The 72,089-nt window shown below is 33.4% G+C and overlaps 2 protein-coding genes and 1 pseudogene across 2 annotated transcripts; all 3 read right to left on the bottom strand.

The window, feature by feature from the left end:
- Positions 1 to 32,385: 32,385 nt before the first annotated feature.
- Positions 32,386 to 33,270, bottom strand: LOC121222169 (NAD-dependent malic enzyme 2, mitochondrial). Its single transcript, XM_041102177.1, has 4 exons — positions 33,167 to 33,270; positions 33,008 to 33,091; positions 32,774 to 32,880; positions 32,386 to 32,653 (listed from the first exon to the last, which is right to left on the bottom strand). The coding sequence occupies exons 2-4, from the start codon at positions 33,074 to 33,076 to the stop codon at positions 32,434 to 32,436; spliced, it is 396 nt and encodes a 131-aa protein (XP_040958111.1). The 5' UTR covers positions 33,077 to 33,091; positions 33,167 to 33,270; the 3' UTR covers positions 32,386 to 32,433.
- Positions 33,271 to 36,099: 2,829 nt separating this feature from the next.
- On the bottom strand, positions 36,100 to 37,949 carry LOC107915865 (uncharacterized). Its single transcript, XM_016845062.2, has 2 exons — positions 37,572 to 37,949; positions 36,100 to 37,276 (listed from the first exon to the last, which is right to left on the bottom strand). The coding sequence occupies exons 1-2, from the start codon at positions 37,641 to 37,643 to the stop codon at positions 36,935 to 36,937; spliced, it is 414 nt and encodes a 137-aa protein (XP_016700551.2). The 5' UTR covers positions 37,644 to 37,949; the 3' UTR covers positions 36,100 to 36,934.
- Positions 37,950 to 46,303: 8,354 nt separating this feature from the next.
- On the bottom strand, positions 46,304 to 48,248 carry LOC107914557 (shikimate O-hydroxycinnamoyltransferase-like; annotated as a pseudogene).
- Positions 48,249 to 72,089: the final 23,841 nt, after the last annotated feature.

Below are 72,089 nucleotides of genomic sequence, written 5' to 3'. Positions count from 1 at the left end.
GTTTCGGTAAAATTCTTGTCAAAAAAATATAATAATTATAAAATAATTAAATTGCACTCAAATTATGAAAACATTTAATTTTAATTAATTTTATATCAAATTTTGATTAATTTTGATTATTTTCGACAGATTTGCACAAAGGGCGAAAAACGGCTCGACAAACACTACTGGAAGCGCAAAACTGAGAAGAAATTTTGAAGCATCAAGGCGAATTAATTTTTCAGCCTAAGACGGTCCAAATTATGTGTATTAATTCATAATATAATTAATTTTAATTTTAATCCAATTTAATTTGAGTTAAATAAATTATTATTAATTAATTATGAAAAGGGGCCCAGTTGAGCTAAACCGAGAAAACCAATCCAACTGAGCACTGGGCAGTCCAAAATCGTCCCACATGCTGACCCAATCAGCTTGTTTGGCTGATTATTTGGCTTGAAAAATGGTCCTTGAAGACTCCTTCAATTTGCATTCAAACCCCTCCACTATTCATGCCTTTCAAGATTTGCCCCTACCTAAAAATAGCATGTTTGAAATCTTCAAACATGCCACATATGTGGCCGACCATGGGGGGAGTCTTTGGCTGCTGATTTTGGCTATTTTTAGCAGCCTTCTCAACCTATAAATATCCCCCTTGGCTGCTCACTTCAAACACATCTCAAACCCATTCATTTCTTCACTTCTCTCTCACTTTTCTCTCTTCATTCCCTTCTATTGTTCTTCATTTTCTTCCCCATTCCCTTGTCGATTTCACCTCTTGAAAAAGAGTCATTCAACCACCATTTTGAGCAGCATTCAAGTGCTTGTGGAAGCCTTGGTTCAACAAGAACAAGCGGAGAAGGAGGAGTGGAGCAAACTAGTTAAGCCTCGAAGAAACACTGAATTTGATTCTTGTTCCTTACCCTTTTAATTTTATTGCTGTTGTTATGAACATGTCTATGAATATTTGTAATGTTGATATCTTTAATTTAATTAATATGAATTAAATTTAATTCGTGTTAGGTTGATTGCATTTCGTCTACTTGAGTTATTAAAATTGTGTTTGTGTTGTTATAGGCATCGGTAAGATGTTTGATTAAGTAAAACCATGACTAAGTTATTCTTGCATTACAATTGTAAGGTAACTAATGAATTAATTATTTAAACGGATTGAAATTGTAATGAATTGACACGATACTTAATCAGTGCATGTTTAATCATCTAAGGTAGCTGAGGGTTAAATTAGCAACGGTATCTAACGATACATTAGCCTTGCATAACTTGCAAGATTATTGTTATTAAATTGTTTCAAGGTAGAAATACATTGTTTGTAATAACCCAATTTTTAGTAGTGTCAGAACAGTGATTTGAGATCACTAAATTAGATGAAAAAGTTAGAAAATTTTATTAATTAATAATTATAAGTTAAGCGTAATTTTAGAAATATTTTTGAATTAGTGAATTTTGTGATTTAAAAGAAATTATTAGGTAAATTGGGTCAAAAACGAGGTGTTGAGACCTCAAAGATTTTAAACCGAGCCATAAATATTTTTATAAATATTTATGGAGTGTTAAAAAGTTAGTACTAAAGTTTGGTCAAGAAATTCTAAAGTCCCGATAGTTAATTGAACAAAAAGGACTAAATTGTAGCAAATGCAAAATTATGGGAAATGATTAAATAACTTAAATGATAAAAGAAAGAGGGCTTAAAGGGAAAATAGACCCGAGGTCTATTTGGGCTGGACGGCAAAGGCATGAAATCAACAAGGAGAATTAAGGGCAAAATTGGAATATTGCAAAATTTACTTAATAAAGCTAGGATGAAAGTGGAATTATCTAGATTTCTCTTTATTTTTCTGCATTGTCATCAGCAAAAACACCATAGAAGGGTTTCCTTAAGCTAGTTTTTCATATTTTTACTACAAGTAAGTCCAATTCTTGATTATTTCTTGAAATTTTTGTGTTTTTGTGACTTTTACAACTAGACCCACTTGTTGAGTTCATTAGTTTTTTATTCCATGAAAGAATTTGAAAGTTGCTATGAATATTTGCTGGAAGTATATGATGATTTAGCATGAAATTAGAGATTTAAATTGTTTATATGCTGATTTTATTGAAAGAATTGAATAGAAAGTGAATGTTTGGGACCTAATAGTAAAAGAGTTTGAAGCTAAGGTCTTATGTGAAAATTTTGAATTTCAATAGTTGTGAAATAACATATAATGTCTAGGTAAAGTACTAATTGAGAAAAATTAGCTTAATTGAGGGGTTAATTGAGCAAGTACTGAATTGTATGAACTGTGAAATTTGGGACAAAATGGAAATCAACATTTTGCACTAAAACAGTTTTGGACAGCATCAGTAGTCTAATTTTGAAAAATCACTAAAAATTGTGAAAATCGAATTAGAGGATGAATAAGATATTAAATTAAATCTTGTTGAGTCTAGTTTCTCATAGAAGAAACGGTGTAAGCAATGAAATTGTAAATCATGAGATATAATAAATTTTGTGAGACAAGGTCAGGATGATTTCGGGTTCCATTGTTCTGACTTTGGAAAATCATCAAAAATTGAATAAAAATAATTATGGGATAAAGTTTATATGTTTGGAATCCTCAGTTAATCTATTATCAAGAGAAACAAATGGAAACAATATCCGAATTCTGTATAATGAGATAATTAATTTTTAGTGAAGAGAGGTCAGAACTGTAGAGCAGTGAAACAAGGGAAAAATTTAAAGAATAAACTATACTATTTGGCTAAACCAAAAATTCTGAAAATTTTATGGTAAGAAGATATATGAGTCTAGTTTTTGGAAAAATTAACAGATCTTAATTTGGAGCTTTGTAGCTTGAGATATAAATAATTTAGTGACTCTGACTCGGATAGACAGCTTTGAATTTACTTATAAGTAAATAGTGAAAATATAGTTAATGTTATTTAAGTGTGTTATATACATTAAGGATGTGGAATGGAAAGAAAAGAATGAAAGAAAAGGGAAAATTGTGGTTTTGAAGTTCCAAGTTTAATTTGGTAAGTCAAATTAGTCCATTTTCTTGTAACTTTTATATTTTTGGAATCCTAGAACAAAATACTACTTGATTTAAGTTGAAATTTTGAAAGTTAGTAAATTTTTAGATGTTGTTCATGTTGAGTTAATTGATGAATTAGGGGTTAAATTGATTGAATTTCAAGTTAGAAGTTGGTAAAAGGTTGATTTGTAAAGTAAAACATAAGTTTTGAATAGTAGGGACAAAATTGAGAGAATAACAAAATTAGGGATTTATGGTGAAATTGAACAGTTAAAATGAGTTTATAGTAAGAATTAAGAGAGACTATGGAGTTAAATTGGGAAAATAAACTTAGTACTGATAAGGGATTAAATTAGAATTTAGGTAAAGTTTAGGTATAAATGGAAATATTTTGATGAAATTGTGTATTAATGATTTTTAATTGTTTAATTACGTAGCTAATGTCGTGAAAGAGTCATTGTCCGAGAAAGGAGATGAGAAGGTGGACAAGGAGTGATTCGAGAAAATTACGGTTAGTATTATCATAATTCGAATTTAATTATTAATTGTTAAAATTTATATTAATATACATGACAAGCAAATTGAGGTAAATATCATGATTGAATTGAATGAAAAAAAATACGTATTGGTATTGAATTTATTAATAGTAATTGTTGAATTTTGAATAATATGTTTAGTAAATAAAAATAAGGTGAATATCGATATTGAATTAAATGATATTTAATTGTATGTGAATTGAATGGAAATTACTAGTGATATGATTTGAATTAAAAGAATTAATGTGGTATTGAAATGCATATTGGATTGAAAAATTGATTTGAATTGTGAACATGAGAAACTGTGAATTGAATGAAATTAAATTGAAGTATGAATATGTATGAGCATTTGATGGTATACTGATTGAAAAGTGAAAAATGTATTGAATTAAATTGTGATTAAATTGGAATGATTTGAATTGAAAGTATGAGAAAGTGATTGAATTGAAATGTGATTCGGAAACCCTATTAACTAGTCAGGCTGAGTCGGATATAGTTGGCATGCCATAGGATTGGAAGAGTTCAGGGATACTTCAACCTCGAGTCAATGAGACACTGGGTGTCACTATATTTCTTCGGATAGATTCGATGAGGTATTGGGTACCAACTTACTTCGGCTTGGCCGATGAGACACTGGGTGTCACTTTATTGCTTCAAACTATCCGATGAGGCACTGGGTGCCATTCTGGTGTGTTTGGTTGGATCCGTGTATCCGCCAAGGTCTGAGTCTTGTTAATAGGGGTAAATAATCGAAATGAGAAAATTTGAATAAGTGTGATTGATTGAGCTATGGAAAGAAATGAGAAAGTGAAATTGTGAATTGATATGTGAATTGGAAATCGAGATATGAGATTTAAAGATATGAACCCAAAGTTCATGATGTGATTAAGAGTAAATTTTTTATATGATATTAGTGAGTACAAATTGCAATAGAATTGATATTGAATATAAATTAAATGGAATGAATTGTACATGAATTGAAATCAACTATTGGAATGAGATGTGAAAAATCCAATGAAAATTGAGATAGTGAAATATAGCTTATTGTTATTAATGATCGAGTTGATTTAAAGTATGAGATAATTAATGAATAATTGTAGACATAAATTAAATGTATATAATTTATCGATTAATGTTATAAATTTGAATTATGGTAATACCACTGGGTATACCCATATTCAGCGTACGGTTGTTTCCGTGCACAGGTCATTAGAGTTCAAGGTTCAGTTCAACATCCAGAAAGATCCCGACTCCATCAAGAAAATTTTAGTGAAGTACCTTTGTTTTGATAATGTGGCATGTACCTAGGTGATGTATAGGTTAAGTATAAGAGTTTTGTGATTACGGTTGTAGAATAATGTTTAAATTGGTTATAAGTAAGAAATGGAACTAAAATGACATAATTTATACAAATATGAAATGAAAATGATTAAAGTATGCTATGTCTGTTATTTATCTGTGAATTAGTTATAAGTTATTCGATATGTCTGGTAATGCTCCATAACCCTGTTCTGGTGACGGTTTGGGGTTAGGGGGTGTTACATTGTTACCTCACGTAATCTTTTATGTGCTTATGAGATTGAATTAATTGTTTAAATTGGCATAGAGATATGTACAAGAGATTATTTTAATTTCATAAGTATGTATGTACATTAACACATTTGCTTATTAAAATTTGTTTAATCGGTTGAACTAACGTAGAGATATAGTCAAGAGATAAATGGATTTTGGTAAGTGAGTATGTTCATAATTTAGCAAATTACCGAGTTGCCGTGAATTTATTCATAACAACATGAACATGAGTTTAATAATTCTAAATTAAGAAATGTAATTAATCTAACACAATTATATCATCTTGATTAAAACCATCTTTTGAAATCGTGCATTGGAGCTTTTATTTTATTTTTATTTATTTTACTTATTTAAAAATATTAGTTTTTAATCACCTTCCCAAATCAAAATATTTTTCTTCACCAAAGTATTTTTAATTACATTCATAAATAATTCTTTTCACAATCCCTGTGGGTACGATAACTCGACATTTATTTGGCACTTTATTACTTGTTGCGATTGTGTACACTTGCACATTTCTGTAATTCCACTTACTTTAGTGTGTTTTCGAGTAAAATTGACTCTTTTTAGGTACTCAATACTTTCTTGCATTAAATTTAGGTTTTGACATGTTTTTGTGTTTTAATCTAGTATTTTTAGTGTTGTAATGCTTAATAAGTGTTAAATGAGTATGTAGGTGAATTGAGAGACCAAATTGAAATCAAGTAGTTGAATAGTGTGTCACGTTGTGATGATGAGCTCTTTGTGGTCGCGATGTTGTGCAACATGACCTTAGGAGAATAACTCGATAGCCAGTCACATCGCGACATGGGAGGACTCAAATTTGTGATGTTGGGTCACTAAGTCGCCATGTGCTCATGATGAAGTCGCGATGTTGGAGAATATCTTGGGAGAATTCATTTATCAACGTTGCAATGTCACAATAGTGGAGGTCGTGATTTTGACCCTGTAGATTCAGTTCTGAGACGGTTACCAAAGAGATTTTGGTGTCATTTTAAGTCTTTAACCTTTGTTAAGTGATTTTTTAGTCAGGGTAAGAGTATTTTGGTTCATTACTATATAAACTTTCTTCCTTTCAGATTTTTACACACCTTACACACCTTAAACACATTAGATGCACTACATTAGAATTAAGGTAGAATACAATAGAGAGTTAGTTTTGCGATAGCTTTTTCAATCTTTCTTGTTGATGGCTGACCATCTATAAATGAGTTATTGTTTGTAGTAAAATAATACACCAAATATATATAATTAGAATGGTGGTGTTTGCAATCATACAGGTCAAATTGTAATATGGTACTGCGTACAATAGAACATAAGAAGTATTTCAAGGATCGTACCCAAGAGAGGATGGAATAAATCTATCAAAATCTTTTTACAATAATAAGTCTAAATAGTAGTAATTAATTCCTATATTACGGAAAATCATAAAATAGATTAATAAGAGAAATTAAAGAACTAAAGTAAATAAACAAGAAAATAAACAAATGACTAAAATCAATAAACTAATCAAGAAGATTAACTCGCTTTAGGGTTTGTAATTAACTTTGGATTAGGGTTCTAGGGTGGATTAGCTACCGGTTAACGAATTATTACCTTTCGGCCTTAAATTAATTAATCGATTGGTTGATACTCACTTATCTTCCAATCTCACTTTCTCAACCAGGATAACTACGATTTACTAGGTTCGACATATCTCCCGATCTCGTCTCACCTATGATTACTTCCTAGGGTTGTCAAGTCTAGGGTTTAAGAACACATAATCTATACCAACTAACCCTTTCAAGAAACCATAAATCCTTCACTAATCACGTTTCCATCCACTCATTAATCACCCTAAGGGATTTAACTACTCATGTTATTCATAATCTTAATCTCAATTGAAATAAACAGGTAAAGAACACAAATAAATCTGAAGAGAAAAGAGATTAGAATAATCACAGATTGATGTTGAGTAGAGTATGGAGAAGTAAATCTCTCGATCGAAATAACGAAATATGTCGCTTGTAAAGACTAATTAAACTGAAATACTTTAATAATATAAAAGAACTGTAACAACCTGTTTTTCAGTGGTTTTGGGACTATAATTCTGACAGGTGAGCCTGTAAATATTATTATTTAATATTTGTGAGTCAAGTAGTATGATATTAGTGAATTTTGATATGATAATTTCATTGAATTGGAAAATTAGTTAAGTATAAGTGGCTTGTCCCTAAAGTCAAGTGGTTTTGGAAAATAAAGAATCGGGACCTTGTTCCTATAAACCAAGCCTATAAATATTTTTATGAAATATTTAAGGAGTGATTATACAGGTGTATTAAAATTTGATCCAAAACTTTTAATGTTTGGATAGTTAATTAAGAAAAAAAGGACTAAATTGTAAAAACCGTAAAACTTAATCGCTATTAGTTTATTTGAGTTAATTAGCTATGAAACCATGGTTGAGGGATTTAAATGGTATTTAACCCATAATTAAGCATAGTGAATGATTGTGTTTGTCTTTATTATAATAATATGTAAATTTTATATTTAAAATAAGAATAATTAAAAATTAAATAGTAAACAAAACAAAAGAAAAACAAATTGGCTTCTCATCTTCAACCTCTAAGCCGAATATGAAGAGAAAAACAATCCTTAACTCTCATCCAAGTTTAAAGCTTCAATTAGTAAGTGATTTCTAGCTCGTTTCTTGTACTTTTTATATTTTTGAGATTGTTGCAACTAGGTCCAGTTAACCCGTATCTCCGATTTCAAAATTGTTAAAGATTTTAAAACTTGCTATTAATTAATCTTAGTTATTCTTGATAGAAAATGGTAGATTTAGAAGCTATGAAATGTAAGGACTATTTTATAAAGTGATTTTTTTTAATTTTGAACATAAGGACTAAATTGTTAATATATTGAAATTGATATGAATTTTTTTGATTTTTGATAATAGGTGGCTGTAATTGAATGTATTTGAAATTGGTTTAAATTTTGTAGTTCAAATTGGAAAGGTATGATAAGTTTGATTTTAGGGACTAAATTGAATAAAACGTAAAATTTTAGGAAGATTGTGTAAAATGAAACTTTAAAGATTATAAGCATGAATTTGAGTAGTATGATATATTGGTATTGATATTTTGAATCTTAAATATTATTTAGATCAAGTTGTTGACTTAGACAAAAAAGGAAAAAAGTGTCGAATAGTCCCTAGTATCTAAAGCATTAACATTTTGTCAAGTAAGTTCACATGGAACTTACTGTATTCTATTATTATGTTTGAATTTTTTGTCTATACCTATTAATTATATATATAGAAGTGTGATTTTTATTCATGCGACATCTATTGAGCTAAAATGTAAAATAAGAAATTTAAATGAAAATAGTGAATAGATGAGTAGTATTGACAGATCAAAGTTGTGATATAATTGAATGATATTTATATGATTTATATTAACTTGTGTTTGATATGTTGTTATTTGAGATAACAAGTATGGTTATAAACCAAAATCTCACCTATTTGATCTTGTTTGTTATGCCATGATAGGGAACTATTTTGCATAATGATTTGTATAAATGTTAATTGATCAAGGTAAGCTCATAAAGTATAACTAATTTGAAATTGCTAATGAACTATGTTTAAATATGTACTCATGTTTTATTGAAATTTTGAATTAGATATAAGCTACTACACAAATTTAGAATTGAATCTAATTGAAATAAATTATTGCAAAGTAGTATGATTTGAGATTAAATCTCGATGAAACAAGTAAAGGTCTTATATACGAGGTTATGAGTTCTTGCCCAAGTTCCAGCTCCTGCATATGTTGTAGACTGGAGAATACAGATTCAGGTTCCTAGTCTGTATATGTTTCAGACTAGAGAATATAGATTTAGGTTTCTAGCTCCTGCATATGTTGTAGACTGGAGAATACAAATTCAGGTTCCCAACTCCTGCATATGTTGCGGACTGGAGAATATAGGTTTAGATTCCCAACTCCTGCATATGTTGTGGACTGGAGAATATAGTAATAATAAGCCCTGGCCAGGCAAATGATTCGTGTAGGTTCAACCCTAATGGGTGACTAGACACTATTACTTTCACCTGTATATAGAGTACTTTTATGAAATTTCATCGAGTAATATTGTGAATAAAAATGTGATTTTATGCCATTGACGGTTGGCTAAGTTGTACTTATGAGTTGAATATAAGGTATCAGTTGATTTGAAATGAAAATGTGAACAATTGTGGTTGTATATGTGATTGAGTTTAAACTTTCTATGTTTAATGATGTTGTTTAAATCTTGATAAGTGTACATGATGCGAATTGAAGGGTGAATATGAGTAAAGTGATAAATTAGAATATGAATTCATGTTATATTTTAAGTTGAATGTGGTGTTTTACCATTTGAGTTTATATATGTAGATTTGATTTAAACCTCACTTGATTGTTGTTATTTTTGGATGCCATGATAGGTGAAATTGTTTCATATTAATTCATATATTTGTTAAATGGTTGAGGTAAGCGATTTGTTTATATTGTATGAACTTACTAAGTATTTTATATACTTACTTGTGTTACTACTTTTACGTAGATTTTGGATGTCCAAGATGTGTCGATTAGATTAACGAGAAGCTCACACTCATCAACTTTCGTTTTGGTAGATTTTTTTATGTTTGAAGTTGGTTACTTCTGGCATGTACTTAGGTTGAATGAACTTAAGCTAGTTAAAGCCTATTTTAGTATAATAACCTTGTATATGTAAATCTATGGTTGTGGCTTGATATTGGATATTTGATATTTACTAAGTTTAGTATGCTTGAATGTTAAAGAAATGTCAAAGCTTAATTGATAATATCCATGTGAATTGAATTGTGGTATGAAACGGTGTAAGACTTGGTTTGAATGGTGTTTGATTTGAATTATTGATTTGTTTGTGCCAATAAGGGCACATTGGTTGTTTGATAAAATGATTAGGTGAATTGGTGTTTTTGACTTGGGAATATGCATGTTTTGGTGTTGGTTTGAATAACATGAAATGATATTATAGGTCATTTGGTTTGAATGGTATGCAAATTGCTTAAAACAGGTCATTATGCTGTACACGAGCTACCACATAGCCGTGTGTCACACACGGGTGGTTGACAAAGTCGTGTGTGCTACACGTTTAGGGTGATTTTTAGTTCACATGGCCACAGGCAGTTACACGGCCTAATGACAGGGCTGTGTGACCTTATATGACACGGCATCAGGTTATTACATGGTTTGAGAGTAACACCCCTCATCCGGCCAGGTCACCAGACCTGAGTACGAGGATGTTACAAGAAACATCGAACTTACATACAATCTCACACAGCTTCAATCATGAGCAACATCTACTACGTTTAAACATTTACAGAAGTGTTTGTGTCTAATTTACACTATACGACATTAAGAACAATTTAATTCATAATTAGGGTCCATTTATTAAAATTCCAAAGAGATCAACGTAGGTATCGATACAAAATCACAGGTATCGATATTTAGTAAATTAGTTATCAATACAAATGTGAAAATCGATACCATTTTAGCATTATGCCAATTTTTGAATCAAAATATTTTATCTATACTTTGGCAAGGGTATCAGTATTTTTATCACGAGTATCGATACTCGTGATTGGGTACCGATACCATATTGAGTTACTGTCAACCTAAAAAAAACATTCCATTTCCATAGTATCGATATTTAAGTCTCGAGTATCGATACCTCTGCTCAGGATGTCAAAAATATAGCAAAAGAGAGAAATATTCATACTCAAACATTATTTCTTTCCATCATGCATCATCAATCACAGTATCAAACATCAAGTTGTCCATAAATAAAGTCCAAAACAACATGAACACTTCATCAGTCCAAAACCATAATAGAATCAATTAAATAATGATAACAATCAACCAAAACTCTAACCCACATTGCCTTTAATCAAAATACCTAAATATTATAAAACTACCTACTCAAAAGTTTATTGCCTAGCTTGGATCACTTCCTTGGTCGCTCCACTCACACCGAATTTGCTACTTATATGCAAAGACTTAGTGAAGAGTGTGTGAGCTTAAATAAGCTCAGTGAATGTTTTGATAATTTCTACAAAACATGCATATCAACATAGTTTAATCAAGAGCATTCTCAAGCACATTCGTAACAAAGCAATTTATCATATTCATGTTTCAGTGACCCAGATAACTAGCTTATATTTTTACATGCATTTACATACAACATAATTTCATAAATATCATTTATGATAATTTGACAACTTGAGATTATGAAACATAAAAGTGAGCTCTATCACCATACATTGGATACACAGATCTCCATCACACCAATGACTCAAAGAGTCTAACATATCCCATAAGTGTAATATCAAGCTAACACTATTCAACACACCGACATGTCCAGATGAATGGAGTTTAGCTCACATTCTCTTATTTCTCCAAACTGTACTGGGCCTCAATGCCCAAATCACAACACAAGGGTGAGTATTTACAAATCCTATGGCATGCCAACTATATCCAATGGTTTCAAGAGATCATAAGGCCAAAGTATCCACTAGTACACATATTTTCACTTATCATTTTAATGCATATCATCACCGCTCTTAATCCTGATGTACACAACACTAACACTTCCACATAACATGCTTATCATGCTTCCCATTTGCACAATTACAAATGCTCACATAATGCTCGATAAGCTATATCCATATCACATACTAACACAATCATACATTACTTACTGCATTAACACGTCTTATTACTCATTAAAGAACGGGTCTTAACTTTTAAATCACCCAGAATTTTTTAGATTTATGGTTCTGGAAAATTTCGGCGTCCATGAATACTTTTAATGAAAAATAAATATAACCTTCAAACCTTATAATCTCACTGAAACAAGTTGAAAAAACCTAGAAACAATAGTTTCATTTAAAAATCTAAATTCTGCCATTAACGACCTCAATTCTAGATAACACCCAAAATTCTTGTTTCAACGGATTAAAAATTGATTTGAAAGGCTAGACTACATAAAAATATAATAGAAAAACAAAACCTTACCCCAATTGAAGAAAACAACGAATGATTGATTGAAATTTGCGAAAAACTCACTAAGGAAGAATAATGAAATTGATGGTGTTCTTGGTGTTCTTCTTTGATTTTGAAAAGAATTTGTTGTTTGAAAGTGAGCAAAAATCACAATGATTAAATTTTTAGAGATCAAAATTTGTGAATGGTGTTTGGGGGTTTTAAATTAACGGTAATAGATGAGGAAAGGGTTAGTCGTAAGTCAACTATAAGGCGAATGGGGAAAAGAAGCTGATTTGAAAACTTTGGTATATTTTCTTTTGAGCTACTCACAACTTTAAACGTCTTTACAAAACAATCCTATTTTAAAATTGGAAGCCTTTTTTCATTTCTTTCATAAATTGATTTTATTTTCAAAAGCCTTTCAATGAATTCTGATTTCCCAAACTAACTTATGGGCCATAATTTACCAAAACTAAATCCGAGCCCAAATCGACAACCCAGTTCACTAACCAAAAACTTCTAGAACAAATTTTAGGATGTGACATTAAAGAAACGGGTGTGTGGCCTTGCACTACATAGGCTTCAAGCTGTCAGACGGCCTGGCAACACGGCCGTGTGACCCCTATTTTGTATTATGCCTGTTAATTTATAAATGTTTCAAATGGTCCTGATTTAGTTTCAATTTTGCTTAAAGGCTGTCGTAAGCCCGATTAAGACTTGGTTTTGATTGTAATGCATGTTTAACATGGAATTAGTTTTTATTTATTGACTAGTGAGTATTATTGAATAAATTGCTTAGGAATGTCTTTGTTTACTGTTGTAGCATCCGATAGCTTAGGTTCGGTGACTGGACTGGGTATAGGTTGTTATAAGAGCTTTTGGATCGAAATTGATTCTAAGAGGAAAAAAGAGTTTAGAAAAGCCAAAAGAAACTAAATCTAATCTCATTCCTAAACTAGTAGGTTTTTTTTTATTGCATCTAAGATGACTTAGCTACATCAAACCCCTAAGGTCTTATTTATAGGAGTGTTGGCAGCTCAAATTAGGTCTTTGGCACGTCCTAGGTCTTCATATAAAGTTGATTGTGCAAAAAAAAAAATAGCCTTGATATACTTGGGTAGCAAGTCAACCTATGTCACCTCATAATCCTTACAAGGCGCGACACAACAGGTGTTCCACACCTTGCTTGGTTCGTTTTATGCTTTGATGGCTTGGGAAGCTTGTGCATCACTCTTCTCTTGCTTCCACATCAATTAGGCTTATAAATCATCATCTTACACACTCAATTACACATATTATAACTACCTAAGGCCTGTGTCAGCCTAATAGGTCATAACACTCATAAAATGTGTTAAAAAACACTTATTTTACTAATATTTAATCCTAACTACTAAATACTAAAAACATAATATTAAACATTAAATTGCTTAGAAAACAAAATTATGGGTTTTTAGGTTCAACAGGGTTGTATCATGGCATAACCTTGGTACATTGTGACATGGCTTTGATTTGGCTTATTCAAGACTTGTAGAATGCCCTCATTTTCCCGTACTTGTATCCAACTACCATCTAGCTCCTTATTCTCGAAAACCAACTTCCTTCTAATACTAACATACAATAAAAAATCTAATTCTTAATTCTAACAAAAAAAATTATTAATTACAAATTAATTGAAGCTTGATGATTTAAAATTTATGTCACACTATTGGACTTTTCTGAAAATTTCTTAAACTTCACCATCGACCTCATCTGTTGCTCTCGACCATCGTTGGCCTTCCAATCAATTCTATTTTTGTCAGGATCTCACCATTTGTCTCGTTCTTTTGTATTACAAGTACCTACACTTGCATAACTAGGAAAGTACCTTTGATCAATGTAGTTAGGGATTAAATTGAATAGAACGTAACATTCCCCTCTAAGAAATCCCTCACTTTGGGAATCTTGACAACATTTGAACACTTCTATCTCGTCATCAATTTTTATAATAAGCTCGTTTCACTTGAGATCAATTGTCGATTTAGAAGTGGCTAGAAATGGCCTACCCAATAGAATAGGGATTTCCCAATCTTTCTCAAAGTATAGGACTATAGAATTGATGGGGATTATAAATCTTTGTAGCTTGACCAATACATCCTTGAGTACACCTTTCAGGTGTACCAAAGATATATCGCTTAGTTGTAGCGGTATCGAAATATTTTTTAGATTCTTGAGTCTGAGTTTCCTATAGATCGATTGGGGCATCAAATTTATGTTGGCCCTAAATCGCAAAGGGCCTTACTAAAGTGTTGATCCCCTATCTCTATTGGAATCGTGAAGCTACTCAGATATTTTAATTTTGGGAGTATCTTCTTAGCGATTAAAGCGTTACACGAGGCATAAATGTCAATTCGCTTGCCCTTTTTTCATTTTGTTATGCCGTGCCATTATTTCCTATAGGTACCTGACATATTTTTGAATTTTATCAATAAGTTCAAGGAGCAGTAAGTTAACATTGAGGGATTTGAATAGATTTAGAAAACTTACAAAATCTTTCTTGTCCCCTTTTTTTTATCCTCTAGTCTTGTCGAGAACGGTAGTTTTGTCGTGCTCGGGCTTAATATTACTGGATCAGACACCAACTCAGCTACCTCCTTGACCGGCTCATTGTGTTTGGCCTCTTCCTACATGGGTTCGCCGACCTTTTCGAGAACCTCCTTTTCTTCATGGATGGACATGTTTGGCGGCTTCAATGCTTTACCCGATCACAATGCGATCACCTTTATGTACTCATTTCCATATCTCCGAGGATTATTCCCTGTATTGCTGGGGAGACTCTGGCCATTTTATTTTTGAAACATTGTCATTAACTAGCTCATTTGGTCGCAGAGGCTATCCATTTGAGATTCGAATTGTCTACACGTAGCTTGGACTTGTTGAATATCTGTCTTCATTGTTTGCATCTCCCCTTCTAGTCGATCGAATCTCTCACCACATGCAGTATGGTTGTTCCCCACGATTTTTTGTTGTAATGGTGGAGGTTGATAGGAAGGATTTTACCGGGTTTGAGGTTGATTTGCACCTCATTGGTTGGCTCCACATTTAAGATTTAGATGATCTCTCCACCCAGGGTTCTAGGTATTTGAATAAGGATTTGCACCCCCATTACCAATGTAGTTCACCTCCTACGGTTGGTTCTTCGAATTTGGCTCTGTTCTTGTCGGCTTGACCAACGTCTTCAAACGGTTAAGCTTTTCTAGAATCTGTTGGAATTGATCATCTTCACGGTCTTCATTTATAGCCTTTACTGTTGAGGGTTTGGATTTGTACATAAATCTCTCATTGGGCCACATGTACGAATTCATGGCCATTTTTTTATGATTTTATAAGCTCGTTCGTATGTATGGAACATGAGAGATCCTTCGGTCACTTCGTTTAGGCTGAATCTGATGTGTTTGTCAATACTGTTATAGAATATTTAAATTTTGAGCCACGCTTGCAATCCATGGTGTGGATACTTTCTTAGCATCATCTTAAAGCGTTGCGATGGCTCGTACAGAGACTCACCTTCGTATTGTTTGAAGTTTGGAATTTCTCGCCTGAGCTGAATGGTTCTACTTATCAAGAAAAAGTTATAGAGAAAATTTCCCACTAAATCATTCTATGTTGTAATGAAACTCGGTTCTGATAAGCCTAACCAATCAGCGGCATTGTCGCACAATGAAAACAGGAATAACCTAAGCCGTTTGACATCAACGGATACCCTGTTGTACTTGAAGGTGTTGTAGAGTTGTAAAAACCACTTCAAGTGCTATTTTGGGTCTTCGACCATGTTCCCCTTGAATTGCAGTGTATTTTGAATCATCTGAGGCCGTCTTTATCTCAAAATTATTGGCGTTAATCGTCAGCCTCTCAATGCTACTGCGCATAACATCTAGTGTAGGTAAGGCATATTTGCGTCTGCTGATCCATTGGGACTTTTTCTTGGTTATGTACTTGTTAACGATTTTTCCGAGGGTAAATTAAATACAGCGAGTGGATCAATATTCATTAATTGATGAGTGCGCCTAAGTAATTGATTCGAATTTGGATATGGTTCAATTGGGGTAGTAGAGCTTCGGGTCATAAACAATTTGAAAAAAATAAAAAACAAAAAAAATAAAAATAAAAAAATTGAAAATATCATATCTATAGGCTTTAACGTTCCTACTTATCTTATTAATTGTAAAAATATTTTCTAGATTTAATGTCGAAATCCCCCTAGCAACAACGTCAACAACTTGACCGCCTATGAACGAGTTATCGTTTATAGTAAAATAGTACACAATATATATAATTAGAACATCGGTGTTTGCAATCATACGGGTCAAATTGTAATATAGTATTGTGTACAACGGAACATAAGAAGTATTTCGAGGATCGTACCCAAACGAGGATGAAATAAATCTATCAAAATCTTTTTACAATAATAACTTTAAATAGTAATAATTAATTCCTATATTATGATAAATCATAAAATAGATTAATAAGAGGAATTAAATAACTAAAGAAAATAAACAAACGACTAAAATCATTAAACCGTTCAGGAAGATTAACTCGCTTTAGGGTTTGTAATTAACTTTAGATTAGGGTTCCAAGGTGGATTCGCTACAGATTAGCCAATTATTACTTCCTAACCTTAAACTAATTAATCAATTGGTTGATATTCAATTATCTTCCAATCTCACTTTCTCAACCAGGATAACTATTGATCGCCTACGGACTTACCAATGTCTAGAGTGTGAATACTACAACTAAAAATATAGATTTGAGGCGGTGTCCACAAGTATACGGGTCAAGTTGTAATATAGTTTGTTTACAATAGAATACTTGGTAAGTATTCCGAAGATCGTACTCAAAGGATTACAGTTTGGGGAAAACTGTTATCAAGCCAATTACGGGAAATAATTACTAATATACTCGAATCATGAATTAGTAGTGTTAATCAAGAAGCAAGGTGACGATAATAATAAGAAACTAAATAAATTTAACTAAGCCTAAATCTACTCCTAGGTTCCTGCATCGACTTCTCTTATTCCTTGTTTTGACTATGCGAGTTCCTTTTAGCCTAGATCCAATTGTTTTACCTAATTAATTGTTGATGTAGGGTTCTAATCAATCAACTAGTTGATACCCTAGCAGGATCTTTCGATCTTCCACTAAAATAACGAGTCAACAAGGACTAGTTATCCTCTAACCTCATAGTCCAAACCAATTCGGGGTTAAGGTGTTCACGGATAAGCCATACTAATTTTGGGTTAATTCCCACTTAAATGACTTTCTAAGGTTGTCAAGCCTAGGGTTTAAGTTCTTCCTCTCCCAAACAGTTGATTTGCTAAGAAACTCTATCGTTCAATCAATCAATTAAGTTAAAACAATTGAAACATGCAAAATATGTAGAAAGCATAAATTGATTCTAATATTTACACAAACATTTATCTAACAACGTTAAAGAAAGAAATATAAAGAAGAGAATAAAGAAAAGAGATGCTCATGGAATTATCGATGAAAGCATGGTTTGAGAATAATCTCCCCTTACGGAAGTCCCACTTCAAAATAGGATTTTTTGATTATAAGAACATACAATAACCTAAGTGAAAACTAAGCATGAAAGAAAAACCTAAGAATCAAAACCCTAAAAATTTTGTGTTTAAACTGATTACAATGGCCTTTATATAGGCTAAACTCGGAATATTAAAGTGCCTAAATTATCCTTGAAGTCCTTAGAGTTTGATTGGGAAAAATACACCTAATTTCCCTCCAAAACATAATTAAAACGTGTAGGAGTTTTTAGGGGGTTGGTTGCAACACAAGCCTACATGTTGCAACATTAGAGTCTGATGTCGCGACAATGAAGGTCGGTATCGCGACATCGAAGGCAGTTTTGCTCTAAAACTTGTTTTTAGCTTCTGTCTTCGATGTTGAGACACAAAATCTTGGTGTTGCAACATAAGCATTAGTTTTGGCCCGAATAAGCATCTTTAGCTCCCGACTTGACCTACAAGACCATGTAACCTTATTTAGATATATAAAATGTAATAAAAACTACTAGGAAGCATAAATTACTACTTTAAGTATGACAACCTAAATATATACTAAACTTGTTTGATTTACTATTAAACAAGCTATAATTATCTGTAAAAAGAAATGTAAATAATAGTATGATTTATGGCAGATCAACTATGATTTACTTGGTTTGACTTATCTACTGATCTCGTCTCACCTATGATTACTTCCTAGGGTTGTCAAGCCTATGATTTAAAAACATGTAATCTATACCAACTAACCCTCTCGGGGAACCCTAAATCCTCCATTAATCACATTCCTATTCACTCGTTAATCTCCCCTAAGGGATTTAGCTATTCATGTTAATCATAATCTTAATCTCAATTGAAATAAACATGTAAAGAACACGAATAACTCAGTAGAGAAAAGATATTAGAATAATCCTGGATTGATGTCGAGTAGAGTACAGAGAAGTAAATCTCTCGATCGAAATAACAAAATATGCCGCTTGCAAAGAAGAATTAAACTGAAATACTTTAATAATATAAAAGAACTCTTGGATTGAAACCGATTCCAAGAGGAAAAACAAAAGAGTTTAGAAAAGCCGAAAGAAACTAAGTATAATCCTACTTCAAACTAGTAAGATTTTTTATTGCATGTAAGATGACTTAGTTACATCAAACCCCTAAGGTCTTATTTATAGGAGTGTTGGCAGCCCAAATTAGGTCTTCGGTACGTCCTAGGTCTTCGTATAAAGTTGATTTTGATGATGAAAATAGCCTTGATATACTTAGGTAGCAAGTTGACCTATGTCGCACCATTGCCCTTGCATGGCATGACTTGACAGGTGTTCCATGCCTTGTTTGGTTTGTTTTATGCTTTGACGGCTCGAGAAGCTTGTGCATCACTTGTCCCTTGCTTTCACATCAATTGGGCCTATAAATCATCATCCTACGCACTCAACTACACATATTAGAACTACCTAAGGCCCGTGTTGGCCTAATATGTCACAGCACTCATAAAGTGTGTTAAAAACATTTATTTTACTAATATTTAATCCTAACTACTAATTACTAAAAACATAATATTAAATATTAAATTGCCTAGAAAACAAGCTCCTTAAGTAGGAAAATAGCCCAAATTAACTACTATATTTGACGGTAGGTCAATAACATTGTAAATGAAGATCAAGCAAGCTTCATCTCTCAAATTGAATTCTTCTCCATGAACGAGCATTTCTAACTCTTGTTCTTATTCATCTTTTATCAATTGAATGTTGGAATGGATGCTTTTACTTTAAACTTCATGTTGTTTTAGACTTTATTGATGGTTGATTGTGATGCTAATTGCTAATCTAGGTTGATATACATGATCTTGATTATTTGCTTGTTCAATTGTATCAAATTGCTTAGTTCACTTGAATACATTTTATATAATATTTTAAATGCCAAATGTTTATTTTATGCTACAATAATTAAAAATTCAATTCAATTCACATCATTGTAGGTTTTATTGTGAAATTAAAATCAAACCAAATAAATTTAAGCATGGACTGAACTGTAATGGAATCAAATTTAATTTATCTTAAATTCTTAAGAATCAAAGAAAAAAACTATGATCTGAATTGGATTTAATTTTCTCAATTTTTTTTCTCAACCTTAAGTGAGTTGGTCTTTTGATTTAGAGTTGAGAATCGAAAATAATCGTAAAATAAATATATGTTTTTAACTTTTTGGATTTTTAACAAAAAAAATTAGACTTTTTGATTTTATTAATGACAACATGATTTAACTATAAATAACAAAATACTACGTAACTATAGGGGGTCTAGTTGAAGTAATCTCGTGCCATTAAATTTGCCCAGGATTGAATCTCTTTGCCATTGCCTTGTTTACATATTTTAATTTACAACTTACCAGAAGAGGAGCAAAATTTTTTATAATTTTTTTATGAAAATTTATGTAATTTTTTATTTATTATTTTTTTGAATTTTTTATAATCATATTTTTTTTGAATTTATAGGATTAGGACCAAATTGATCGAAAATGTAAATATTAAGGGAGAAAATTGTTAAAATTTTTAAAATTAGAATCAAATTGACATATTGTGTAAAATGTTAAAGGCTAGAACTGTTATTATAACAATCAAAATAAGGCCACTAAAACATGAAATTTAACTAATGGGAGTGACTAAAATTACAAAATTTTAAAATGGATGACCAAAATAGGAACACGGGTAAACTCGACTGACTATTTGAATAGTTTAACTTTACATTTTTTACTACTTATTTTTAACAATGATTATAACTTATTACTTATTGTTTACCTTTAATTGAAGTAAATATATTTACTTGACAGTAGAGGTGTTCATAGGTCTACTTGAGCTTAGGCCTAATTTTAAAAAATTTCTAGACTTGAGCTAATCCAATAAGTTCATTTCACTGATTAAATCATAATAAAAGTATTTTTATTTAAAATTAATTATAAATATTATAAATATTAATAAAAAATATTTTTATATATTTAAATTATTATATAGTAAATCGGTTCAGCTTGAAGTCGAAAATGTAAAACCCAAGCCTGATCCAGGCGAGCTACTTGACCCATCAACACCTTCACTTAGCATTTTAGGTTATTTTTGTTCATTTTAAAATATTTTAATTTTTTACTATATGATAGTTATCAATGACTAATGTTTCACTATATTATTTTAAATATTATTTATCATTTAACATTGTTAGTTTTTATTTTTTAATGTTTTGATATAACAAATACTCTCTAAATTAAATTTAGTAAAATAAATTTTTAAGAATTATTTTCAAATTTTTTTAAATGAAAAATAATTTTTTCTAAGTGCAACAAATCAAGTGCGATGCCCTGGAAAAAAAAGGAGTGGTACCTAAAAGTCAAAAAGCACATTGACTCAAAAGAATTGAACTATTTTGGAAAATGGTGCATGCCTAAGAATTAGTAAGCAAAGTGGATTCAAGGTACCCATCCCCTCAAAGGAACCGCACCCACGCGTCCTTTTTTATGGTCTCGAAAAGCTTAAGGACCTCTACTCAAGAGGTACCGCACTCTTCCCAGTTGAGGTGCGGTACTTATGGCCTAATGGTCACGTTTTGGATAAAAGGAATCGTACTCCAAAGGCTTGGGTGTTTGTTCCTCTAGCTTTGCAAGTGCATTTAATGTTAAAATTAAATATTTTAATGCTGAATTTGATATCTATCAACACCAGTCATCTATTTAACCATGAGAGGGTATAAATATAGCACAAGAATATTCAGAACAAGGCAATAAATAAGATTACAAAAATCAAGAGTAAAAATCTAATCTTTTCTCTTTGTTATTCGTATTTTCACTTGTACACACATGTAGGTTCATTTGTAATTCTTTCTTTCAAGTGTTGTCTTGTATTGTAAGACAATTAATTTGTTCTATATCTACCTTTTAGAGATGATAATTCTTTCTCAATTATTGTTCTCAAATTTGTGAGGATTTATTAAGGCTTTTGAGTAGAAAACCTGAAGGAAGGAGAAGTGGCTCTATCTTGCCTTTTGAAAAGATAGATATTGTAAAGGTTAAACCTCGTCTTTGCTTAGTTGTGGTAAGCTAATGTAGTGGAGGTAGATAATTAAAACCGAACCAATTGTAAATTCTTAAGTCTCTTTTAATTGTCATCTTTGCTTTAAATTTTTAAAACACCAATTCATCCCCCTCTTGATGTATATTGAGTTTAACAAATATGTGTCGAAACCATTTTTGATAAAAGGTCGTCGACTTTAATTTTGAAAATGAAAACAAACACGGGAGTCGCCACCAATCCTTCTTTATATGAGGTGTGATCGGGTCACCTCGTAATTTAGTTGTTTTAATAAAATACTTCGATTTATCAAAACTATGATTTTGGTCTACGAAAATTTGAAAAATCGGGCTCGGGAGTTGGTTACGCACAAGGAAGGGTTAGCACCCTCGATACGCCCAAAATTGGTACCTAGTTGATTACTTATTGTCTTAATGTTGAAAACTGAGAATTCGAAAAGAAATTTAAAATACAATTCTTTTTATTAATGTTGCTTGAATAAATCGAAAAGAAAGTTAAAGACCCACTCGTCTCGAGGTAATGAAATGTTACATCCCGTCAGTTGGGACACGATATTTGTAACCTTAGAGAATAAGCTTGCCTTTAAATTTTTTTAATGAAAGTTCGTATTTTGAAATTTAGAAGGGCATTCCGCTATTTAGGTTTAATGAGAGAATCGAAACCCCGTAAGTTAGGGTATGATTTCTCAAAACCTGAAGCATGGCCTTATTCCGGGATTTTTTAATTTGGATAAAAGGGAAATGAAATGCTTAAAAATGTACGTTTAATTTATTAGGTTTTCAAAGAATCTTTTAATACGCAAAAGGAGTTATACGTGGCTACTAAATATTAATACAACATGCATCTAAATAATCGTGATGCAATACGCGTGATAATATACACACATGGCTTTGATATTGACGAATCCTAATATTAACATGCACGAATAAGAATAATGATATAAATAATAATAATAATAATAATAATAATAATAATAATAATAATAATAATAATAACTATAATAAGAACAAATCTAAACTTCGAAAGTATTTGAAACATAACAAATAAACAAATAATAGAATAAAATTGCAATAATAATGGCAAAAATAAAATAAACAAGCCAATTTAAAAAATAATAATGAATGAATAAATAAAATAAAAATTAATGTAAATTTGACCAAAAATTTAAAGTGAGCAAATAAATAAATAATAATTGGAATATTTAATAAAACTGTTTCTTTCTTTTTTTAAATATACATAAAAATTTAATTAAGCAGGCTGAGGAGCAAATTGAAATTAGGCTAAAAATCAAGGTTTAAATTGCAAATAAATAGAACAGGGTTACAAGGGACTGAAATAGAGTAGGCTTCAGGGATGAGGGATCGATCAGACAATATTTCCTAGTCCTAAAGTGCTGCGTTTCGGCACGGACCAAAATAAAACTCACAAAAAAATGGGTCCAAAATTAAAGAAACAAATAGGACCCGATAGCACAACACTGGAAAGGCGGATGGGCTAAATGTGCAAATAGCCCCTTAAAGCCAAAACGCGCGAATCCTGGCTACTGGGTCGGGTCGATTTCAGGTCTAATGCAAAACAACGTCGTTTTGGCCACTGATGCTTAGGTCCAAAACGACGTCATATTATACCCTATATAAATAGCAAAAAAGAATAAAAAAAAGTTAAACTTTCATTTTTTTAAAAACAAAACAGAGAGCTCTCTCAGTCTCCCTTGGTCTCTCTTAGCCTTCCCCTGGCCGGCCATGGTCGCCACCGTAGCGCCGCCGTGGCCGGTGGTCGGCGCTGCGCGAAAGGGTGCTTTTAGCGCTGCTTTAGATCCCATTCGAAGGCCAAGCCTCCTTGACCGAAAAGGCCAAAGGAAAAGGGGCTTTCACGCCCCTTTTGGTCCGATTTCGGTGACCAAAAAGGTTTCCGGCGATCGCTTGCGGGGCGATTCCAGGTAAGTTTCTTCCCTTTTCCTCCTTTTTTATTATTTTTCCATATTTAAAAAATAAATAAAATGGAATGAAATAAAACAAAACAAATAGAGAAACTCTAAAATAAAAGGTAATCACCTTTGTTTTTTTTTTTTTGCATTTCTTTTTAATGTGTTCGTGAAAAAAATACAAGTATCTGATCTTGGCTTTTATAGCCGATTTAACAACTTAGCTATTTTTTTGTCGTTTTGCGACTTGGCTTGTCCCCGTTCGATGTTTTCTACTTTGTTGGTTTCTTGCAGGCAACAGAGGCGTGGCAGAGGCTGTGAGACGTGGTGGCAGAGGCGTGCGGTCAGTGGCAGAGGACCCAGGTGCGGCGCCTGGGGTTAGCAACTTTGTTTTTTCTCTGCTAGGGTTTTTTTGAATTTGGGCTGCTCGAGTTTTGCGCCCTTTGGGTCTTGTAACTGAATTAGTTTAGTTTTTTGGGTTTGGGCCACATGGGCCTGCTGTAATGTGGACTGCTTATTATTATTTTATTGATTTTATTTTTTATACTTGGGCCCGGGCAAAATTTGGGCTTTACAATATGAACTTAAAAAAAATTATTTCATTCCCAAATTAATAATTATTTTTTTAGGAATTGAATCATTGTTTTGATATTTTTACATTCAAGCATATAAAGGAAAAAACCAATTTATATATTCTTTAATTTTTATACACTACATCTTACTTGTGCATCGCACAAATATACAACATAGTTTAACAATAAAATATATTTCAAAACTCGTGAACAAGTTAAAAGATAACACAACTTATTTCCTAGTTGATGGGTGAAAAAAATAATTTAAAAATCAAGTTTCGATAAAATGAAATATGTGTGTGTAGATCCCTTCATTGGGATGTCATTGGTGTGGCAATTCTTCAAAATTTCAACATTAATAAGCTTCCTAAGTTGTGAAATCTACTTGAGTAGCTCTTGTTCTTAAAAGCAGAGTCATGGCGGATTTTGGGCTCATATATACAGCAAAGTTGTTTGCCAGTAGAACCTAAAGTGCATTACTTCATGGCAGAAATGTTGAGAATGTAGTGCCGGCACAAGAAATGGTGAAGGGGTTATCACACTTCCAGAATGAGCATAAAAATTGATTTAAGGAAGACATTTGATTCTATTCACTGGACATTTCTTTTCAATACCACAAGCATTGAGATTTTGTAGTAGAACAAGCTACAACCTAGGGAAACCACCTTGTGACACGATTCCCTTCCTGTATTTTTAACAAATTGATAACATACAACCACCACAAATTTAGGAACCGATGAAAACCCTAATTTCTAACTTTTTAGAGCAGGTCAAGACGAAATCTTATTTGTTTTCTAAGATAAAAATTGACACTGTAAATAGTTGTAATCGTAGGAAATGGGGCATAAACCAAGAATGCAAGTTTTTTTTGTACCTTTTCTTTTTAGAAATCCCTTTGTTCTTTTTAGTACTCAAACAAACATATAAATTCCACATGAAAGGGAAGCGGTTGAATTTGCACACATTATTCCAACCCTCGACAAAGTGCCAACAAACAAGAGGTTGGCATTAAGTTAGTGACATGTGAGAAAATAATTGGATATTTTTTAATATTTAAATAAAAAAAAGAAAATATCAACTGGATTGGTGTGTCTAAATTATTTTTAACCATGCACACCAATCCAGTTGATATTTTATAAAAAATATTTTATATTTTATTAAAAAAAAGAAAGAAAATATTGGTTAAACTTTGAGTATTTATAAAAAAAGAAATTAGATTGGACTAGGGTGATCTTATAACCCATTTCATTCCTCAAAAAAATATTTTATATTTTATAAATTAAAATTATTAATTAATAATTAAAATAATATGTAGCCAATTCAAATTTAAAGATATATTTTCTTAAAATTCAATCAATGGTAGGAAATCAACCGGTTGAAACCTGCCTAAGGTTCTTTTGGATGGGCGGTGTGTTTACCTAGTGTAAAAATAGTGGTAGTGGTGAGATTAGATATTATAGCATGATACCAAAAAAATAAAAATAAAAACTAAACACACTACACTAGAAATAAATACTAATCCAAAAGAATCCTAAATCATACAAGACATTATGTTTTTGAAAATTGAGTTTTAGGGGAGGATGGGTCAAGTTTTTCATTGAAAATTTTCGAGGTGGAGTTTAACTAAAATTCACCATGCCTCAACTATTTTTATTTTAAATTGTATATTTTTAATTTTATAAAATTCTATAATATATATTTAATTCTATAAATATCATATATGTTAACTACAAATTTTATATTTTTTTATAAATATATTTATTAATTTTATAAAAAATTAAAATAAAATATTTGTAAAATTTGAAATCCAATTACAATAGAATCATATAATTTATAATTAAAAATCCAGTCTAAATTATGTAAACATGTCTGATATTTATGCATCTGAATATCTGGTTATGCTATTGTTGCATTTGCATTGGAGTGAGATAATTATGTGACGGAGGAAGTGTTGACAGTTTAATTTATCTGGTGGTTTAATCACATATCTGTTCTGTAATACCCCAAAAATTACTACAGTAAGAAAGTAAGATAATATCCTTGATATAGTAAAATAAGGAAATAAAGTGATAAAAAGGGTAATATTGAGTTATGTCAACACTGAGAAGTATATTATGACATATTAATTCAAGAAAGAATTAAATTGCAAAAGTGAGAAAAATTTTATTGTCCAAGAGTAAATACTCAAAATTTGAGGGGTTAAAGTGTAAATACAAAAAAGTTGAACGACCAATAGTGTAAATATTTTAAGGGTGAAATAATCTAGAAACTAAGGAAAATGGATGAATTAGGACCAAATTGAAAAGGTGAAGAATTTTGAGGGACCAAATTACAATTTTATCAAATTAAGTGATGACTCAAGGATAGAATTTCAAAAGATTATAAAGGGCAATGGTCAAATAGAGAGAGAGAATTCTAGAAGGTAATGATGATGTTTGTGATATTTTTAATTAATTAATTAGATAAATGTTATTTAATTAATATTTTATTAAGATTTTTAGTATTATTTTATTATTAAATGATTAATATAAAAGGGAGGAAAGATGATGAAAAAATCATCATCTTTCCATGCAACCAACGTTAGAAGAGAAGAGAAGAAAGAAAGTTTTTCTTTCTTTACAATTTGGTCCTTTCACCAAAAATTCACTATTTTCACCTAAAAATCAAAAGTATTTCCATAGCTTCCAAGAGAGAAAAATAATAAGGAGACAATGGGGAGCTAGAATGAAAGTTAGATTCAAGAAATAGAAGCTGGAGGAGAGAGAAAATAAAGTTAAAGATTGAAATCAATAGCACAAAGTAAGAACATCAAGATTTCAATATATTTTTAAGTTTGTTATTGTTGAAAAAGCATGGAAATGATGTTATAGTAGAGTTTTCTTAAACAAATTCTTATGTTCTTGATATATTAGTGAAGGGAAATAAGTGAAAATGATGGGAAATATTATATAGAAAGAAAATTAGGGAGTTATAAACTTAGTAATCAACATCTTGCACTAAAACAGTTTTGGACAGTAGCAGTAGGTTAACTTTGAAAAATCACTATAAATTGTGGAAATTGAATTAGAGGATAAAAAAATATTTAATTAAATCTTATTAAGTCTAGTTTCTCATAGAAGAAACGGTGTAAGTAATGGAATTGTAAATCATGAGATATAATAAATTTTCTGAGACAAGGTCAGAATGAATTCGGGTTCCCCTGTTCTGACTTTGGAAAATCATAAAAAATTGAATAAAAATAATTAGAGGCTTAAATTTATATTTTTAAAATCCTGAATAAGTCTATCTTCAGTAGAAACAAACGGAAACATCATCCATATTTTTTAAAAAGAGATAATTAATTTTTAGTGAAGAGGGGTCGAAACTGTCAAATAGTAAAACAGAGGAAACTTTAAAAAATAAACTGTACTTATTGGCTAAACCAAAAATTATGAAAATCTTATGATAATAAGATATGTGAGTCTAGTTTCATAGGAATTTAGTGGATCTTAATTTGGAGTTATGTAGCTCAAGATATAAATAATTTAGTAACTATGACTCAAGTGGACAGCTTTGAATTAATATATAAATAAATGGTGGAATTATAGATAATGTTACATATAAGCATATTATACATTAAGGATGTGGAATGAAGAGGAGGAGGAAGAAAATAAATGATTATTCAACTAGCATGAGTTCTCATTAAAAATGGTCAATTTCAAAAAGTAATATTTTAAGGGTAAATTGGTAAAATTTCAAAAAGTGACCATATTGCATGAAATGAATTGTTTTATTATTTAAATTAATAAATTGAATGAAATATTAATTTATATCAAGATTGGGTGGAAATTCGAGGAAAATGAAAAATTTCCAAAATGTCCCTGAATTTTAGTATTTCTGCAATCTAGCCTGTTAAGTTCATGTAACTTGAATTATATTCTTAGATGATTGAAATAAATATATTGGATTGAGAAATTGATTTGAATTGTGAACATGAGAAATTGTGAATTGAATGAAATAGAAATGAAGCTTTGAATTACATAAGTAAATATCGAGTCTCGTAAGCCCTATTTTTTATGAATATAATATTTCAAGGATATGTTGTAAAGAATTATAAAAGCACGTTAATAATTTAAAATTTTTTAATTCGGATGAAATTTTGTAACTCGGTTTAATACGTATGCAAATGTATGTCTTCTAGTAATGCCTCGTACCCTATTCCGACGTCGAATACGGGTAAGGGGTATTACAATGTGACATCGCCAGATTCGGTCATAACATCTAGACCGGGTTTGGGGTGTTACATGTTCTGGTAATTTGACTACAATTCTGGTGGCTTGACCACACTTATCTAATTATGGCAGATTACCACATTATTATTGGCAGCTTTGACTGCACTTTTCTTTATAGTGACATACACTCACTTATTGGTGTATGGGGTTGGGTGGGTATTTATTACCTTATTGGTGTGTAGGGATGGATGGAGATGGTGTGTAGCAGATGGGGGTAGGATCTATATTTGTTTTGTATTAAGTGTTGCATCGCATGATATGCCATGCCATCTGTATTTGATCTGATCATTATGTTGCATTGCATAGTGTGTCATGTTATGTATTCAGTTCAATTTCTGACTTCTATGTGATTATGCTATTTGTTTTATTTTTATAGGCTGAGTTACACACGAGCTTGTAAGCTCACCCAATTATTTTCCTTTTCAATTAATCAACAAACTTAGGATTGGGTAACGTGTGAGAGCTCAAATTGATTTTCTAGATAATAATATAAAACAATTTTTTTAATTAATTTATGGACTTTTGAACTGTAAATCTATTTTTGGACTTTGCTTTATGGTTTTTGTTCATTTTGTCGAATTTTGGTATATTTAACATAAAAACTGCAAAATCGTATGAATTATCAAATTATAAATCAATTTTCAAAAATAAAACTCTGAAAATTTTAGCTACCATACGAAACAAGTGATTAAGTGATTTTATTATAAAATAAGTGTTTTCAAGTATGAGATTTTCTAAAAACGTATAAAAGTTTAGCTAAAATTAATATTTTTAGATCACACGATTTCCAAAGTTAGATTTTAATTTGGGTTTTCAATTGTAAAGCATAATACCTCAAGATCTAACTATAATGTCTAGGTCGGGTACGAGGTGTTACATTTGGTGGTATTAGAGCCTAGGTTCAAAAATTGGGTTGTGATTTTTATTTTAAAATTGCATACGTAATTTTCAATTTTTGATTTAAAAGGAATTTTTGGAAATTATGATATTAGTAAATTTAAATAAAATGTAATAAGATTTTGGAAATGTGAATTCGAGACTCTGATGCCGATCCAAGTAAGTTACTTGTACTTAGTCACTTATACTTTAGCTACTTTAGTCAACTGGTAAATTGTAAAGACTGTAGAATAAAACCATTTTACTTTAGGAAAAAGGACTATGTTACTTCTGCTAAACTTTAGACTTAGGAATTAAAAATAGCCTTAGCTAATATATAGAAATTCTAAATTGTAGTTAGATATAATGAGTACTTATGGTACACGAGGGTGTGGTGGACGACATTGAGTGGTTCAAGTCGAGTCCTCTCCTCTGGGTAACATTCCCAATCTAGAAATAAGTGGGACAGTTGAGACTGGTAATGAGGGCGTTGGGGACGATGGTATGTCCCAGGCTATGCCTAGGGTTTTACAGAAGGTCACTATAGGAAAATTTGGACCTATGGACCAAGGGTCAGTGACTTAGCAACTCCGGTCAAATGAGACCAAGATAGTGGTAGTGAGTAATTGCTTAGAAAGCGAGAAAAAAAAGAAAGGATAGAGTACGAAATAATAGGGGTTTTATTCTACTTGCTTGAACCTGTGACCTTGGAAGCGAGCCAAAATAGACAAACCTTAGTTGGTTGAAGCAGTTGTGGGTATAGATAGGGCTCTGATTTGTATTTTCTGTGGTAGGCTTCATCTGGGCGAGTGTTGGAGGAAAATGGGGGCATGTTTTGGATGTGGATCTGTTGAGCACCGTGTTAGGGATTGTTCATGTCATTTTCTTAGTCAGATGCAAGTTTCAACTAAAAAATAAAAGTAGAGACGAGTTTATGCAGTTAGGCGTCAATGGGATCGATACGTAACTGGCGTCAATACATGTACTTTTGTGATACATTCTAATTGTGCCTTACAATAATGGAGAATTGGTTTTACTCAAATGTTGTCTATTAGTAGTGTTTCTAATAATTTGGGGTAGAGAAAATCGTTAGTGATCATTTTGTAGATAGTCCCACGAGGTAATTTGTGCTAATGAATAGGAAGTCTGTTGGAGGTTTAAGGTTAGGTATTCTCTAACTTGCATTGAAATCAGAGTTGTGCAATGGAAACATAGTGGTCAGTTTAAACTAGAGGGTTACGAATTTTGTGGTTAAGTGAATGGTGTGACAACATGAATTTCGAGGACGAAATTCTTTTGAAGGATGGGAGAGTTGTCACATCCCAAAATTTGGGTTAGTAGAAATTGTGTTAGTGGATCGAGAGAGTGTTCACGCCTTGTCTTTAAACAAATGTTATAGGATTTGTATCAAGTGAATTACTCTGTTGTAGTGGTTAAGTGTTGTGTTTGTGTGTGAGAGGTCATGTGTTCAAATCCCTTCTTTTTAATTTTTTTTATTCCAGCCATAGACTTAGAACATCTGACATATCTTTAAATTCTAGGTAATTGTTGGTAAGAATGAACCTGTTGGTTCAGTAGTAAGGCTTTAGCTTACCTAGAGGTTCTATGTTCAAATCCCGTGTGTGCAAAGCGAAAATATTTTTGTTTTGTCTTTGTCTATGTCGTATTTGGGTTGGATTCAAATTTTGGTGATAAGTTAGCAGAAACCTAGTAGTTCAGGATTTTGGTTTTTTTTTTTTAATTTTTTTGAGAAAATCACTCCTCAAAGTTCTCTCAAATTACTTACCTGCACACTCTCTCGTCAGTCCTTCTTCTTCACTCTCCATTCTTTTAGTTTTTTCTTTTCTTTTCTTTTTTTCAAGTTTTTTTCTCTATTTTTCTCACATTTCTAATCCCTACATTATTTTTTATCGTTTTTTTCTCACCGTTTCTATACTTCCCAGCTCTTCTGTTATCGAATTACTTCGTGCCAATATCTATTGCGAGTTTCATTATTTTTCCGTCTGTGGTAAGGGGAAATATAGTTGTTAGTTGTGCTTCTTATCTATAACCTCTGTGTATTCGCTCACTTCTTGAGAATGTTAGTATCTTGTTTGATTTAGTATGGGGCATTTAGTTAGTTTGTTGTGCAATTTGTCTAGGTGAGAATCAAGAGGCACATTGACACTACACCAAAATAGACTTTTAGCGGCGCTTTTTTATACCTTTAGCGGCGCTTTTAAGCGCCACTAAAAGTATTAACGATGCTTTTACAAGCGCCGCAAAAAGTGCCGCTATTGACAACGCCGCTAACTTTAGCGGCATTTATGTGAAAAAACGCCGCTAAAGATTATGACCTTTAGCGGTGCTTTTATAACAAACGCCGCTAAAGAACATGACCTTTAGCGGCGCTTTTGTCACAAACGATGCTAAAGAGCTTGACCTTTAGCGGCATTTTTATCACAAACGCCGCTAAAAATCGTGATCTTTAGCGGCGCTTTAGATACAAACACCGCTAAAGATCGTGAGCTTTAGTGGCGCTTTAGCCACAAACGCCGCTAAAGAATATGATCTTTAACGGCGCTTTTGTCACAAACGCCGCTAAAGAATAAACCTGTAGCGACGCTTCTAGAAAAAACGCCGCTAAAAACATAACCTTTAAAAAATTTATTTTAATCAAATAATATTTATTTTTATGATAAATATTATATTATGTTTTATTTTTTAAATTTGAACTTTAAATATACTTGTTAAGGATAAATAAAAATATATTATTTAAATTAAATTTTCTATGAAAATCTCAACTTTAAAACTAAATATAAAAAATTAATGAATATAGTTTTAGAATTTAAAATTATAAATTAATAACACAATTAAAAAAATAGAAAATTTAGATTCCTAGAGTCAAACCATAATGATTTTCTCGTAGAAGTAAGAAACTAAAAAGAAAAAGAAAACTATAAATGAAGTAGATACCTTAAAAAGAAATCCGCAGATGATTTTCTAGCAAAACATTTTTACATGATTAGTTCATAAAATCCACATCTTCATTACACAAGAGAAAGGACATTACATATCTAAAAGAACATAAAAGGCTTTGCACAAATAGGATGAAAAAAGCTAGAAAGGAGGTACAAAATTGTACATCTTTATCAAGTAGGAAGAAGTTCTGTGCAGCTGTATCCGCATTTCCTGTCATCCTTACAACAGCTTGAACAGCCATGCTAAGAACACCAAGCCCTGCACTGGAAGCCAGAAAGAAAAGTTTTTATGAGAAATAAAGCTGTGAGGGAATGGATGCAAGGAGCCATAGAAAAATTATGGTCAAATATTGAAAGACCAAGCTTTATAAGTCAGCCAAATACCTTCCAGCTCCCACCACAACAATCTTGTGGTTTGGAAAATCATCCAAAGATCGACCTTGTGCTCTTACAGTTCCTAACAATCCAGCAAGTGCAACTCCAGCAGTTCCCTAAGAGAATTAAGTAAGCACAACTTTCTAATATTTGTGGCATTCATAGTGATGCTGCAGCAATTTAAGTTACACTAGAATCTAATCCTATCCATAAAAGTAGCAACTTGCTGGGCCAAGTGCTCACCTGTACGTCATCATTAAACATGCAAAACCTTTCCCGATAGCGTTTTAGAGTTTTAAAGGCCCACTTCATTTGAAAATCTTCAAACTAAATGGGGTAACCATCAAATAAACATCATGGTATGAGCATAAAACAAAAGTCTCACTTCTGAAAGAGAGAAACCTGTACAATAGCCTCAGGCTAACGTGTTAAAATCGCTTCGATGAACTCATCAATAATTGATAAATATTCTTCCCCTTCTAACCCTGGTTGTCTTAGTCCTAAATCTGTCCAAACCCCCAAAGAGAAACATGTCAAAAGAAATCTCCAGAATCGGTAAATAAAACAAAGTACCACCAAGCATTTCATATGTTCCATTCTATGAATAACAAAGTAAATAAGCACATATTTTACTCATAAAGTGGGTCTTCAATTAGCTTTAGATTGTTAGTACCAACATCTAGCATATCTGGGAGTATATCTCAGAGACAGATTGATTTAATAATTAAAGTTCTAACACAAGACAAGAGAGTTGCCATCACAAGAAAATGTTGAAAATGTAAAATACGATAATAACATGGAGCAAACATTTTCAGCAAGATATAATCCACACACACATTTTGCTCAGCCATAAAAATTATTTTAATATGATATATTATCATATATTTAGCTTTCCAGCTAAGTATGAAACCCTTATGGGGCCTTCTTTTATTTGCCCAAATTAAAAATGGTCATACCAATGCAAAGTAAATCGGTTTAATTTGATTCTATCTCTATTTTATTTTATTTATATTTAATGATAAAGTATATACATTTTCATATAGGAATAACTTTTAATGAGTTGAACCTAATTCATGAAACTTTCAATTTAAAAAATAAAATAAAAGTAATAAAAGCAATAAAAAGCGTGAAAGCAATAAAAAAGACAGACACAAAATATCATTAAAAGATAACATGAATATGATATAAAAATAAGAATATTTAACAATTATTAAATAAATAGTGAGAGATGAGAGGTAGTTACACTCTCATCAAGCAGTGTATAACTCACTCATTTAAATGCACCACTTCCCACAATAATGGCTTGCAAACAAACATTCATTTCATGGGGTAACTCTTTCCTTACACAGGCTAATAGCTTGCCTTCATAAATTTGCTTCTTCTCTCTCACACTTGAATAGAATCTTTTGAACCTCTCAATTTATTAATTAGAGAAGAAAGATCTCTCATTTCTCCAACCAATCTTATGTTTCAGAACTTGTTTTTTATTTATTTTGTTTATGTGTTTAGTTGACAAAAGCTGATTCCAAGGGAGTTTTTATGACTTTTTTTCTTTTTTAATTTATAGATTTCTATCGACAGCTTCAACTATGCCTTGTCCTTAGGTGACACATTACTGAATCAAATTACTAATATATATTTATATATTTAGTATTTAAATGTTTATTTCTATTTGGTCTAATGGTTTTTTTGGCCCTCCAACTTTATAACAAAGTTATTTTACTCTCCATTTAATTTTTTTATTTTTTTAGCCCTTAAACTTACCAAATGAAATGCCATATGTCTTCAATATAAGCTCTAAAATAATCTCTAAAGCAATTAGACACACATAATATGCATCCAAAAATCGACCAACAGTTCAAGATTTACAAATCAAACATGAAAGACAATAAAAAAGAAGAAAACACTATGTTTCATAACATTATTAGGAAAGGCAGCTAAGGCTTATATATTACATTGGTAAATGACTAAATTTTGGACAAACCAAAGCAGGAATTGAGTTGAAAACATAACATGGAACACAGATCAAAAGATGTTATGTAATTGCAGATCCCAATAGCAAATAAAAGATAAGAAACTACATTAAAGAAAACAGCTTTTTAAAGTGACCAAAACAGCAAACAAAATGCAAAATTCCAAAATCAAAGTCAAGATCTAAACATCCATACATCAAGATCCGAGACTTAAAACCAAAAGTCAAATAGTATTAAAAAAGTTGGATCAAACCCAGATCTTTAAAAGAGTGAAGTCCTATGTTGCTCAAACCCGGATGTCATTTTCATTTATCTTATAGGGATATGTATTTGAAGGGTAATATCTCCATACATATGTCCACAAATGTGTCTAACAAGAATATTAACATCTATATTTGCAAGAAAATCACACTAGGCCCGTCCCTCTAAATGAAAAATTTTCTTTTTAACCCTGTTATAATTTATAAAATTTTAAATTAATAATGATAAATTTGTACTTTGGCTCTAAAAAATAATAAAATTTTTATTCAATCTATTAAAAATTATAAAAATATAAACTATTAAGATGGTCTGATTTCGACCATGCTAGGTAACTGCACAATTCACACTTCACAAGAGATTCCAAACAGTAAATCAGAAATACAAAGAAAAAGTTCAGGTCAAAGTAACATATACCATCTGAATTACACTTCAAATGCTCGTTTTCACGCGATTGGTAATTCTCCTCGACCAGACACGAACAGCAAAGCCACCGACGCATCCTCGTTCTTTTCTTCAAAAACAGACCGTCGGGATTTTCTAGTTGCACAAAGTAGCTAGGGGGAGGAGGTATATGTGCCTGCATAATTCCACACCACTTTCATTCTTAAACACACTGTACACATGAGTGCAACCATCATTATGAAAACAAATATACCTGATTTCCTCTCTCTTTTTTTTTTTTCCTAAATAAATAGGATGGTAAACCATGGTTGAAATCTTTTTCATTGAAATGGAAGGGAAGGAATTGAGCAAGTAGTATTGGAAACAACTGAAAGAGACACATTTTCTAAGCTGTCATTCAAAACTTCAGTCATGGCTGCTGTTATTGCCTCGGCTTGCTTCGAAGGCAGACCTTCCGCCTCTAATCTCCTAACCTATAAGTATAATGCACCATGTCTTCAGATATTTTCAAGATTCCAAAGCTATTTAAAATTATTGAATTCTTATAAGATATAATATAAGATGACAAGCATAGTAACAAAATCCAGATATTACAAAATACTTATAAGATAATTATATAATTACAAAATCATAACCACCTCTTCACAGCTCTCAGCTTCTCAACTCTCTTCAACAAAATTCATTTCAACCGAAAATAGAAGAATTGAGTTATCTACTTTGATACAAAAGGCCACAGCTTTGATAAATTGAAATCATACTAAAATGGAGAGAAATTCCTTTGTTTCCAATAACATAGCAGCCATTCTTTATCCTCAATGTAACAACAATGTCAGTCATTAAAATCCCATCTGACCCTAAATAGAATAGAAAATCACTTTCCTAAGCAACACCACACACAAAATTGGCTGTGGCTGATGAACTTGTTGTGTAAAAGAAAATTAAAACTATATATGTTCAGGGAACTTACTATTCACTGTGTATAAGATTTTGAAATCTTTAGGAATCTGCTTCCATTTGACTGATCGTTTATGCCAATGGGAGATTTTCCGGTGCCGAACATGGTAAAACAGAGGAGTCGAGCAGTATTAGAAACCAACGGATGCCACCACAAAAACCTCGATCTTTCAAAGCAGGTAAAAGTTCTTAATGAGCAGATAATCTTAAAAGACTGTAAAGACGCGATAAAGTAAGACACCCTAGATGGGAGGAAGGATAAGATAGCCAGCACGTCAGATAAGATGATGAGGAATCCTAATCCTAGCTAATGGCTATGCCTTTTGTTCCCAAACATTAATTTGCATGCAACAGGCATATAAACATGCATGAAAAGGTTAAGGGACAGTTTTTCTAGGATTAAATAGTTAAAATGCATGTACTGTTTTTATTTGAGGATCCTCTCTTTGAAAGAGAGGAACGAAGTAGCTAAGCTTAGCTAAGCTCAACCAGATGCTTATATTTTGTACATCAGTTCCAAGTTGTTTTTTCCTACTAATACTATGGCCAAGGAAACCAGAGAAGAAATCAAACTTGTTATCTATGATAAAAAAGTTATAATCAAAGTGAACGCATTATACAAAGAATGTATGAGAATGGAAGAACTCAAGTTTCCAGTTCCACAATAAGAGCACCCAAGGATGCACCCAATGACAAACAACTGTAAAAAGTTCTCACCAGACAGGTGAGCTGCACTAAAGATGGCGGCACTAATCACAACTGCCTGCTTCCAATTCATTGTCGAGGCAAGAGATGCCAACATGAAACCTCTGTATACCATTTCTTCTAAGATAGGTGTGATGATGCAGTATACAGTAATACAAGCACCTTTTGAGATGTCACTTCTTACAAGCATTTCCTTCAGTATCAGATTATTTACATCCTATATTTTAAATCAAAAGAACAAAAAGGAAAAAGGTAAGTTACTTTCCATTTCTTTTACAGCCACCCTTCTTTCTGTTAACACGTCTTAGAGACAATATGATGTATTGGAAAATACATCAAAAATGAATGAGAAAGCATGCAAAGGTAGAGCGTGATGATGGCATATAAAAGCAAACAAGACATTGCAAAACCCTTTTAACATGACGAGGCAACTTCCCCAAGATGACCCATACCATGATAAAAGTCATCTGATAAAGGAGGATAGTAAAAGCAATGAAGATGAAGAAACTAACCTTTATCCCATATAATCCATCAACAACAATTGATGTAAGGAAAACTAACAAAATAAGTACTCCGAAACCCATTGCTGATGCTAATAACCAATTCCTTTCTACCGGGTTAACTTTGAAAATGTCCAAAAGACTATTGTTTGGCTTAATGGTGCTCTTCAGGAGAAAGAGAGTAGCAAGCAGTTCCAAAATATCAATTACAAGCAACGATAGTGCCTGCAGAAAATTTAGAAAAAAGATGGAAGATCAACTCAAAGAGTTGGTATAAGGCTATAAGCCAGCAAGTAAGATATCTAGCACAAATGATTTCCTGCTCACTTCATTAAAGGCACAATTAACACTAGAAAATGCAAGTTTTGAGTGGACCTTCATCTGATGAACCATCAACACGAAAAAATAGCTAACAACACGAATCCGAAAAATATTCTGCCAATGTCACACGGCCGTGTGCCAGACCATGTGAATCACATGGCCATATTCTAGGCCGTGTGGGCCACATAGGCTAGACCAAGTAAGCCGTAAGGGCCACACGGGCTTGTGAGCCCATTTTTTGTAAAATTTAGATAGGGTCACATTTCAAAGTGCATTTTAAGGTCAACAATTTTATAGGGTTTGCTAAGTGATACTCATGTTTCTAGTATACGAATCTGAGGTTTTGCCTTTGTATGAGTACTTTCCCAAAGCATGTTAATTGAAGTAAATATGTATCTGATCTGAAAATTCTTAGTATGTTATTAGCATGATTCTGATATGTAAGTATGTCTGATCTGGTTATGTTATTGTTGCATTTGTATTGGGGCGAGATGATTATATGACGAAGAAATTGTTGGAGTTTAATGATCTGCCTTATTGACCGCCTCCGGATGTACCAACGTCCAGAGTGTGAACACTGCAACTAAAGATGTAAGAATGAGGCGGTGTCTGGTAAATATACGGGTCAGGTTGTAATATAATTATAATGAAGTAGGTGAGCACTCCAAGGATTGTACCCAAGGAAGGCGAGTACTAAATTAATGTTAACCTAAATGTAAATAGAATTAATTTGTAATCTAAATAAACTATATTACGATTGAACATAAAAAAGTTTTTAGGTTTTTTATAAATAAAGAAGTAAACATTGCATAAATAAATGGTCTTCAGACAACTGATATCTAAACTTAATCAAATCTAGGCATGGGTGATTAGATTGCTTCGGTAGTCATAACTAATTCCTATTTCGGGTTTCTTTTCAACCAATTAGTCGTTACACTAGCAAGGTCTCTCGATCTTACATTAAACTAATGAGTTAAGAGAACCCTGATTTTATTTGATTAATGAACGCATAGAAATCCTCAATAGTTTGATTGTGTCTACAAATCAAGTTCTCCGAATAACACGAATGGAAAGAAATGAAAAGAAATGTAATGCCTAAATGAAAGGAAAAACATAAAACTAATTACAAAGAAAATTCTAAACTATGAAAACTCTCCTAAACAAGTGTCTAAAGAGCCTATTTATAGAGTTTGTCATCATCTTAACCCTAAGTTTGTTGACATTTTCGTATTAATTTTTATTGTGCGGACCAAAATGTCTCGAGCTCATAAATCTTTCTTGTACAGGGCCAGTGTCGTGACACCTAATGCTTGTGTCATGACATCACAATAAGTATACTCTGGTTCAGGTTTGGCTTCAGAGGTATATCACGACACCAAAGACAATATTGATATTCTTATATTTTGCTCCCTATGTTGCAACATTAGGCTTCTTATGTTGCAACAAGACAACCAACCTCGAGCTCTTATACCTTTGAACGGTATCTTACACACTCATTAAGCATGTTTGCTCACCTTTAGGCCTCATACGACCATTAAGTTCATAAAAAAAAAGACTCAATTTACACTTTTTATTGAAATTTAAACTAAGATAAAAAATCTAACTAAAACATAATAAAACTGCTCGTCCTCAAGCTACTTAAGTATGAAAACTAGTTTAATTTGCTACACCAAATTACAATAGATCACTTATCTGGTTGTTTAACCACATATTTGTTTTGGCAATTTGACAGCAATTCTGGTGACTTGACCACAGTTATCTGATTCTGGCTGATTACCGCATTATTACTGGAAGCTTTGACTGCACTTTTCTGTATAGTGACATATGCTCACTTATTGGTGTGTGGGGTTGGATGGGTATTTATTACCCTATTGGTGTGAAGGGATGAACGAAGATGATGTATAGTGGATGGGGGTAGGACCTATATTTGTTCTGTATTAAGTGCTGCATCGCATGATATGCCATGCCATTCGTATATGATTTTATCATTATGTTGCATTGCATAATATGTCACGCTGTGTATTATGTTCGATTTTTGATTTCTATGTGATTATATTATTTGTTTTGTATGTATGGCTGAGTTACACTTTGAGTTTTTAAGCCCACCCAATTAATTTCCTTCTTAGGTAATCAGCAAACTTAGGATCGGGCGGCATGCGGGAGTTTAGATTGATTTTTCGAATATTAATATAAAACTATTTATGTTTAATTCATTTATAGAGTTTTGGACTGCAAATCTATTTTTGGACTTTGCTTTATTGTTTTTGTTTATTTGTTCAGATTTTGGTATTTTTAACATAAAACTGCATAATCGTACGAATTATCAAATTATAAATCGGTTTTCAAAACTAAAACTCTGCAAAACTGTCAAATGTTTTGGAATTGGCTATTGATGAATTTTGATGTTCTTGAATTTAAATGATAGATTAACAAGCTTGGTTGTTAATTAAGACTATATTTTAAAGAAATTTTGGTTAGTTTTAAGTTTAAGGACTAAATTGATAAATAGTAAATTTAGCGTGAGATTTTTGTAAAATTTTAATAATTATGGGATGTGTGAGAGCAATAGAGAATTCGGCTAGCTTAGATTTGGTGAAATTTTTATAATTGTCTAAGTTTCGAGTTTAGAGATTAAATTGAATAAAAGGTAAAAGTTTAGGGTAAAAGAGAAAAATATTGATAAAGTGTCAAATAGATGAATTTAAATATTTTAAGATATTTGAATTGGTGAATTGAATTGAGTTATTATATATATAGATTAAGAAACAGATCAATCGGTTGATAATCGCGGGAAAGAAAAAGCTGTTGAGTAGTCATCATCGAGGTGTTGGTAGCTACTGTGTTTAAGTAAGTTCGTGATAGACTTGTTATGTTTAATAATGATTTGAATTTGATCTTTCATGTGTAAATTTTGCATGGTTGATTGAAATATGGTTTGATAGTGAAATAAAAGACTAAATTATATTGTATGACAAAGTACATGGTTAAATTGAATTACGTACTCATGTGGAATGTATGTGATTGAAGTTAAAGCTAATTGCATGTAAATATTATGAAATATAGGTAAAATTCAGTGTGAACTCAATGAATAGCTAGGATACAAATAACATGTCATTAGGGTGCTCCAGGCACTAGTTGCCGGTGATTACAGTTTCCAGGTATTATGTACCGGTGTTTCAATTCCAGGCACTCTATGCCGGTGATTACAATTTCCAAGTACAATGTATCGGTGATGGGTACCATACCGACGACTCGAATCTAGCATTTGTTGCAAGTTCTCGTTAGCTTGAGTGAGTAGCATCGTGTATTGGATAATGTATCGATTTTTAGCTTGCGAGCATTATTTCCCTATATATGTAAAGTTAATTTACTATAGTTCTCTAGGAAAAATAGTTTATGAAAGATATAGTAAGGGAATTCAATATCATGAAAGGTCAACTATCTTGATAATGATTTGGTATGTGATTGTGTTACTTTGAAACCGTGAATATGTTATGCATCCAAATCTAACCATTTGGTATGATAGGTAAAATGAAACACGACAAGGACTATTAAGTTGTATGTTAGTTTCAATTATTATGTTTTAAATGACATGTATGTAATGTTTAATTATACGAACTTACTAAGCTTGTTATAATCTTACCTTGTTTCATTTCCTTCCTTGTAGATTATTAGATTCGAGCTGTCGATTGGATCGTCTCTGGAGATCACACTATCCGTCAACTCTTTTGGTAACTATTTGATTATTTTGGCCTAGTTATAAGTGACATGTAAATAGGGTTTTGGTATATGTATGTTTATGACCATTTTCCTATGTTTTGTGCCATTTGATATGTGAAGTAATGTATAAGTTTGTAAGCTATAATTGTTGTTTTGATGGCTTGTGATGGTATAAACTTATTTGGTATTAAACATGTTTGATAAAGATGGTTAGGATAAAAAACTTTAATGCACTGATGTTCAAAAGGTTCGATGACTATGGGTATATAATGATTTTGAGTTTGTTGTTGCCTTATTAGTTGGTTGGTTGGGTGTTGTTCTTTTGTGTTAAGTTAAAATGCTTGGCAAATTGTTTTAGTACAACTTCAGAATACCATTTTGTATGTGTTTATTGTGTGTTCTATTGAGGAGCCATAATGTTTTAGGAGGTGATTAATCAAATGATGTGGGTAATCAAAAAGTGGTAATTGATATTGGTGGAGGATTTACAGACCAAAGCAGAGTCGTCGGTGATTGTGGTTGTAATGGAACTTGGGTAGAAGCAACACCAACACTCGAGTTTTTCTGGAGAGAATTTTCATTTTTGAGAGAAAAAAATATGAATTGCAAACTTATATATATTAATAATTTTACATATACAATGTAATATAAATATTTATTTTTAAACATATATATGTATTTTTTTATACTTTGAATTATTTAGAATTATGGCCAAATTGAGATAACACATAAACGTTGAGGGTTAACATTTAAAAAGAAAACACTATGACTAAATCGACACAATATGTAAAAGTTAAGAGTCAAATTTTTTATTATACCAAATTTTGAATTATCGACTCACCCTTTCGTCAAACACTTAATAGGAATGGACAAAAAAAATCTTGGGAGATCATTTTAAAAGTTTTAAAATCTAAGTGATAAAAAAAAACTTAAGCATAATTAGATGACTTACCGTATAATTTATCCAACTTTTATGATAATTTTAGATTTAAATATACCAAAGGTCCCTGTACTTTTTTAAAGTTTAAAATTTAGTCACTATACTTTAATTTTGAGACATTGAGTCCATGTACTTTGAATTAAGAATCTTGGCCCCTCTGTTTAATTTTGTTGTTAAAGTTAATAATGTCAAAGGTAAAAGAACTCTTTTAGTCATCATCATTTTCATTTTTTCTTGTTAATTTTGTCATTACCAAAATACATAAAAAATTTAAAAATTAATGCTTTTTCATATTTTAAATAAAAACATAAAAAAAATTTCTTAAAAATTAAAATTAAAAATTTAAAAATTAAAAATAAAAGAATTATGAAAATAATAAAACAATATTTAAAATTAAAAAAATTAAAAAATGATTCTAAAAATATAAACAAAAATTTTAAAATCTAATGTTATCCAAATTGGACTGGACCAGCCAGATGGGTTGGCAATTAGTTGGGGTTTTGGACCGGTGAGAGGTAAAAAAATTAGTTGACCCACGAACCGGTATGGATTGGTTGAACCGAGCTAAAATTTTAGTTGAAGCAACCTTTGTGAAAAAAATGGTGTAGCCATTTGTTACAATCTTTTATTTGTTGGAACAAAGTATCACCAATAATACTTCGAGATGGTTTCAGCGACTGCTGATGGTTTCAGCGACTGCTCAGTGGATGCCATATGTACGCCTGCTTTTTTGCATAAGGTCGTCACCAAGTGGGGAAAAAAACTCCCATTTTCTAGCTACTAATACATCTCTTCATGTTTTGGTGGATCAATTTTCCAATACACAATTGCTTTTTTTTTTGTAAGATTGTATACATTAAAAGTGCTCGAAAGGTATTAACGTTAGATACATTTAAAGTAGGGACTATTCGTGTGCACAATAATTAAATCCACATTTTAGCCTCTGGGAACATAATTGCTTGATTGAAGGAGGTTGTGATACTAGTACCTGGGAGATATTTCCATTCGCCCCTTCCGTCTGTTAAATAATTTAAGATATTGTCCATATCTATGTCCCTAAAGTAGTCCAAATCAGTTTCATCAATAAAATCTTGGTCAATGAATGGAGCATTGTAAAAATCACAAATAATTCGAGGGGTTACTTTAACCCCCGCATAGATACAGTATCCCATATATGACTGTCAGTATTTCTAGATTCGTGACCCTGTAAAGATGCATAGAATTTTGGAACTATTGGGATCACGTCGATATCTTTCGGGATTGTCCAGAAACGTTCTCACCTATTATACCTAACTAGAGGCCACATGTCCTTACCAAGGATCATCGATGGATCAAATCTCCTCTCTTGAATGAATGTTTTTCCTTGAAGTTCTTTAAAATATTTTTCAACATTCGGATTCGAAAAACTAGAAGGATTTTGAACCATCGATGGCTTCGTTTCCAAAGTTTGTCTAACTTTTCTAGGAGGTATTATTACAAAACTAGAAATGAGAGCAAAATATCAAGAAATTCAATGGAATAGTAAAAGTATTAAATTAGGAACCCTTAACCTCGTAGAAATCGTTGTTTTATCCAATTATTTAATTTGCTTAGATTGTAAACGGTGTGTTGCTTTAGGGGTTCTTTGTGCCTTTTGAATTTTCATAATTTTAATTTAGTTAATTAATTTTGGTGGTAAAGAAGCAGTTAATTTCTTATTTTTGAAAGGAAATATATGCTTATGTAATTATGTTACTTTGAATCAAACTTTAATATCCTTAAAATATTTTCAAAATCATTATTATTTACTTCATCAACCACTAAGCTATCTTTTCATGATTTTCGTTCAAGTTGATTGTAATGCGGTATGCTAAACCTGATATGCAAAAATATTTGGATGCGATGTATGGAAATTGTTTATTATTGTTCTGTAATTTGAAAACTGTATACGAGTAAGTTTGATTCTGTTTCTGTTAAACTAAACTAATTTGCAAATATTGTTATTTAATATGAAAACGAAATACAAGTATGTCGATTCTGTAATCTGTGTGCATTTTGATATGGTTTGCAAACGCATTTGGGATTGAGATTTGTTTTCGAAGAGAAGGAAGTTCGTATTGGTAGTTTCACTGCATTACTATATTTTAGCAGTCTATCCGTAATAATAAAAGTGGCATACGACCACATTGACGTGTGTTTAGTTGGATGGATCCACCATAACCCAAATGGTGTGTACAGGTTGGAAAGGGTCCTTAATACCCTTATCGGTGTGTATGTGGGGTTTGTGGAGATGGTGTGCAGCGGTTGGCTTTGTGGGAATTTTGCATCATTCCTCATTTGATTTTGTTATGTATATCTGTTATGTGTATTAGTAATATTATGCGTTATTCTGATGCGATCTCTATTTATAATTCGGATTTTGCTAATGTAAGTTTGTTTGGTTAGTTAACTTTGCAATTGAGGTATTATTCTGTTACCGTTATTTTCCGGTTGTTTTAGACTCACACTGAGCTTTCGTAGCTCATTCCCTTAGTTTTCCCTTTCAGGTAATCCGTAAGCTTAGGTGTTGGACTCAGCAAACTGGAGGTCTCGAAAATGACACATTTTGGTTTAAATTAATAAAGTCTTTTATAAGTTTTAATAATCTGATTTTATTTAGACTGTAAGTAAATTTTATGGACTATGGTATGAATTTTGATTTTGTGATTTTTGTGAAACTTTGGTTTTTTTTTTATGGTTTCTGTTAAAAAATAAATGATGAATTTTTCGCTGTTACATTGATTTTGACATTTCAGTTAACGATTAGAAAAACTTGAATTATTTGCAACCCAAATAATAATTATCAATTTGGTTTATTTTAATCTTAACTACAATTAAATTATTGATTGCGACACGGAAAGTTAACTTCAATCAAATTTTGTTAAACATAAGATGAAAATGATTTTCAAAAAGAAATTTAAAATTATGAATAGTAATTTGTTTAAAGCCACTTCGGTGGACAATGTGACCTCCGGATTTCGATTAGAACTTCTGGGCCTGGTTTTGGGATATTTCATCTAGATTTTTTGAAATTTGGACATCCATCGTTTTAAATTATAAAAATTATTTTATATCCAAAATAACATGGACAAATAGAAGTCTAGATTCAAATGATTCTAAATGTCATTTTGTCTAGTTTCATTCTAGACATGTTTTTTTTTTGTTGTAATTTTAATTTTTTTACTATTTACTATTTATAAATTATTATGTCATGGATTTTTTAATTTATTAAGGCTTTATAAAGTATTGGTATGTTAGTATTTGATTTTACATATTTCAATATTGTTACAATTCCTTTTTTTATAAAATTAAAAATATATAAAATTACTAAAAAAGACGCTTTCAAAAAGAATTTGGACAAATTGTTATCCAAGTTTATCGGAATCGAGATAAACATTTATTTGGATTTATCTTGTAGTGAAATAATTTTTTTTATAAATTTATATATTCTAAAAAATAGATTTTGTAGATTTTATTTTTTATAATTTCAAAAATAACAATATAAGAACTTAATATTTTAAAAAATAAAATAAAATTGTAAAAAAGACTCCCGTCCAAAATGAATCTAGACTAAATATTGTCCAAAATCATCTAAATTTAGACATAAATATGGGCAACAAATTATTCAGGCTTGTTACAATCCATCACAAAAAATTTAAATGCAAATAATCATTTATTACATCCAAGCTTTACGCGCGAGATCTAGCTTAATCTAGCTTTACCCAAAAAAATCATTTCCATTAAGAAAAACAACTTAATCTAGCTTTCAGCATTCAAAGAAAAAGGAAATCACCAAACTTCCTAAAGCAATCATGAAATGATCCATACATGAGATCAACACCAAAATAACTTCCACTACAATCCGTCAACCACAAAAGAAAAATATATATATATATATATTGTGCGAGACACCGGTAACAACTATTAAAATTCATAAAGAAGTTTTTCAAAGGCTTTCATTTGGGGGATCTCTAAACGAGTTACCAGTGACAAACTCCCATCATTGACTGGACTTGGTAGTATGTAAATTTTGCCTTCATGGACGTCATTCCCTGGCCCCATATATATGGTACGACCCCATCCGAAATCTGCCTCATATATAGGCAACCAAATCCATGGAGCAACAGCAAGGTTAGTATGCGGTCCTGTAACCAAAGTGTTTGAATCAGACATTTTTTCAATGTAATCAAGAGCTGATCTTAAATATTCATCATTTATCTGATTTAATAGTTCATGGATCCTCTTTATGGTGTCAGTAAACGATTCAGTTTCAAGATCACCAGCTTGAGCAATTAATGCAGAACTAAAGATTACATTGCCGAAGTAGCCTGGTGGGAGAGGAGGATCCAATTTATATCGACCATCAACTGGAATACGCAGCTTGGTATCTTGGTCGGCGGAGAGACTTGCTTTACTTACACCGCCATATATGTGCAGCCAAGATGTTGAAGCTGCTATATTTTATACCACCGTTTGCATTTGCAACATTTGCTTTGGCTTTCAGGGTGTTCAATTGATCAGCTGTGAGCTTAAAGGTGGAGACAATGGATGGCTTATGATCATTTGATTGAGATCTTGATGCAGACTTCAATACCGGAGAAAGTCATCTTCAACACGGTGGAACTTAGGCGTTGGTGGGTCCCGAGCACGAAAAAGACTTCGATCGATGAATGGTGTAATGGCAGGAGACAAGCCCCGTGAGGTGTCAGCCCAACTATTGATGAATTAATGAAGAGCCACGGTGCCATCTCCTAAAGTATGTTGAACCCTACTCCAAGACAAACTCCACCGCATTTGAACTTAGTTACCTGGTAAAATATACACAAAATAAATCAACTATTATTATATAACTTTTTATATTTTATATCCTGTTTCCGATGAAATGCTTGCATATTACCTGCAATACAAGAAGTGGATAAGAAGATATTCCTCCAGAATAGTCGACTTTAGGGACTAAACGAAAAACTTGAGAGTAATCAGTAAAATCACCAATCAAATGTTCCATAACTGAAGTTTCAGCTTCAACGAATAAAACTCCTTCAGCGTTGCATATTATCTCAAGTCTTCCATTTTCATCATACCCCAACCTTCCAGCAATAGGGTAAAATGGGACAAGAATCTTGCTCAAAGCCTCTTTATGTCTTCCAGTATCAAAGAAATCAGAAGAACCATTTGGCTTATAATAGTATATAGTAGGGAGGTGGTATTTTGCCATCACTATATCTAAATTTGAGTTCCATAGACTTCTTTTAGAAGTGCCTTCAGCTGGACGAACAATGGTAGACTCCTTTATAGTAATCTCCATCTATAAATTAGATAACAAACTCCTTTGTCAGTCACATCATCGAATGAAAGGGATGAAAAGGCAGGTTTTGATATGAATGAAAATGAGGTAAGAACATGTACAAACTTCTACTTCTACTGAATGGTGAAAATAGTGATTTTTCTAATTAAAAAAATGGAATGAAATTATGATAGATGAAAAAGAAAGATTAGAATATTCATACCATGAAATAGTGTAAACAAGTGTTAGAAGAACAACGGTGTGAAGGGGGCGAAGGGAGACTTGAGCAGTCCCTGGTGAAGCCTTCGCGCTTACTTTAGATCCAAATTTGTGGTTCATATTTTCCGGTATTTAATCAAGTAGATCAAAATCACAGTGTCTTGGTACGCATCTAAGTTCCAGCTGGTCTCCATCCATTAATTCTAAATCTTGTATATTTATTAAGGTTAAATATAAAATTGGTACTTGAATTTGTCTATTTCTCTAAGATTGGTATTTATAGTTTTGTTTGTTTCAGATTGGTACCTGAACATTTTTTCGTCAACTAAATCGATTCCTGATTTTAATACTGCTAAGTGTAGGACACATGGCATAAATGATGTCATTATGATGTCATAATATAATTTTTCTTTTTACTTTTCTCTTCTGTAGTTTCAATTGTTTCTAACCAAAAACCAATTTTCATTTTCCAACCAAAAATCCCAAATCTTAATCCCCAATTTCTTCTCTTCTTATTCTTCTTCTTTCGACTTGAAAATGGCACCGGAATTTGTAAGTTAGGGTTTCCAATAAAGTTTTGGGAATGCCTAAAAATGAAGGGTGTTGGTGAAGAAGAAAAATAAGAATGAATCTGATTATGAAGATAAATTAGTTCTCGCTACAATTGATTCAACTGACGAGTCATAGCTGGTTTTTAGGGTTTAGGGTTATGTCGCGACACAAGACCTAATGTGTTGCAACATCACCTCTGTACTAGAAATTAATACGAGCCAATGGCATTTTGGTTTGCACAATCAATCATTAGGCTCGAGAGCATCAGCTGATCTAGGGTTAAGGACGACAACCACTCCAAATCTATAAAAAAGCTCAGTTAATACATGTAAAAGACACATTCTACTATTGTATAATTTTCTCTATATTTTTAGACCTTAGTTTTTCCCTTCTCTTAGGTTTTAGATTTTATTTTCATTCTTATTATTTACTTTTAGGGAGAAATCAGATTCAAAAGTTGTTCTCGAGCTCTATGGGATTTAGCTCTTAAATTCAATTCAATCAGGCTTCTTCTAAACTCTATTCTTAAAATTTTTCTTTATGTTCATTCTTTCATTCGAGTTTATATTGTTTATTAGATCCATGAGGAACTACTCCTCTTGTGGGAATTAGCTAGTGGAGGTGTGAATAATTAATTGTTTTGTAGGGATTTCTTAATGGATTATCTATTCAGGAAAGGAAGAATCTAAACCTAGGCCTGACAAACCTAGGAAGTCATTAAGGTGAGAATTAACCCAAATTTGGTATTGCCTATCCGTGAACACCTTAACCTACCAGTTTGGACGGTGAGGTTCGAAGATAAGTAGTTCTTGCTGATTCAATATTTCAGTGGACGTATCGCAAGATCCTACTAGGGTATTAACTAGTTGATTGAATAAGAAAGCCAAGATGACAATTGATTATGACTACCCGAAAAAATCTAATCACTCATGCTCAGATTCAATACATATTTGCTTATTTGATTTCTTGTTTTTCATTTATTTACTTTTATATATTTACTTATTTTTTTCTTGTAATTTATCCAAAAATCCCTTATTTAATTCTTGGTAAAATAATTTGATTGAAGTATTAATTAGATCTATTTATGCTTAGATTATAATTAATTTAGTGCTCGCCTCCTTTGGTTATGATCCTCGGAATACTTTACCTACTCCATTATAACTATATTACAACTTGACCCATATACTTCCAGATACCGCTTTTTCACATCTTTTGTGCAGGATTTTTACTTTGGACGTTGGTACATCCGAAGGCGGTCACTAAGCAGTATAACCAAAGTCATCGGTTAAACTTAGTATTTTCAGCTTAAAACTTAGTTCTCCAGAAACATGTACAACCCCTCAAAGGTTCTAAAAACTCTAAATATCATTTTCTATATGAAGGACTTTGAAACTTGCCAGCTGACTGGATTCCCAACTTTTCTGAATCTAACCTTATGATTACCACTCCATGTAGAGCTTCCCATAACTATCCCTTCTTCGAAACAACAAAGGAAGAAGATGATGAAGAAGAGAAAAGAATGAAAAAGAAGTGAGAATAGTTCTCACTGGAAAGTCATTTTCCATTTATTTATAACCCTTCACACTCGTTTATCAACCCTATAGAAACCATCCGTTTGTAATCATTTTGTCTCCCACAATTGGGTGTGACAACTCTCCCACCCTAAAAAAATTCGTTCTTGAAATTTCTTTTCATGCTCAACTTGAAAAGTGGACTCAGAGAAACTTTTTCCATCTTTTCCCTCATATTGTTCACAAGATTAATCACCCTCCATTCTTACTGGGATCTTCAACTTGGTTACCCTTCCATACATTTGCTTTATACCTGCTTCGTTCGATTTGTGGATCTCTCAAAATTTAACAAAATATAGATACCGGCTCGTTGGCGTGTATCTGACCTTTCCATTGCTGGATAAACTACAATCTATAAATTCTTTTCACAATCTTATTTTGGTGGACACTCTAATGTGTACGTCACCTGGCTGGCATCTCCTCGATTTTAATTTTGGCGAATAATTCCGAAAATCTTAGATTTGTTTGCACGTTAACTCTGTCCATCAAATGGGTCAATTCCTTTTTGTCACGGGGTACCTAAGCTCGCCCATAAATGTTTTCATCATTACCTTGGCAATGTACCAAGGCTACCACTCAGATTTTAGAGTTCTACTCCAATGGTGATAAAGGTTTATCAGCCTTACTCGAAAAGGGTTGCCACTGAGCAGACGTATGACTTGCTTTAATGGGTAATAGTTGGCAGATATTCTTGTATTGGGAAAACTAAATGAGTCTTACTTCTCCCGATGCCAACATGTGTCCTTTATACATTGATGGACTTGAACGGTTCCTTACCATTCATTAAATTTTTCCATAACTCCTCACACACTCCTTTGGTTATAAATAAACCAGAACGCTAAAGGAAAGTTGAAAACTCCACAAACCTCTTGCTTGACTAACTTACCTAATATCTCTTACTTCTCTTTTACCTATCTTTCTTTTTCTCATCTAATTACATTACTAGAGCGCAATTACCCAGCTACTCTAGACGCTAAAATCCCAAAAATAAATTATTTATTCTCTGCCTTCCTTAACTGCCAACTAGTTAAATCCTTAAAAGAAAGCATCGTCAAAGCGAAATTTCTCGATTTAAAGGGACACATCTATCAATTACATTATGACTTTACATAATATACCCTATGTTTAATGTCCTAGCGGTCCCTATTGGTCGTCATGGTCAAGCTATGGTCTTACAAGTTAAACCTCTTTAAAGTGTCGCCCCAAAGGACCTTACCCTTGTCACGGTGTCACTCTATAGAGCCTACTGACCGCCATTGCAATGTTGCTCTATGAAACATAATTATCATCATCACGGTGTCGCCTCGTAAGACTAGTCAATACCATTCATTTTCACATTTAACCTTGATGCTCGAACATCGAAGTGGCCCCTCCGCAACGCCCAGAGCTTTGCAAATCGTGATTTGCACTTAGCAATATTGAATTGCGGAATCTAAGAGGAGTTCCATTTCCCTATCCATTTGCCCATACCTCTATTTCACCATTTCTACCTTCATGCTCGGACACCGTGTCCCCTCCGTAAGGCCCGGAGCATTGCTCATCACAGTTTACACCCAACAACACTGTGTGGGGTATAAAAAAACACCATTTCTCAAATCCTAACTTCATCTAACCCGTCAATAATTTCCCTTATGTATTCCACCATCACAAACATGCAATTCATAAACTTATTATCTTGGAGTATGCTACTTTTTAGGCATAAAATCATATCCATTTCATACATGCCAACACACTTGCGAATACTCATATACCTACTCTACTTTATACATAACAAGCACTTGAAAACAATAGAGATCATACATCATTAGTGAACTTGACAACGATCTATGCTAGCTATACAACACTCTAGAATTGGAGTATAGAAATTCATCTAATACTTATTTACCTCACCAACTTAACTTTTCCAAACACCAAAGCTTTCATTCTCATGGCAGCTAAGTAATATACCTAAAGTCAAGAGTTAAACTCAATACTTTTAGCTTAAAACTCAATTTTCAAAAAACATGTAGAATCCTTCAAAAGTTCTAAAAACTCTAAATATCATTTTCCATACACCAAAGGATTTAGAACCTTACTAGCTAATTAGATTCACTACTTTTTCAACTCCAACCTCATGATTATCACTCTATGCAGAGCTTCTTACAATTATCTCTTCTTCAAAGCTACCAAGGAAGAAGATGATGAAGAAGAGAAAAGAATGAAATAGAAGTGAGAAGAACACCGTGAAGTCATTTCTCATCTATTTATAACCCCTCACGCTTAGTTATCAAACCTATAAAAACCATCCATTTGAAATAATTTTGTCTCCCACTAAGGAACCAGTTGGTTTTAATCCAATAGAACTAGATTTGGATCTCAACCATATCCAAATCGGTCACTAAATTTTTCTTAATTTTTAGTAGAGGCCACCAACTTACAGTTTTTTAAATTTAACCCCCAAATTATTCATTATTTTTGGACTAAAGGAAAACCAGGTGTAACATAGTTTTTGAATTGTTAAATTATATAATATTTACGTAAGGATTTGAATTTTAATATTAGGTAGTAACAAAATTTATAATTTCGTATTATAGTTTGAATGGATGTCATACTTTGACCCAAGAATTCAAGAATGTATCTTAACGCAAGTTTTGGAGAATCAAAATATTTGGCATGTCAAATTGTCATTGATAGTTTTTGCAATGATCGAGATGCACGAAACAAATCAAGTGATATACCAATTCGAGTTTATGCAAAGTATGAACTTCACAAGATCGACTTGCGATGGAGAACCAATGAAGATTGGCCTAAATTCCATGCCAAATACATCAATATTTGGAAACGTAGGTATGATTTCATACCTATTCATGGACCAAATCTTCTACTGGATTCGACGACATCTCTAGATTACATGACATAGTGTAGACTTCACGGTAAGCCATATCTACTACTAAAAAAGGAAATGAGTAGGCAATGTCATTGTAGAAGGCCAAGGCAATCCCACATAAGGTCGCGATTGGGAGTACATGCGTCAATGGAATATCATTAGCTCACCTCCCAGTCAGTATGGTTTATATTTTTTTGGTGCTTTCACTAACCCAATTTTTTTACATAATCGCTATATTATGCACCATCATACCATGTATCAATACTTTCTCTGGTATATTTTTTTCACCACCTCCATCCCCAAGACCATATTACATGTCACTACCGAGAACAACATCGATGTATCTGTCATTGCCTACAATTCCAACATTCTATCCACAACCAGGTTATTTAACATGTAGTCACATAGTCGTGTCCTCAACCCGTGTGTGACACACAACCGTGTTGTTAGACCATGCAATAATTGAGAACTGTGTGGTTCCAAATACTTCCTTTTTCCAGAAATCACACGGTTGTGCCACCAGCCTATGCTTTTCACACGACCATGTGGCTAACCTGTGTGGTGCAAATATAGACCATTTGGTACCTATTTCATGCCAAGCCATATCAATAGCTTAACTGGTGAACATTTGCACAAATAAACCTACCCAAAACCAACCTAAAACATGTACAAAGTATTCATTTAACTAATTTCAAATTCAACAACTCAATAAACATCAACTAAGTACTTAAACATAGAATTTTCACTTGTAAATTTGCAAACCATTAAAACATAACTTTCCATCCACACTAAACATTCAAATTCAGCCATTTCACATTCAAAACTTACCATTCATATACCTTAGCCATTGCTTGACACATTACCATTATTTACATTTATGTTCATACCATATGGCCATCCAAAAGTAAGAATTAATTATGGATCAAGTCACCAACATACAACTAAATACCTATACATATAAAAGCCTATATATATGCCACATAACCTAGTCTAGAATGTTTAAAGGTCTACCAAGTCAGAAGCTGGATAGTGCGAGCTCTGAAGTGATCTAATAGACACGTTTCACAAAATGTCAACTATAGACCCAAAAATGGAACAAAGCAAGTATTTCAAAAGCTTCGTAATTTCATTGGTTTAAAATAATAAACTCACTTCAATTCACATTTTTACATAAAAAATAGTTAACTATGTACTTTCCTGTTACCACAATTCACAACAATAGGTAAATTGCATACGAGTCATATAACATTTTAATCGGTACAATTGACCGCCTTCGAAAGTACTAATGTTCAGAGTGTGAATACTACAATAAGATATAAAATGACAAGGTGGTATCAACAAGTGTACAGGTTGAGTTGTAATATAGTTTTTTCAATGAAGTAGGTGAGTACTCTGAGGGCCGTACTCGGGGGAGGCGAGTGCTAGATCAATTCTAACCTAAACAATAAAAGATCTAATTAGTACTTTTAAATATATTATAGTACGAAAACATAAAAAAAGTTTTCATTTTTTGTAATAATAAACTAAGATAATATAAAATAAATAAAACTAAAGAGATAGAAGAGTAAAGTAAATCAAATCTCGATTATGGGTGATTACCTCGCTTTATTAATCCCCATCAACTATTGCTTCGAGTTCCCCATCCATTAACTAGTTGCTACCCTAGTAGGATCTTTCAATCTTTCGATCTTCCACTAGCATAACGAGTCAGCAGGAACTACTTATCTACTGAACTCACAGTCTAGATTGGCTTGGGGTGAAGGTTTTCACGAATGGGCAATACCAAATTTGGGTTAATTCCCACCTTGATGACTTTCCAGGGTTGTCAAGCCCAGGGTTTGTTTCACATTCTTCATTTCTTAAACAGGTGATCTGTTGAGTGACCCTACAAAACAGTTAACAGATCATACCTCCACTTGCTAATCCCCCATAGAGGGATTAGTTCCACATGGCTTTCATAAACAATATGGAATGAATGGAAGAATTAATCATAATGAATAAATTGAAATAAAGAGTTTACGAAAAGCCTAATTGATATTAATAATAAATGTGAATCCATAAAAGTTGATCTCCTCCACAAATCAAATCTCTTGAAAGAAAAAAAGAAAAAAACAAACTAAACCCTAAAAAACCTAAGAAAACAAGAAAACTAAACTAAACCTAAAGAGAGAATCTAAGCTAATGGAATGGGTCCATAACATGTGCCAAATGAGCCTATTTATAGCCTTTAGGTGGTCATCGTCCTTAACCCTAGGTCAGCTGACGTTCCTGAGCTTTAAGTTTGATTGTGCAGACCAAAACGTCCTTACTTCGTATTTGTTTTTTGTCCAAGAGTTAATGTCGCGACATGACAGAACCTCTATTGCAACATTGAAGTCAGTATGCTCCTCCTTGGGATGTCTTTAGGGGTATGTCACGACACCTTTAGTCAGTGTCGTAACATCGGAGGCAGTTTCATATTTTCTCCAATTTGCTCCCTATGTTGCAACATCGGACCTCCAATGTTGCAACATAGCATCCAGTATAGACCTAAAATGCCTTCTAATGGTTTTCTGCACACTCACGAAGTATGTTAGCTCTCCTTTAGGCCTCATTCAGCCCTTAAGGTCAATAAAAGACATAATTTACACATTTTATTAGATATAAGTAAAATTAAAGAAACTTAACTAAAATATAACAGAAATACTTGTATTCAGGCTTCTTAAGTGCAAAAATTAGTTTAATTTGCTACACTAAATTACAGTAGATCAAACTCCTCCACACTTAAGTCATTACTTGTCCTCAAGCAACATAAACAAAGATAATAAAATGACGACCCTTGAGAAAATATGATACAAGTATTGACTTGGGAGCATATAACTTAAGCATTTCATACTTACAAACAATCTTAAAATGATGAGTAGTTGACTTACCACTTTTGATCACAAACATCTAAGTTCGGTATGTTACCAAGTATTAAGGGTTTCACCTGTAAGAATCCACCGACAGATCATACAAGTACTTTGATTATCTAAGCAGAATACAAATAGTCATCTATGCATATGTTCAGTATGATGTCCATTCATGTATAAGGATATTTTAGGTCGCATAGGACTTTTTAGCTTGTAACGTTTTGAGGCTTAGGATAAGTATGAAATTCAAAAATAGTAAGCATAAAAAATGGTTACAAACATGAAAATAGTTTGGCACATCGTATTGGTCACAATTCTTCCCCCTTAATGACCTTTACTCGCTCACCACCTAATTTATCATTTCCTCACTTTCCTTGTCTCTCCAGATATAGGAAGTCATAGCATGACATAGTAACTATGGCTAGCCTTACAAGTTGTTGTTCACTAATGAATGAATTTCTCTTTATTTTTGTGACTTCGAGATTTTTCTCTTTTTCAATACATCTCACTCATGAATGCTTTTTTGCTAGTTTAAGATATTTTCTACTCGTACTAATTTCCTTTTTGGATTTTTCTTTTTGTTTCGCTCATTAGCCTATATCACACCAATTGCTCCATTTCATTATATTTTTACAAAATTTGCTATGATATATCTACTTAACCCTCAATACGTATGGCCAAACATCTATAATCGTGTAGTGCTGGACCAAAGAAAAAGGACAAATACAAATTAATGTTTTCACGTTTGGGGCTTGTAATGCGGGCCATCAAGAAGTGTTAACAAGCTCAAAAATTGGTACTAAAGGTGAAATATAAATAGGATAGCTTTTTGGCTCTAGATGTGTTCCAAACAATGCCTTAGGTCATCCCTCAATATCTCAACATGCACAAATTTAGTCCAACAAAGAAATACAAATTCAACCATTTATCATTCCTACTAGCATGATTGTTTCCTTGTATTTTCTATATCACTTGGTATAGTTGATTGCTTAATGCCTATTTACAGTGTAACATATAAAACTTAGTAGTCTAATAATAAAAAAATTAAAAGAACCTATCATTAGGCCAAATTTATTCATAAAAATAAGCAACCTATGTATATGCTCCTAACCAATCGCTTGTATTTCTACAAGCTCAAGCACACAAAAGACAAGAAAAATTAACGAAAAATTTTAAAATAAATTTCCTATTTTACCCCACACTCTTTAGTTGATAATGTGTCCTCAATGTGTAGCCCTTAAAAACATAAGGATAGAAGTTACCCGATTGATTGTGGTCGCTCCAATTACTAATGGTGGGTGCTTTCTCCTTTGGTCGTGTAAAGCTTAAATTGTTTATGTCTTCTTCGTGATGGATTCCTACATAGAAAACTTAAACAAAATACATCATACTAAAAATCTACTTATTAATCTTACTTCTACAAAGTCTAAATTAAAATCATCCAAAAATTAATACAAGTTTTCAAAAAAAAAAGTTCAATCATCCTCCTCAAAATTTATCTCCTTACTTTCGTTATCCTCATCATCCTCTTCGATGTTAAGCACTTCTTCTCCTTGCCCTGTATTTGCTGGCCCAAACATGTTAGGTGTATAATTGAGGACCTGGATGTTGCTTTGCCTCGCAAATTCTTGAAAAATTGGTCCCCGACCTTGTATCCACTGTATTATCCAATCAAGATTTGGATGACTATTTTCATTGATTTCTTATAGAGATCATGTCAAACTCTACGACGAAGCCGGTGTAGCAGTAGTTTCTTGTTGTCGCTTGTTCCAATGCTTTATTTGTTCAGCTCTCAACTCTACGTACTATTGGAACAAGGTGTCATTGATAATACTTTAGGAAGGTTTTATCGACTGCTTAGTGGATGTCATAGGTACACCAGCCTTTTTGCATAAAGTTGTCACTAGATGAGGACAGATGATGCCTACCTTCTAGCCACAAATGCATCTTTTCATGTTTCAATGGATCCATTTACTGATACATACCTATTTTTTCTGTAAAATGGCATAAAGTAACACGGCCCTGAAGGTATTAACGTTAGAAACATTTAAAGCATGTACTATTCTCGTACACACAAATTAGATCCACATCTTAGCCTCTAAAAACATAATAGCTTAATGAATGGATACAAGAACATTGGTAGCTGAATGATATTTCCGTTGACCCCTTATTTCAGTCAAAAAGTTTATAATGTTATCCATATCTATGTCCCAGAAGTATTCTAAATCAATTTCATCAATAAAATCATTTTTATAGTATGGAGCATTATAAAAGTCACAAATTATTCGAGGGTGTAACACCCCAAACCGGCCTAGACGTTATGGCCAATCTGGTATGTCACATTGGAGTGTCTCACAAGATTTAGACTTGTTGATAAAACTCGTTTCTTAAGTTTGGAAACCTCTTTAGTAATTTTTAACGAAACATTTAACCAAATGTTTACCTTATTAACTGATATTATTATATTAAGTTGATTTAAAACGCGGAAGCATTTGAAAACTCTAACGTTTAAAACTCGTGTCTTTGAAAACGATAATTATGTTAAAGTTCGTCATCTCCTAATCTAGCAGTTTAAAATATTCAAGGAAAAACCCAATTAAAAATTTAAAACCCAAATTAAAGGCCTTATTACAAAAACAAAACCCAATATATAAACTAAGTTAAAATAAAAGCAAATGTAATAGCAGCAGTAGTGTGGCCACCTCCGAGTCCCTCACAGCACCGAATCGTCTATGGCTAAGGATTACCTGCACAATTAAAAATAGAGGGTGATTTTACAAAAACTCAATGTGTAATCCTCTACCAAACAGTCTGCCTACAATATGCAGTAACAGTCTAAGCCTGAGCCCTATTCAGTAGCAGCACAGTGTGGGTCTTAGCCCATTACAGTAACAGTGTGTGGGCCTTAGCCCAATACAGTAACAGTGTGGGCCTTAGCCCAAAACAGTAATCAGAATAATGCAGTGATGTAACCTATCCATCCCATCCCATCCCATCCCAATCCAACCAACACACCACTCCGTACCACCAACACACCATGTGGGGATAAAATCGACCCACCCAGCCAACACACTAATATCGCAGTAAAGCTGCTAGTAATAATAACTCAGCAAAGCTGCCAATAACAGTAACACAGCAATGCTGTCAGTAACAGTGTATGTGGCATAGCCACCAGTACAATATACTTCCCCTATATCAGAATCACAACCCCATGCAGCATGTCATGCCATAAATCATACGTGTATGCAATATGTCATACTCGGTAACAGTCATATATACATCAAAAAACAAATCTGTCACACATAGCATATGGCCATAACAGTCATATCATCTCCTAGGGGTATAATGGTCATTTTACCCTACAGGGTTATTTCAATAATTTTATCCTTCGAGGGTATTTCAGTCAGTTTATCCTCGAGGGTATTTCAGTCATTTTACCTTTTGGGGGTATTTCGATTATTTTACCCTTCGAGGGTATTTCGGTTATTTTACCATTCGAGGGTATTTCGATCATTTTACCTTTCGAGGGTGTTTCGGTCATTTTACCCTTCAAGGGTCTTTCGGTCATTTTACCTTTCGAAGGTATTTCAATTATTTTACCCTTCGGGGGTATTTCGGTTATTTTACCCTTCGAGGGTATTTCAATCAGTTTACCTTTCGGGGGTATTTCGATCATTTTACCCTTCGAGGGTATTTCGGTCATTTTACCTTTCGAGGGTATTTCAGTCATTTTAGGCCTATTACGGCCTAAGCTCATGAAATCGCTCATAGAGGCCTCAATAGTCCACCACCGAGTTACGTGGGCTCGGTATACCATACGAGCGTTCGCACACCCATGTGGTCTCAGTGCCATCTTTTTCGACTTTTCGACTTTTGCCGATTTGCAGTTGAGAGAGGGTGTGATTACACACCTGCTTACGAGAAGAGTACTATTTCCACGAATGCCCACCTAGAAAGAAACATGTCCCACAGTTAGTTCATAACCGTTAGGGTACAACGCCCTCTTAAAAGTACTTAAACCAAAGCACCCTCCTTACCTTGATTAAATGTTGAAGCCAAGATTGATTATTTCAACAACTTGCAAACCACCACTCCTCGAAGGAACCCTAAAACCGTAATGAGCAACACCAAAAAAAAAAGAAAACAACCAAAAGCAATCAAAGGTTAAGGAAGAAGAGTATGTGATTTTGAACAAGGAAGGAGAAGAACAAATATGCTCAAGTGATAAGTAAAACCACATACCAAAAGGCAGAAACCTGTAGCATAGAAACAGCAAGAAGCAGTAGAGAGGATCAACGTAGAGAACGATACAATGATTGGGTAATGTTCGGCTAAAAGATAAGAAAGGAGAAAACCTAACAAGGACAAACCGAAGAAATCAAAGAGATTATTCGGCCAAAGAAGAAAAAAGAGAAGAGAAGAAAGGTTCAGCCAGAAGAAAAGAGAACAGGATAAGAGAGTAAAAAGAGGATTCGACAATGGGGAAAAAGAGAGAGGAAAAAATAGAAAAGAAAAGAAAAGTGATCAACCCCAAGATTTACTTCCGAAAACTAGGCAAAAAGAAATCAGCACCAGGACTAAAATGTGAAACCTGAAACTCACTGAAATCAAAGAAACTGAGAGGGAAACACCAAAGAAAACTGAAACCCAAAACCTTTAGTGTTAAGTGACTAAATTCGGCACAAACACCCTCCCTTATCCGAATTCTCTCTGTTGGAAAACCCTAAACGGCATACACTCACCCTCTCATTAAATTCCTTAATTTCTCTACAAATCTCTCCCCTTATCCCTTCTTGATTCACTCCTCCCAATCACAATCCCACTATTCTCTCCATGATTCACTCCTCCATTCAAATTCCACAGTATTTCAGTCAAACTCTACCACATCACTGCATAGGTGATAAAAATAAACACTCCATAGTGCAGCTCAGGACTTAAACCTCAAACCTTAAAAGTACTTCACACGCCACTTACCACTAGACCACTAGGCTCTTTTTGTCATAAAATAATCACAAATATTAATAAGGCCTATATACCAGCGTCCAGGTTCATTTAAGGGAAAAACTAAAAATTTTCCTAAGGCCAAGACTTGAACCCAGGCTTCTCAAACACTCTCAAACACACCCAAATTAGTTAACCACTAAAGCAAACAAGCAATTTGTGACAAAACATGCAAAAGAATTAAAGACTTAAATTTTGGAGCGTTACAACTCTACCCCCTTAACAAAATTTCGGCCTTGAAATTTACCTGGTCAGAAAAGATAAGGGTGCTATTGTCACATCGGCTCTTCGGGTTCCTACGTGGCTTCTTCTAAATTGTGATTACGCCAAAGAACCTTGACTAGAGGAATAGATTTCTTCCTCAGTACCTAAACCTCACGATCCAAAATTTGCACTGGGTCCTCCTCGAAGGTCAGATCTGGCCTAACCTCGATCTCCTTAACTAATACTATGTGTGTGGGATCAGAGCGATAACTCTTTAAGATGGAGACGTGGATCATATCGTGAATCCGGTCTAATTCTGGAGGTAAATCAAGTTGATAGGCAATCGATCCCACACGCTTCAGTATACGGTAAGACCCAATGAACCTTGGGCTAAGCTTACCCTTCCAGCCAAACCTCATTATCATTTTCCAAGGGTAAGAAAAATGTAGTCCCCCACAGAATACTCAATCTTTTGGTGTTTAAGATCTGCGTAAGACTTCTGCTTATCAGATGCTTCCTTTAATCGGTCTCGAATAAGTTTTACCTTCTCTTTGGTATTAGAAACCAACTCTGGCCCCAAAACTTACCGCTCGTCCAACTCATTCCAACAGGTACGAGTATGACACCTACGACCATATAATGCTTCGTACGGTGCCATTTGAATACTGGAGTGGTAGCTATTATTATATGCAAACTTTACTAGCGGAAAATAATCTTCCTAGTTGCCTCGGAAATCCATTGCACAACACCTTAACATATCCTCCAATATTTGAATCACCCTCTCTGACTGACCATCTATTTGGGGATGATATGGAGTACTAAAGTCTAGTCTAAAACCCAAAGCGTCGTGTAATTTCTTCTAAAATTGATACGTAAAGTGAGGATCTTTGTCCGATATAATAGAAATTGGTTCCCCATGCAGTCTTACAATCTCTGCCACATATAATTTAGCCAACTTCTGCAAAGAGTAATCAGTACGAACTGGTATGAAGTGGGTAAATTTAGTCAATCGATCTACAATAACCCATACCGAATCCATCTTAATAGGCGTTAAGGGCAGCCCACTCATAAAATCCATGGTTACTCTCTCTCATTTCCAAAGTGGAATCTTAACTGGCTGTAATAACCCTGAAGGTAACTGATGTTCAGCCTTCACTTGCTGACAAGTTAAACACTTACCTATGAAATCAGTTACTTCACGTTTCAGTCCTAGTCACTAGTACAACTCACGAAGATATCGATACATTTTATTCCCACCTAGATGTATAACATAAGGACTACTATGCGCCTCTCGCAGTATAGACTACCTCAAATCATTATTTCTCAGTACACAAACCCTCTCGCGGAAGCACAGTACTCCTTCACTATTTAACCTAAAATTTGAAGTTTTGCCATTCTCAACCTGACGAAAACGAGGAACCAGTGACTCATCTAACAACTGTTTACCCTTAATCTATTTAGTCCATGTCGGTCTAGCTTGCAACTCAGCCAACAAACTACCATCATCAAACAAATTGAGATGAGCAAACATCACTCTCAATTCAGATACAGCCCTACGGCACAAAACGTCAGCTACTAGCATATTCAATCAAGCAATCATAATCCTTAAGCAACTCTATCCATCTTTGCTGCCTAAGATTCAACTTTTTCTGAATGAGGAGATACTTAAGACTCTTGTGATCTGTGTAGATAGTACACATCTCACTGTAGAGATAATGCATCCAAATTTTCAGTGTGAATACCACCACAAATAACTCCAAATCATGAGTAGGATAATTTGCCCCATGAGGATTAAGCTGACGAGATGCATAAGCAACCACCTTACCCTCCTATATCAGCACACAACCCAAACCAACATGTCATGCATCACTGTAGACAGTGAATTCCTTCCCAAACTCTGGCTGTATTAAGACAAGGTCCTCAGTCAAAACTTTTTTCAATTTCTCAAAACTTTCTTGTTGCTTATCAGTCCAGTTAAACGGTACCCCTTTACGCAGCAACTTAGTCAGAGGTGTAGTAATTAAGGAAAACCCCTCAACAAAACGTCTCTAATACCCTGCCAGACCCAGAAAGCTTCGAATATTAGATATGGTCTTAGATGGTTTCCAATCCAGTACAGCTTCAATTTTTCTAGGATCCACCCTAATCCCCTCGACAGATACCACATGACCCAGAAATGTCACTTCTCGTAGCCAAAACTCACATTTGCTGAACTTAACATAGAGTTGTTTCTCCCTTAAAATATACAGAACAATTGGAGATGTGCATAATGCTTATCCTTGGTTCTCGAATACACCAAGATATCGTTTATGAATACCACCATGAATCGATCCAAGTAGGGCTGAAATACTCGGTTTATTAGGCCCACGAAGGTAGCTGGTGCATTCGTCAGCCCAAACAGCATTACTAGGTACTTGTAATGACCATAACGAGTCCTAAACGCAGTCTTATACACATCAGCCTCCTTAACTCTCAACTGATGGTACCCAGAATGAAGATCTATTTTGGAAAAAATCGAATCTCCTTGCAACTGATCAAATAAATCATCTATCCTCGACAAAGGATACTTATTCTTGATAGTCAGTTTATTCCATTACCGATAGTTGATGCACATACGCATAGTCCCATCCTTCTTCTTAACGAACAAAACTGGTACTCCCCACGGAGACACACTAGGTTGAATGAATCTTCGATCCAATAGTTCTTGGATTTGATCTTTTAATTCCACCAGCTCCTTCGGTGCCATCCTATAAGGGGCGATAGACACTAGAGTCGTTCCTGGCGAAAGCTCAATTCCAAATTCAACTTCGTCGCTTGGAGGCAACCCAGGGAGCTCATCAGAAGAAACATCAGAAAAATCTTTAATAGTTCTGATATCTTCAACAGAAGGACCCTCAGAATCAGATAAACCAACATAAGCTAGAAACGCCTCATAACCCTTGCGAACTAGTTTTTTGGCCCTTAATGCAGAGATCACATTAGACAAAAAATCCTTTCGCTCCCCAATCACAGCCACCTCCTCATCCTCAATAGTCTTTAACACTATATGCTTAGCAGTACAATCCAAACTTGCACTGTGTTTAACCAACCAATCCATCCCCAAGATTAGGTCGAATATACCAAACACTAGCTCCATTAAATTCGCTAGAAATATAACTCCTTGAACCTGTAGGGGTACATCTCTGAACAACTTGTCTACCTTTATTGATTGTCCCAATGGACTTAACACAGTCATCTTATTAACAGTACTCTCACACATGATACCTAAGGTGCCAGACACAGTACATGCAATGAATGAATGTGTAGACCTTATATCAATTAAAGCACTGTAAGGTACATTATGAATTAGAAACGTACCAGTTATAACATCTGGAGCGTCACCATCCTCTTGGTGACGAGCAACATAAACCAGTGCTGGCTGTCTTACCTCACTATTACCAACACCTCTGCCAAACTTACCACGACCTCGTCCCACACCATTACCACCTCTAACATGCCCACGACCTCTAGATGGCTGCTGACCACCTCTAACTGGTTGAACAAAACCCTGACCTGCAGCTTGCATCTGAATAGGCCTCTAGAGACAATCCTTAACTTGATGCTCCTTAGACCCACATTTGAAACATGCCCCAATCTTCTTCCAAAACTCATCCAGATGATATCTCCTACAAGCAGCACAAGGCTGAGGTTTTGCAACAAAAACCCCAGCTCAAACTGGCCCATCAAACCTGACCTTCTTTTTAGGCATTCTAGAAGAACTTGAGGGCTCTGAATCCGTCTTAAACCTGCCCTTATCTTTATCACGGTTCTGGCGCTCAGAGCGCTTTACATCTTCGGTGATTTTTTCCTTTTCTACTAGGGCAGCAAAATCTCGCTCCCTCTGTGGAGCTATCAAGACTCGCAACTCGTCCCGGAGGCCATCCTCAAATCGCACACAGCGTTCATATTCAATCGCCACTATCCCACAAGCATAGCGACTCAGTCTTAGGAACTCTGGCTCATATGCAGCCACAGTTTTATTCCCTAGAACCAAACTCAAGAATTCATTTCTTCGGGCGTCCACATAACTTGCACCTGTATACTTTCCTTAAAATGCCGACTTAAAGAAATCCCACGTTAACCGATCAGCCTGAGTACCTTCTCTCACAGTAAGCCACCACTGATAGGCTTCATCTCACAGTAAAGACACTGCACCTTTTAGCTTTTGCTCAGAAGTGCAATCAAGGTCATCCATTATTCTCTATGTGGCTTCCAACCAGTATTTAGCCACATTAGGGGCTACTCCAGAAACACCCCTGAAAATTTTTGCTCCATTTGACCGCAGTCGTTTTGAAATTGACCCATGACCCATAGCACCTGTACTGGTCTCTGCGACCCTTTCCAGAATACGAAGCATAGCCTGAGATAGTGCATCATCACCAGCCGCTCGATCGAATAATCCTGTCTCGGTCATTAGTGAAGTTGGTACTTCCCTAGCCCCAACATTAGGCTTGTGGCCTGACGCCGAAGACCCAGCCCTAGCCTCTACCATGGCCTCGTGTACCCCTTCTACGAGTACCTCTAGCGCTCATATTGAATAATGTCTAATTTGTTTACGAAGTTTTATGCATTAGTTTACGATTCTAGTAATTATTAACAAATGTCTTATGAAAAAGCAGTAATCAGAGTCTGTTTTCGTAATTTAAGAGTCTCCCTACAGTTTCTAATTTTCTATAATCTAATATTTTCAGTAATCTCTTAATATATTTCAGTTTAAGAAGTCTACGGTATATAGAAACTTACAGATTCAGCGCTGGAGACTTGTGTGCCACACTTGTAACCTTAAAAATAATTCAAAATAGTTTTCCATAAATTCCAAATATTTTTTTCAAAACCCATTCCACAGCGGAGTTTTGCAACCTGACTCTAATACCACTAAATGTAACACCCAAACCCAGCCTAGACGTTATAGCCGTATCTGGTGTGGCACATTAGAGTGTCTCTCAAGATTTAGACTTGTTGATAAAACTCGTTTCTTAAGTTTGGAAACCTTTTTAGTAACTTTTAACGGAACATTTAACCAAATGTTTACCTTATTAACTGATATTATTATATTAAGTTGATTTAAAATGCGGAAGCATTTGAAAACTCTAACGTTTAAAACTCGTGTCTTTGAGAATGATACTTATTTTAAAGTTCGTCATCTCCTAATCTAGCAGTTTAAAATATTCAAGGAAAAACCCAATTAAAAATTTAAAACCCAAATTAAAGGACTTATTACAAAAACAAAACCCAATATATAAACTAAGTTAAAATAAAAGCAAATGTAACAGCAGCAGTAGTATGGCCACCTCCGAGTCCTTCGCAGCACTGAATCATCTATGGCTAAGGATTACCTGCACAGTTAAAAGGAGAGGGTGAGTTTACGAAAACTAAGTGTGTAATCCTCTACCAAACAGTCAGCATACAATATGCAGTAACAGTCTAGGCCTGAGCCCTATTCAGTAGCAGCACAATGTGGGTCTTAGCCCATTACAGTAACAGTGTGTGGGCCTTAGCCCAATATAGTAATAGTATGGGCCTTAGCCCAAAGCAGTAATTAGAACAATGCAGTAATGTAACCCATCCCATCCCATCCCATCCCAATCCAACCAACACACCACTCCATACCACCAACACACCATGTGGGGATAAAGTTGACCCACTTAGCCAACACACCAATAGCGCAACAAAGTTGCCAGTAATAATAACGCAGCAAAGTTGCCAGTAACAGTAACGTAGCAATGCTGCCAGTAACAGTGTATGTGTCATAGCCACCAGTACAGTATACTTCCCCTATATCAGAATCTCAACCCCATGCAACATGTCATGTCATAAATCATACGTGTATGCAGTATGTCATACTCGGTAACAGTCATATATATATCATAAAGCAAATCAGTCATACATAGCATATGGCCATAAAAATCATTTCATCTCCTAGGGGTATAATGGTCATTTTACCCTATAGGGGTATTTCAGTAATTATAAACTTCGAAGGTATTTTGGTCATTTTACCTTTTAAGGGTATTTCAATCAATTTACCCTTCGAGGGTATTTCAGCCATTTTACCCTTCGAGGCTATTTCGATCATTTTACCCTTCGAGGCTATTTCAATCATTTTACTCTTTGAGGGTATTTTGATCATTTTACCCTTTAAGGGTATTTCGGTCATTTTACCCTTCGAGGGTATTTCGATCATTTTACCCTTTGGGAGTATTTCGATCATTTTACCTTTCGAGGGTATTTCGATCATTTTACCCTTTAGGGGTATTTTGGTCATTTTACCCTTCGCGGGTTTTCCGGTCATTTTACGCCCATTACAGCCTAAGCCCATGAAACCACTCACGGAGGCCTCAATAGTCTACCACCGAGTTACGTGGGCTCGATAAACCACACGAGCATTCAGAAGCCAATATAGTCTCAGCGCCGTCTTTTCTGGCTTTTCGGCTTTTCTGATTTACAGTTGAGAGAGGGTGTGATTACACACCTGTTTACGATAAGAGTACTATTTCCACGAACGCCCACCTAGAAACAAACATGTCCCACACTTTGTTCATAACCGTTAGGGTACAATGCCCTCTTAAAAGTACTTAAATCAAAGCACCTTCCTTACCTTGATTGAATGTTGAAGCCAAGATTGATTATTTCAACAACTTGCAAACCATCACTCCTCGAAGGAACCCTAAAACCGCAACGAGCAACACCAAAAAAAGAAGAAAACAACCAAAGTTAAGGAAGAAGAGTATTCGGTTTTGAACGAGAAAGGAGAAGAACAAATATACTCAAGTGATAAGTAAAACCACATACCGAAAGTCAGAAACCTGCAGCACAGGAACGACAAGAAATAGCAGAGAGGATCAACGTAGAGAACGATACAATGATTGGGTAACGTTTGGCTAAAAGATAAAAAAGGAGAAAAACTGAAAAAGACAAATCGAAGAAATCAAAGAGATTATTCGGCCAAAGAAAAAAAAAGAAAAGAGAAGAAAGGTTCGGCCATAAGAAAAGAGAATAAGAAAAGAGAGTAAAAGGAGGATTTGGAAATAGGGAAAAAATAGAGGAAAAAACAAAAAATAAAAGAAAAGTGATCAACCCCGATATGTACTTTCGAAAACTAGGCAAAAAGAAATCGGTACCAAGACTAAAACGTGAAACCCGAAACTCACCGAAATCAAAGCAAACTGAGAAAGAAACACCAAAGAAAACTGAAACTAAAAACCTTTCATGTTAAGTGACTAAATTCGACACAAGCACCCTCCCTCAGTTGAATTCTCTCTGTTGGAAAACCCCAAACGGCACACACTCCCCCTTCTCATCAGATTCCTTAATTTTCTCTACAAATCTCTTTTCCTTTATCCCTCCTTGATTCACTCCACCCAATCACAATCCCACTATTCTCTCTATGATTCACTCCTCTATTCAAATTCCACAGCATTTCAGTTAAACTCTACCACCTCACTGCACAGGTGATAAAAATAAACATTCCACAGTGCAGGTCAGGACTCGAACCTTAGACCTTAAGAGTACTTCACACGCCACTTACCACTGGACTACTAGGCTCTTTTTGTCATAAAATAATCACAAATATTAATAAGGCCTATATACCAGCGTCCAGGTTCATTTAAGGGAAAAACTAAAATTTTTTCCAAGGCCAAGACTTGCAGGCTCCTCAAACACTCCCAAACACACCCAAATTACTTAACCACTGAAGCAAACAAGCAATTTGTGACAAAATATGAAAAAGAATTAAAAACTTAAGTTTTGGGGTGTTATGGAGGGGTTACTTGCACTTCTTTCCCTCACATAAGTATTAGCTCCCACATATGGCCTTCAATGTTTCTAGACTCGTGATCCTGTAGGGATGCATAAAATTCTTAAATAATAGGGACCACAACACTATCTTTAGGGACCAAAAACATTCCCACCTGTGATATCTAACTAAAGGTCATATTTCCTTACACAAAATCATGGGTTTATCAAATCCCCTCTTTTGAATAAATGTTTTTCCTTGAAGTTCATTAAAATATTTTTCAACATTCAGATTTGGAAAGGTAGAGGGATTTTGAACCATCGATGACTCTGTTTCCATAGTTCGCCTAACTTTCCTAAGAGGCATGATATTTCAATCCTAATGAAGTACTAAGCAAACAATTCAATGGCACAATAAAAAGTTGAATTTAGGAACCCTTAACCTTAAATATATAGTTAAAGTTTAGAGATATTCTTGTTCCTTGTTGCACCGATGTTGATTGCAGACTTTATAAAGAGGAAATAGAATGTTTAAGATATTGGGGGTTTAGGTTTTAAGTGTTTTGAGAATTATTTTTCAAAATATGAAAGAAAGAGAGGTTAGGCTAGGTTTAATAAGAGAGTTATCTGATCGTAGGTAAGAAAATAAGTCTTTTAAAGGGTTAAACCATTGGGTTACGTGAATGGGTCAGGTTGACCCTGTAGAAAATTTCAGCGATGTCGCGACAGATCTTCTAGTTTGGAGATTTGGGAAAAATGCTCCCCATGTCGCGACATAGGACTATGGTGTCGCGTTATTGAATTGGTTTCTTCAATTCCTACATTCTACACAAAAGGTCAACCCAACTTTCCATCTTAAAGATGCATTGATGTCAAAATAAACATATATAAAATAAAAGTTAACATCTAAACTATATGGTTAGTTAAATATACAAAACTTTAAAAAAATAAGCAACAATTCAAATAAATTTTAAGTTTTACTACCATATTCATCTGACAGTATCATCAATTCGCGTATGGGCAACTCTTTCATTCTATCAGTATTACTCTATCGCTCGTCGTGTCATTCCACTCTTTCCCGCTTGTCTCTTTCCTTGAACCTGTTTATTCTTTCTGTATTCATAAAAGGAAGTTTGTCCCTTGATACAGGATTGTTAGAAACATATAACTCTTCACATTGTTCCCCTAACTTACTCTCCTCATTTGATTGATGACCATATTTAAACGTTTCTGTCTCACCATTGATTTTTATAGTTAATTCATTTTTCTCTAAATCAATGGTGGACCTAGAAGTGGCCAGGAAATGTCCACCTAATAAGATCGGTATCTCACGATCTTTTTCAAAATTAAGTACCACAAAATCTACAGGGATAATAAGACTTCACACTTTCAGATGTATTGAAGACCTCTTAGCCAACTATAATGTTATTTAAGTAGTTTTCAAATCCCCTAACTTGAGTTTTTCAAAAATCGATAGAGGCATTAAATTAATATTAGCTCCTAGATCACATAAAGCTCTATTAAAATGATGCTTCCTATCTTTATGGGAATAGTAAATATTCCTGAGTGGTTTAGTTTTGGAGGCACCTGTCTTGAAAAAATTACACTACAAGAAGCGATTAAGTTAACTTGTTATGCTACCTTAATTTTCTTACGCCTCGCTGTCATTTCCTTTAAAAACATGCCGTACTTGGGAACCTTCTCAATTAACTCAAGTAAAGGTAGATTAACATTTACTGTTTTAAATAGGTTCAAGAAACTTAGAAATTCATCCTCATCCCTCTTTTTCTTTTCCTCAAGTCTCGAAGGGAATGAGGTCTTTATGATTTCGGCATCTTTAGGTGTTTCTTTTTCTGGCTAAGACAATGTTGTCTTTGACTTTTCTGGCCTTGGTTCTTTTTCAGATTCTAAGAATTCCTCTCGAGGATCATTAGTATTCTCCACAACTCCCTCTAGAATAGGGTTTTCTAGGCTACTCAGTACTTTACCTGATCGAAGTGCTATCGATTTCACATGCTTTTTCCCTTCCCTCTGTGGATTGTCTTCTATATTCCTAGTGTGCCAAATTGTCTTTTGACGTCACCCATCATGCTAATCAATTGGCTCATTTCATCCTTAAGCTTAGTGTAATACCCCGAAAATTACTACAGTAAGAAAGTAAAATAATATCCTTGATATAGTAAAATAAGGAAATAAAGTGATAAAAATGGTAATATTGAGTTATGTCAACATTGGGCAGTATATTATGACATATTAATTCAAGAAAAGATTAAATTGCAAAAGTGAGAAAAGTTTTGTTGCCCAAGAGTAAATACTCAAAATTTGAGGGGTTAAAGTGTAAATACGAAAAAGTTGAAGGACCAATAGTGTAAATATTTTAAGGGTGGAATAATTAAGAAACTAATGAAAATGGATGAATTAGGACCAAATTGAAAAGGTGAAGAATTTTGAGGGATTAAATTGCAATTTTACCAAATTAAGTGATGACTCAAGGATGGAATTTCAAAAGATTATAAAGGGCAAAATGATTAATAGAGAGAGAGAATTCTAGAAGGTAATGATGATGTTTGTGATATTTTTAATTAATTAATTAGATAAATGTTATTTAATTAATATTTTATTAAGATTTTTAGTATTATTTTATTATTAAATGATTAATATAAAAGGGACGAAAGATGATGATCATCATCTTTCCATTCAACCAACATTAGAAGAGAAGAGAAGAAAGAAAAATTTTCTTTCTTTACAATTTGGTCCTTTCACAAAAAATTCACTATTTTCACCTAAAAATCAAAATATTTCCATAGCTTCCAAGAGAGAAAAATAATAAGGAGACAATGGGGAGCTAGAATGTCAAGTTAGATTCAAGAAATAGAAGCTGGAGGAGAGAGAAAATCAAGTTAAAGATTGAAATCAATAGCACAAGGCAAGAACATTAAGATGTCAATATATTTTTAAGTTTGTTATTGTTGAAAAAGCATGGAAATGATGTTATAGTAGAGTTTTCTTAAATAATTTCTTATGTTCTTGATATATTAGTGAAGGGAAATAAGTCAAAATGAGGGGAAAATTATAGAGAAAGGGAATTAGGGAGTTATAAACTTAGTAATCAACATCTTGCACTAAAACAATTTTGGACAGTAGCAGTAGGTTAACTTTGAAAAATCACCATA

The sequence above is a fragment of the Gossypium hirsutum genome, chromosome D10 (genome assembly GCF_007990345.1).
Source record: "Gossypium hirsutum isolate 1008001.06 chromosome D10, Gossypium_hirsutum_v2.1, whole genome shotgun sequence".
NCBI lineage: Eukaryota > Viridiplantae > Streptophyta > Magnoliopsida > Malvales > Malvaceae > Gossypium > Gossypium hirsutum.
The sequence above is the reverse complement of the archived record's forward strand: the minus strand, read 5'-3'. Positions and strand labels throughout refer to the sequence as shown.

Excerpts from the sequence above, each read along its gene's own strand:
- LOC121222169 (XM_041102177.1), bottom strand. The coding sequence starts at position 33,076 with ATGAAGTGGGCCTTTAAAACTCTAAAACGCTATCGGGAAAGGTTTTGC. Across the intron at positions 32,881-33,007 it reads TGTTTAATGATGACGTACAG|GGAACTGCTGGAGTTGCACT; the intron begins GTGAGCACTTGG and ends TAATTCTCTTAG. Across the intron at positions 32,654-32,773 it reads GTTGTGGTGGGAGCTGGAAG|TGCAGGGCTTGGTGTTCTTA; the intron begins GTATTTGGCTGA and ends TCTGGCTTCCAG.
- LOC107915865 (XM_016845062.2), bottom strand. The coding sequence starts at position 37,643 with ATGGGTTTCGGAGTACTTATTTTGTTAGTTTTCCTTACATCAATTGTT. Across the intron at positions 37,277-37,571 it reads ATGGATTATATGGGATAAAG|GATGTAAATAATCTGATACT; the intron begins GTTAGTTTCTTC and ends TTTAAAATATAG.